Source organism: Mustela nigripes, chromosome 5, assembly GCF_022355385.1.
Source record: "Mustela nigripes isolate SB6536 chromosome 5, MUSNIG.SB6536, whole genome shotgun sequence".
NCBI classification, from domain to species: domain Eukaryota; kingdom Metazoa; phylum Chordata; class Mammalia; order Carnivora; family Mustelidae; genus Mustela; species Mustela nigripes.
The window spans coordinates 109012488-109083912 of record NC_081561.1 but is presented as its reverse complement, the minus strand read 5'-3'; the positions used below and the strand labels follow the sequence as shown (position 1 = coordinate 109083912).

At 45.5% G+C, this 71425-nt stretch overlaps 2 protein-coding genes across 2 annotated transcripts in view; both read left to right on the top strand.

The window, feature by feature from the left end:
• GABRR2 (gamma-aminobutyric acid type A receptor subunit rho2) overlaps nt 1-12979 on the top strand; it is a 43759-nt gene extending 30780 nt beyond the window's left edge. The window contains exons 3-9 of the mRNA XM_059399243.1: nt 2362-2429; nt 3987-4210; nt 5057-5139; nt 5338-5478; nt 8693-8845; nt 9819-10015; nt 12668-12979. Coding sequence (XP_059255226.1) covers nt 2362-2429; nt 3987-4210; nt 5057-5139; nt 5338-5478; nt 8693-8845; nt 9819-10015; nt 12668-12979 — 1178 coding nt within the window. The remainder of the gene's footprint in view (nt 1-2361; nt 2430-3986; nt 4211-5056; nt 5140-5337; nt 5479-8692; nt 8846-9818; nt 10016-12667) is intronic.
• Nucleotides 12980-39386: 26407 nt separating this feature from the next.
• On the top strand, nt 39387-69855 carry GABRR1 (gamma-aminobutyric acid type A receptor subunit rho1). Its single transcript, XM_059399242.1, has 9 exons — nt 39387-39505; nt 53982-54088; nt 55465-55532; nt 56667-56890; nt 61418-61500; nt 64025-64165; nt 66337-66489; nt 68442-68638; nt 69562-69855. The coding sequence occupies exons 1-9, from the start codon at nt 39387-39389 to the stop codon at nt 69853-69855; spliced, it is 1386 nt and encodes a 461-aa protein (XP_059255225.1).
• Nucleotides 69856-71425: the final 1570 nt, after the last annotated feature.

Here is a 71425-nt window from a genome sequence, read left to right as displayed (position 1 = left end):
AAGGGCAGTTGGAGCTGTGGAGAGCAGGCCAGGCCCCAAGAACAGAGCGACACAGTTTCAGACTCAAAGCAAGCTGATATACTTTATCTTGAACACGTCCTTTGCCAAAACCAGCTCCTATTCAAACACTGTGCCCATTATCTGAAAACCAGGCCACTGGGAGGTAGGTCCAAAGAAGGTGATGGTTGTATTGTTTTTTTTTCCCCTTTGGCTCTTGGGACAACTGGATGTGGCAGATCACGTGGCACTTTAGAGAAAGGAAAGGAGGGGAAAGTAGAGCGGATCATGCACAGCAAACCCCCGTGAAATACAGGGCTACCAAAGTTAGCAGTTTAGACTCTGGGCCATTGTAACATCTCTGGCTAACAGAGGGTCCACAGGATGAGGAAATTAACCAGCCCCACTTCCCCAGGGGCTATGCTGGGAGCACGTGGCCCCAGGACAGGGGAGCAGGGTCTGGGTACCAGGAGAGAACTCTGACCAGGCTGCCTGCAGACCCCCCCCAGTGTTGCAAGCCCCACTGGGGGAGAAAGGCAGACTAGTCAGCCCTAAGGAGGGGGACTCCTCCCCACACTGAACATTCCACTTCTGGCACCTTCAAAGCACCCCATAGCCTAGAATAAGAAGAGAACACAGCTGTTAGAACAGGGACTTCTCATGGGCCCTGACCTAAGCCATCTGTTGAAAAACATGGGAAAATAAAAAGATCAGCTTACACCCTGATTTGAGAGGGGGAAAGTGAAAAAAAAAAAAAAAAAAGCATTGTACTAATTTCCTTAGATGTTTAAGAACACAGAAAATAGTCATTACATCCCTGTGGTAATCAATAAAATCCTTCCATTCTGTTGGACTCAGTAAAAAAAAAAACAAATCTTTAATGGTGTGATTGTAAGTATTAGCAGGTATACAGGGAGATCTGGGGGGAGTCGTGAATCCACCAACCTGGGCCACCTCCATGAGGACCCCTGGTCCTCCAGTGTGGGCTGGAACTGAGGACCGAGACTTCTGGTTCCTATTCCATGAAGGTCTCTGATCCTCCTTCCCTGCCCATGACCAAAGTTTCAGTGCGTTCCAGACCTTCTCATTCCTAAGACCCAGACTCCCTCAGCCACCCTAAAGTTCTCCCTGCTCAGACCACAGTGGGTCAGCATGGCCTGGTCCCCACTCCCTGGCTGGAGTTCAGAGGTCAAGGTGCAGTGGAGAAGGCCTCTAGACAATGCCTTCTCCCCAGGAACCCAGCGCTGCTGCCACTTGACTCTCTCAGAGATAGTTTTTTGTCTCTGAGTATAATAGCATGTGTTAATATGCTCAAAAACACAGGCTTTTCGTTTTCCCCATTCTAGCTTTAAAAAAAAACCTAAAATCTAAAATACTGGGGGGGCGAGGGGGGCTCAGTGGGTTAAGCCTCTGTCTTCAGCTTGGGTCATAATCCCAGGGTCCTGGGATCGAGCCCCACATCAGGCTCTCTGCTCAGCGGAGAGCCTGCTTCTCTCTCTCCCCCCGTCTGCTGCTCTCCCTCCTTGTGCTCTCTGTCAAATAAATAAATAAAATATTTTTTAAAAATCTAAAAAACAATTTATAGAAGTATAACATACACACAGAAAGTATACAAGTTGTAAGTGGACAGCCCATTAAGTTATCACAAAATGAATGTAACCATCATCCAGCCCAAGAAATACAACAGGATGCCAGAGCTAAATCCACAGTGAAACACAGTTTTGGACATTTTGCCACGGGCCAGGCGGAATTGAGTGTCAAGCTCTTGTGCTATGTACTCTCTTACTCCTCTTCTGACATGTTCTGAAAGGATTTAAAATTCTTGTACAGAATTGTCTTTGGCTGTGATCCAACTTCTTCTCTCACACCCAGACGGAAGGCTTCTAGAAGGCAGTATTTGGGAGGTGTAGTTTGAGTGACTGAATGAACCCAGCCCCGGGCACGCAGGTGTTCCAGGCCCAGGTCTGAGGCTCTTAGGGCTCATCTGTCCTTTATAGATGTCACAGGAGGCAGGACAGTGGACCAGGTTCCCTACTGAAACACTAGAGCATTATTCTCTCTACCCTACAGAGATAGTACAGGGATGTAGGAAGTAGTAACCCAGCTCATCAATTCATGCAACAAACATGGATTAAACATTCATGTTGACCCAGGAAAGACACATAAGGCAGATGGTGTCTCCAACCTCAGGAAGAAAGTTCAGGAACCCAACATGTCAGGAAATAGCAAGAAAACCCTCATAGAATTTGGACTACTGCTTCACTCTGTCCCAGTCAGTCTCTTCCCCAGGAGGAGGGGCCTGGGGTGGCTGACCCAGTGGTAGATAGAATGGGCCCTTCACCAGCTGGCTTTGCTCTTCTGCAGGCCCCGCTATCCCGGTGGGCGTGGACGTGCAGGTGGAGAGCCTGGACAGCATCTCGGAGGTGGACATGGTACGCAGCGCCCTCGGCTGGCGGGGCAGCCTCAGGGCGGCTTTTGAGGTTAAGGTTCTGAGAACGCCTGTGGCCGGGGCAGCTGGGGAGGGGGGCAGGCAGGCTGTGCCTGGGTGGGCAGAGCCAGGGCTGCAGAGGATAGACTTGGGGACTGGAAGTTGGGTCAGATGCTGTGAAACTAGAACAGGGGTTCTCAATGATATGGGTCAAAGTAACTCGGGAAGTTGGTTAAATGCAGATTTCTGCGCCCCACCAGAGACTTCCTGAATCAGTCTCCGGGAGTGAGGCCCAGCCCCTTACATTTTGGACACAGCTCTCACGTGATGGGACCAGTCAGATGAACCTCACTTGGAGGAGCCCGGGAGGGGACATTCTCAGACAGAAACTCTGCCGTTCGCTGCCCCCCAGGGCCCGCCTTGAACATGCCTCCCCTGCCCAGTCCTTGCCGGGGTCCGCAAAGATCAGGCAGTCAGGGAAGGCTTTTGAAGAAGCCTTGTTTCCGTTGAGACGCGAAGGACAGATTAAGAAGGAGACATGGTGGAGTGGGCCAGAGGGAGAGCAGGGGAAGGGCCCATGGAGCGGGCCAGAGGGAGAGCAGGGGAAGGGCCCGGAGGCCGAAGAAACAGGAGTTCTAGAAGCACAAACTAAAACATCGGAGCACAAAGTGAGGAAGGGGTGGGGGCGGAGGGTTGGGCGGGCGGGGGTGCTCCCGCCCACCAGTAACCCTGCAGGACAGCCAGGCGGGGTAGAGGTGCGCTGGTAAAGCAGAAGTGGGCCCTAGGCTCTGAGACCAGCACCACCAGCAGGCATCCTAACGCCCCCGCTCCAGAAGAAGGTGTTTGGGGGCATTTCCTTACTTACTCACACTTGCACCTTGTCTACTGGCTGTGACAAGGGGCCAGCCTCTTGGTTCAAGGCCTCATCAATGCAGGCGAGGAGACACCATTTAACAGAATGAGCTTTCAGGCTGAAATTATAGCAGATACGCAGCTGCCCAAGCCTTCATCCATTCATTGACAACCACCCCGATTTTTCCATCCTGCATATATTTATTGAGCACCTACTGTGTGCCTTGTCAGGCATCAAGTTAGGACCTGGGGACTCAACGGCACACAGGACACAATTCTGCCTTCAAAGATTCTTCGAGACCCACACGCAAAACTCTCTTAAACGGGACACTGGGTTGTGAAGGCTTCTCCCAGTGCCCACTCACGTGACACTGAAAACTTAGCCAATAGGAAAGGAGCCCCGTGTGCGCAAGTCTGGGCGAGAGAGAACAGGACAATCTCTTTCTGTGGTCCCCATGGCAGGTTCACAGCTGCAGGTTTCACTTGCAGTCCCTGAGGGGGCGCTGTTCTCTGTACTGGGCTCCCACCCCACCTCCCGCCTGCACAAGGATGAGCCCTTCTCTTGCCCACCCTAGCAGCACCACAGAGGCAGGTAGCCACCGTACTGTGGTGGAGCCTCTGGTGTGCATTGCTTTGGTTGATGACGGATGGGTTGTAAGAAAGGCAGCTTGCTAAATACATCTGTCTGGTGTCACCTCCGGCTCCACAGGACTTCACCATGACCCTGTACCTGCGGCATTACTGGAAGGACGAGAGGCTGGCCTTTCCCAGCACCAGCAACAAGAGCATGACCTTCGATGGCCGGCTGGTAAAGAAGATCTGGGTCCCCGACGTCTTCTTCGTTCACTCCAAACGGTCTTTCATCCACGACACCACGACCGACAACATCATGCTACGGGTGTTTCCAGATGGGCACGTGCTGTACAGCATGAGGTAATGGTCCCTGGGCTCTTGGTCCAGTGTCATGCTCATACATATGGTCAGCCTGGTTGGCTGTGAAGAGTTGGTCACCATGGTCCCCAGGCTCTTGGTCTGGCGCCATGCTCATATGTTTGGTTTGCCTGGTTGGCCGTGAAGAGTAGGTCACCATGGTTGGCCTGTGTCTCTACGGAATGAGCCTCCTGATGTCGGTTAGAACTCTCTGAGGATAAAACGGTCACCCTAGTAGCCAACAACTTCCCTGTCACTGGGGCGCTTAAGCTCGGGTGAGGAGACTAGGTAGGCCTGAGTGAGTTGAAGGAGCCAATGACCTTCTAGGCACCTTCCAGCCATGACAGCCCATGATTCTACTTTATTGGTAATAAAGATTTAAAAAGGTGACAAGAGCGGCTCTTGACTGAGTGCTGTTGCAGCCGGCTTCCGCGCTAACACGAGATGATGCAGGCTTATCCTACATCTTCTTGGCCTACTGGTAGGGTTCACCAGAACCTGATGCTAATAGCCTTGGGGTGTTGGTTGGGGGTTGATAACCTCCCAGGCAACACTGGGGGAGGCAGCCCACGGGCTGAGGGCCACACGCAGAAAAGGTACAGGTGTGTGCTCCTGACAGCCAACACCCTCAGTGGCTGGGGGACGCAGTAGAGCGTTGATAACACATCCCGCAGAAGACGGGACTCTAAAACTTAGGGTCTTGCCATGGAGAGACTGGGGTTTCCAAGCTTCTGAAGCAGCTGTGAGAAGGCAGCCGCTCTTGGTTGTGTCGGTGTTCTTCTTGCTCTGGGCAGGCATATGAGCCAAGAACTCACTGCACGAGCCAACATGCTTGTTTGGGTTGCCTAGGATTACGGTCACTGCCATGTGCAACATGGACTTCAGCCACTTTCCCCTGGACTCCCAGACCTGCTCTTTGGAGCTGGAAAGCTGTAAGTACCAGTGTTCCCGAAGACAAATCTCCGCCTCATTCCCGCTCCAGTCTTTGTGCCCTTTTTGTAACCGTGAGACTGAGTACTGCCTGCCGATGTTAAGGCCTGTTTACTCCAAGGCTGGTGTAGGATTTCCCTGTGGCTTCAGCCACCTCCAAAGCAAAGGAGTCGAATTAACTTATTTTCCTCTCCCCAAAGATGCGTATACAGATGAAGATCTAATGCTGTATTGGAAGAATGGGGATGAATCCCTGAAAACCGATGAGAAGATCTCCCTGTCCCAGTTTCTGATTCAGAAATTTCACACCACTTCCAGACTGGCCTTCTACAGCAGCACTGGTAGCTAATGTTTGCCACGGTCTGATCCAAATGTGGAAGAAACTACCTTAGAAACCTCCAGCCTAGGGGCGCCTGGGTGGCTCAGTCGTTAAGCATCTACCTTCGGTTCAGGCCATGATCCTGGGGTCCCCGCCTCGGGTTCCCTGCTCAGCAAGGAGCCTGCTTCTCCCTCTCCCACTCCTCCTGCTTGTGTTCCCTCTCTTGCTCTGTCTCTCTCTGTCAAATAAATAAATAAAATCTTAAAAAAAAAAAAGAACCCTCCAGCCTTGAACTGTCCCATGCCAATGAAAATGAATGTGTATTCCTAAGTAATGCGTAATTCTGCAAAACATAAGCAACATTGATAAGCAGAAATTTTGAAAGTTGCTCTCCTCTGAAATCCCATGGCCAGAGGCAGCCACTCCTCACAATTCAGCACACATTCTTGTGAACACTTTGATTTTAAGGATGCAATTGTACAGAAGTGGGGTCCTGTTTTGCCTGCTACTCTGTAGTCTGATTTGTTTGACTTAATGACAAGGATGATAGCTTTCTGAGGAAATGTATCTCTTACCTATTTTTAGATCTATCAACTTATTTATTTATTTACTTTATTTAACTCCTCTTTATTTACTTTATTTAACTTTAGTTGGGGGAGAGGCAGAGGGAGAGGGAGAGAGAGAATCCCAAGCAGACTCCCTGCTGAGCACGGAGCCCGATATGGGGTTCCATCTCATGACCCTGAGATTGTGACTTGAGCTGAAATCAAGAGTCGGACGCTTCACCAACTGAGCCACCCAGGCGCCCCTATAGATTTATTTTTAGTGTTTAGTGTAACTCATCTTGGACCCTGGGCCGTGTTTGAAGTTTTGAGAAGATGCCCTTGTCAGTTCTCTAGTCCCACCGTTGTTTCCAAGGGCCGTCATAATAAACACGAGGTGGGGGCCTAAAGCAAGAGGAACATATTTGCCCACAGTTGTGGAGGCCAGAAAGCTGCAGACCATGCTCCCCGCTTAGGCTGTAGGAAGGAATCCTTCCTTGTCTCTCTCTAGGTTCTGGTGGTGCTGCCTTGCTCTAATGCCTGCCTCTGCTATCACGTGGCATTCTGTGTCCCTCTCTGTGTCTTCACATGCTGCCGTTCCTGTGTGTCTGTGTCACGAAATTTCCCTCCTCTGTAAGGCCACCAGTCAGTCATTGGATTATGGCCCACCCTAACCCAATATGCCCTCACCGCATCTTGGCTCCATGTGAAAAGACCTTATTTCTGAATAAGGTCACATTCGCAGAAAGGGGGAGTTAGGACTTCAACACATCTCTCTAAGGGACACAGTTTACCCCGTGACAACCCTGCAGTAGCTGCAGGACTCTAAGGGACTTCTCACTTCATTCCGCCTTGTCCGTATGCCGAGAAGCCCAGGCCCTTCCATGTGGAGCTTTTTTGCCCCTGCCCGGCTGCCGGCTATCTCCCCGTTCCCCTGCCTCCACGCACACCCCTGTGCCCCCAACATCAAACACTGGAAAAGACCGAGTCTCAGTCAAGGTGGTGTGAGTCTCCGAACCACGCAAGCCGCTTCACTTTATGCCCACGGGCTCGTCCTCGTCCCTCTCTTCCCTTCTCCGCCGGTGCCTGTTGTCACCCAATCTTCTTTCCTCATCTCTTCTTGGCAAGTTCAAACCTACTCTCTTTCTAAAACCATTCTTAAGAATGTCTTCTATAACTTATTACTATGGTCACTGTTTTGAGTGCTTTATAGGAATTAATAATTTCTACCCAACAAACCTGTGATGTAATTATTATGCCTCATTTATGGGTGAGAAAACTGAGACTCAGAAGGATTAAGTTGCTTATTGAAGTTGCACAGCTAGCAGGTGGCCAGACAATCTGCCTTAATCACTCTGTGCTCTCCTCTTAGATGTTTTCTGTATTGAAAGAGAAGCTGGCTTGTTTGTTTATCTTGTCCCCGCTCCTTTCTGGAGTCCAGATTAAAATGCATCTTCCTCTCCCATTATTTACTATGTACCAACAAGGAGCTTTATCATCCCCGCCCCTCCTACTGCCCCAACCACCAGGAGCTGCGATCTCACCCCAGAGTGCTCTGTTTGGAACACAGAATGTACATTTTTAAAGCTCTTGGTTCCCTCTTACTGTTTCCAAGGCAACTCTCCCTGGTTTTCTTAGAAGGAAAGGATAGTGGAATAGTCCTGAACAGAATGAAGGCAACTCTCAGCCTTTCCAGAAAGACTCTGTACAAACCTAAGGAACAACACGATGTGCTTCGTGGGTGCCAATTTAAGTAGGGAACATAATGCTGAGATGACAGGGCAAAGGAATGAATGAATGACTAGGAGTTTCTGTCGTATCTGCAGATCACTGTCTCTTTTCCCACTCCACTAAAAGCCCCTACCTCATTCAAACCGCCGAGGGACCTACAGAGTAACCGTGAGTCAAGCCTGTCTGGACTCAGCCTATCGTTCCGGCCTTTCACTACGGATCCAACCCTCCCCTCACCTGACTCAGTAGTAACCTTCCATGCCAGCCAGGTAGACTTTGTTCCCTCTGCAGCGTTTTTCTGGGGGGCAGCCCGCGTCATTATCCCAGGCTGCGCTGAGCTGGAGAGGGGTGGGTGTGTGCACACCCCTGTAGTCTAATTTTGACATTTGTACCGTCCTTGACACCATCTTTGGTCCCAGTGGTTGGTATCGATCCTGTGGCTCGTTGGACGCCTTACCGTTTTAGTCCTTGTTGACAACCGTCCATCTGGTGACGCAAGGGAGACAGGCTGAGCTGACCCAATGTATGACAAAGGGGACAATCCTATGGCAGCTCTGCCGGCTCCTGCCCCAGTGGTATTGGCCTCAACAAAATGGAACCAGTCCTGCTTCTTAGCCTCCTGAGTAGTGAGTCCTCAGGAAATACGGTTGTGGGTGGAAAATAACGACTACCAAACAAGCAGCTAACCCTAGCTTTCTCTCTACCTGCCCCCAAAATGTTAGGGGAAGAGAAGAGAGGTTAGGTAATGTTGAATAAAACAGAACACGCATTAGGTAGTGGCAAGATCCTTATTGATAGGGGAGAGGGCTTAGATATTAGAGAGGAGATGTAGTAGAGTAAGTCAATGGATCATTAACTTTCTCCTGAAGATCAGAGCAATGAGGGGGGGGCGGGGTCTCCTAAGAAACAGTTTGTTCTTGCCTCTCAAACTGAACCTCACTGGCTTCTTCCTGTGTCCCCCAGGCTGGTACAACCGTCTGTACATTAACTTCACATTGCGACGCCACATCTTCTTCTTCTTGCTCCAAACCTATTTCCCTGCCACCCTGATGGTCATGCTGTCCTGGGTGTCCTTCTGGATCGACCGCAGAGCTGTGCCCGCCAGAGTTTCTCTGGGTAAAAGCATGTGCTGGGGTGTGGGAGGGTGCTTTCTTTCTTTAGCTGGTCACTATAAAGAGAAAAGGTAAAATCATCATTCAGAGTTCTTACCTGATGGGCTGCCAGAGCCAGAAGGAGCAAACGTTCCTCCTGCTTGCCGCCTTCACCATTTGCACGCTGCTCTCCGTTTCCTAGACTACTTCATGAAAACCACAGGGAGCTAAAACTATGTCAGCTTTGCTCCAGTGACTTCAGAAAAATCAAGCCTGTTTGGGGGATGGACTTCCCCCACCAGCAGTCTCAGGGCCCAGTACTTCGATAAATAAGATGATTCTGCAAATGCCAAAACCTTATTTTGTAAATACAAAAATTGTGTTTGTTGGCCTTGGTTGGGTAGACTGAGAGTCTGAAGATAGGGCGGGGTTAGGAGATTTTGGGGAGGGAGAGGGCTGTACTCCCTGGAGTTGTGGTTTTAGTCCTCGCAGACCCAAAATTCCAGAGGGAACGGTAACAGCTTGTCATTGTCAGCTTGGAGGAAATCAGCCTGGGCTCCGAGGAATGTGAGGGTTTAACCGAGCAAGGCACAATGAAGCAGCTAGCATGACAGGACTCCAGGAATTCCCACAGTCTTCAGAGACTGAATAAATATGGCTCAGAGAGGGAATGAGGCCATTCCCTGTGGTGTGGGCAGTTTCCTTCAGGGGTGACCTTCAGTCACTGTTTCGCATTCCACATCTGACGGGGTCCTTTGCCAAGCACTGCCCATCAGATCAGCCACACCACCAACACCCAGGCCCCAGAGGGGGCTGACCGGCAAAGGAGACAGGCAGCCCGGAGCAGTGGAGCAGATCTGCAGCCTGGATGTTTCCATGCCCCGGGGGATTTCTTGCTGGGTTTTAGACAGGGAGGATGTAAAATGGTGACTGTGTGACGCGTGGTGGGGGACAGTGTGTACCCTCGTCAGCAGCTGACCTAACACAGCCTGTTGCAGGTATCACCACCGTGCTGACCATGTCCACCATCATCACGGGCGTGAACGCCTCCATGCCCCGCGTCTCCTACATCAAGGCGGTGGACATCTACCTGTGGGTCAGCTTCGTGTTCGTGTTCCTGTCGGTGCTGGAGTACGCAGCCGTCAACTACCTGACCACCGTGCAGGAGCGCAAGGAGCACAAGCTGCGCGAGAAGGCGAGACAAGCTTCAGTCACCTCCTGCGGGGGCCCAGGCTGGTTCCACGAGAGTGGCAGGGACGGAGGGGGACGTGTAGAGCAGGGCATGTTTGTACAATATGGGGGAGGATCTCTGTTAGACTAGGTTCTAGCTTCTACTGCTAAGGATCCCACAAGGCAAAAAGTCTTCAGACCAAGACTAGGGATAGGAAGACTTGGGTTCTCAAGTCTAACTCTGCCCCCTCTGCTGGGCCTCTGTTTACTCATCTGTAAAAAAGGTAGAGAGGGGGGCACTTGGGTGTCTCAGTGGGGGGCGCCTGGGTGGCTTGGGGTGGGGGGCGCCTGGGTGGCTCAGTGGGTTGAAGCCTCTGCCTTCAGCTCAGGTCATGATCCCAGGGTCCTGGGATCGAGTCCCGCATCGGAATTTCTGCTCAGCAGGGAGCCTGCTTCCTCCTCTCTCTCTCTCTGCCTGCCTCTCTGCCTACTTGTGATCTCTCTCTGTCAAATAAATAAATAAAATCTTAAAAAAAAATTAAAATAAAAAGGTAGAGAGGAACCCTCAGCTCACCTTCCTCCCAGGGTTGTTGTAAGGGTCCCAGGAGGTAATGTATGCAAAAGTTGTCCTGGAACTGTGGGGCTCTGGACAGACATAAGATATCACTATTACTGTTGGACATGCTTAGGGAAGGTACCTGCAGATCCTATTACCAGACAAGGAGAGAGTTCTAGAATTAAGAACCCCTGTATTTATCTGTACTCTGACCCAGTGAAAACTCAGGCACATACAACTTTAGCCTTTAGAATCTTTGGAAATACTATATGCTACCTATACCATACTGCACTATCCTATATTAACCTATGGTAGTTATGGGAGAGAATACAAATGGGGAATTTGGGCTGTGTGTGGGCCTTTGATACAGGGAGGGAAAGTCCATTCCATTCATATTCAGACTCTTCTTATTCACAGGAAAAAATAAAATGCCAACTTGTTACCAAATCATTGGTCACCGTGGCGCTAATCAAAATGGGTGTTTAGCTAGAAGTTATACAAATCGGGACATGAAAATCCCACATTTATGCACATCTAGGTGGCTGGTAGCTCCTTAACATAAGGGAGCTTTAAATTTTCAGAAAAGAGGATGTGTTGTTACCTTTCCAAAAACAGTTTTTCAATGCCCACATTATACCTAAATATATTATAGTAAACCTATATATATTTCTAAATATTCTACATATATTCTAAATATTTCTACATTGTCTCCAAATAGGTTAGGCTGTTTAAGAATTTGTTTTCTAAATTCTATTCAAACCTTTTTCACTTTAGCATTTGAGTATTCATTCAGATTTTCAATAATCTGCACATTGGTCATTGTCAAGCACTTTTGGATTATATTTAAACACAAATTTTGATTTATAAGCCAATGAACTTTCCTGTCTAGAGCTGTTGGAAAAATAGCAAGCCTTCACCTGACAAGTATGGGCCCATGAATCGTAAGCCGGTGCCAGCTGGAAGCCCACTCTTTGCTGACTCAGAATGTGAGGGGAAGGGAAACCATTTTCTTCCTCCCAACTCATAATTTCTTAGAAACATTTTTTTAAAGATTTTATTTATTTATTTGACAGACAGAGATCACAAGTAGCAGAGAGGCAGGCAGAGAGAGAGGAGGAAGCAGACTCCCCGCTGAGCAGAGAGCCCGATGTGGGGCTCCATCCCAGGACCCTGGAATCATGACCTGAGCTGAAGGCAGAGGCTTTAAACCACTGAGCCACTTGGTGCCCTTTAGAAACATTTTCATACTTGCAGAAGCAGGCATGTCCATAGACTCTGCACTTATACTCAACACTTGTTACTGTTTTGCCATTTTTTCTGTGAGCTCTTTCTCCATATAAATGTATTTTTGTCCGTGCAGTTGAACCATTTAGAAATGCATTGCCGGCACCGGGAACTTTAATGCTTGAATGTAACTCTTTAGCATAAGGACACTCTCCTCCCTAGTCATCTTTTGATTCATGCACAAAGACGTGGAGACCCACAACTGGAATCAGAATGTATGGGTTTCTTATTTTTTTTAATATATTTTTAAAAGATTTTATTTATTTATTTGAGAAACAGAAAGAGAGAACAAGCAGGGGGAGGAGCGGAGGGAGAGGAAGAGGAAGAATCTCAAGCAGACTCTGAGCTGAGTGCGGACCCTGATGTGGGGGTCGAACCAGCGACCCTGAGATCATGACCTGAGCCGAAATCAAGTTAGAGGCTCAACTGACTGATCTATCCAGGTGCCCCAGAAGGTTTAAAGTCCTGATTCTGATACCAGCTGTGTAATCTCAGGAGAATTGTATAACCTCATTGGGTCTTAGTTTTTGCTTCTGCAATTGAGGACGTTTAGACTGTCAGTCATTCCGGGTCCTCAACTGAATGGTAGAATCACCTAGGGAGCTTCCAATCGATTAGCTGAGAGTGAAGCCTCGATGTGGCCATTTTAAAGAGCTCCCCAGGCGATTCTAATATGCAGAGAATCACTGGACTGAGTGATCTCTGGAGATCCTTCTAGTTCTGCCTTTCTATGGTTCTGAGTAGCCAAGGGGCTTCGCTCCGGGCCCAGGCCACTGCCTCAGTCCCTCCACAAGGCCTAACCATGACTGACACTTTCCTTGTGTTTCCTGCCCACAGTTCCCATGCATGTCTAGAATGCTTCCCTCAAGAACCATGATGCTGGACGGAAGCTACAGTGAGTCTGAGGCCAACAGCCTTGCCGGGTACCCGAGAAGCCATATTCTGACAGAAGAAGAAAGACAAGACAAAATAGTGGTCCACGTGGCTCTGAGCAATGAGTCCAACTCCTCCAGGAAGAAGGGGTTTCTGAAGGGCCACGTGGGTCTTCGCATCTTCCAGAACACACATGCCATTGACAAATACTCCAGGCTGATATTTCCTGCTTCCTACATATTTTTCAACTTAATTTATTGGTCAGTGTTTTCCTAGGGGCCCCGAGGACCTGCCTGGAAAAGAACATCTATCTCTATGGGGCTTGGCCAGCCATCTGCACATGAACCCGCTGACCATGAACCTCAGCAGACAGAGCCGTAGCTCCTGGGCCACCATGGCAGCGCCCCCTTCCTGAGGGGCCCTCCAGCTGCCCTTCCCCTGACCTCGTGGGTTTGCTCCTCATTAATGCTGTGTTCTCTATCCTAATTCATACCTCTCTGGGACTTCTGTTCTTATGTGTTAACAGGTTCATAAGAGCCCCCACCCCTATAAAATGACTCAAATGCCTCCTAGATATTCTTCGACCCTAATGAAGCCTACAATTCAGTTGTGAAGGGACAAGGAAGAATAAAGGGCAAACTTAGAGGTTTTCTGAATAGGAGATGAGAAATAGGATTCAAAAGAGGAAATTTTTAAAAACTGTAAACCCATACCACTAGATTAAGTGCCTACCTAGGAAGGAAAACATGCTCCGATCCCAGATAGGAAACGAGACCCGGGTGAGTCTGGCAACTCTCGTGATTTTGCAATCCATTCAACCTTTCATTAAATACCGAGTACCCACCCTGTGCCAGGTCCTGTGGAAATGAACAAAAAAAAGTCTCTTTTTTTAGAGAACTTCTGTAAGCCTGCGGTCATTCTGTGTATGGAAGAGGGTACTTCCACACTTCTCCCTCCCTCAACCCCCACTGATCCCACAGATCCATTCTGTTTGCTGGTGCTTTTACTCTCTAGGTCTGTTTAGAAAGGCACCTCCAGTCTCTTAGGAGATCTTCCTGAAGCCAGTTTAATCCTTCTTTCCTGAAATCTCCACATAAGACAATTCCAGTGCTGGGTAGAGGGCCAGGGACTTGAGAATTGGTGATAACAGAACTTCGTCTTGGGGAGGAAGGAGCCTGGGTCTGCTGTTGAAATGTGTTCTGTATGCCATCCTACCTCTCTTTCTGAGCTTCTCCCCCAGCAGACAGATGTCCTTAATGGTCCTTATGTCTGAGCCCTGCCCCCCACCCCTGGAACTCTCTTACCAGAAATGCTCCACATCCTCAAATGGTTTCTCCCTTCTACAAGGTAGTGACTTTCCTCTAATGTAGCTAAGCTCAGATTAGGAAAGCAATCTGATTAATTGAATCTACTGTAAGTCGTGAATGACCATTTCTCTTAACCCTAATTTAGGTGTTTGCTAGTTAACTCAAGTGAACCCCCAACTAGTAGTATTTATGGAAAGATAAAGAACATGAGTTTGAGAAAGGGGCCTTCGGTTTGCTTTATAGCACTTGGAATCAGAGGGCTGTTCTGGTGTCCAGCTCAGAGGTCTTGCTTAATAAAAGAAGTTGTTCTGCTCTTTCCCTCTACCTACTGCCCCTTCCGCCTTCCTGCCCAGGGTCTGGGTGTCTGGTTCTTCGGTCACGAGTGTACAAGTGGTGCAGCAAAAGAGAGGATAATCCTGCCTTAAGTCAGGTGAGCTCTGGCTCGTGCAGTCTGCTCCACAGCTCCTGCCTCCCAGGGGGCAGGGATTTTCTAGTTCCCGAGGATTAGAGCACAGGTGGGTACCAGAGCCTCCCGAAGTTTCAAGACAGGGGTCCGTAGATGCCTGATCCTCTCCCGGCTCACCACAACTGCCGCCCAGTTGCCCTATGCGTCCCAGCTTTTCCCCTCTTTGCTCTCAGCAGTCCCCCTACACACCTCTGTTCCCATACCTTGTGCGATCCTGGTCCCAGACACCACCTTGCTTCACCACTCCATCGCCCATGGGGAGGGCCAGACTCCCCTCTCTGGCTACCAGCCCTGACCTGAACTGTGGCCTGCAGCCCACCAGCCCAGAGCTGGTGTAATCGGGGCAGGGATTTGAGGAAATCAACTCTCAGGCAGACGGGCTCTAGGCAACAGCGTGGCCTAAGTTATCTTGGTAGTGGTCAGTTTGGGATATTCCCAAGACCACTCTCAGGTTTTAATAATTAACTGGGAGGACTCTCAGAACTCAGAAAAGCCATTAAACTCAGGTTATGGTTTAACATGGTGAAACGATACAGATTAAAATCAGCAAAGGAAAGCAGCCTTTACAGCAGGGTATGGGAGAAATCAGGCAGAGAACTTAAACTTCAACTCTTACCCAGTACAGCTGTGCAGTCAGTGCGACAATATGCACCGAGTACTGTCAACCGGAGAACATACCCACGTCCAGCAAGGTATGGACGTGGGTCCATCTAACTGCTTGCCTGGCTCGCCTTAGTTTCCAGCTCTTCCAGAGGCTGAGCTGACAACTCTTAGCCTAAGACCTCCACCATAAATCACATCGTCTGTATAGACTATCTGGTATGGCCCAAGGCTTCCAGCTAAACAAAGACCCTCCTATTAGAGCCGCCTCTAAGGGCTTAGAAATGATCTCCCAGAAGCTGAGACCATGGCCTGAATCTTTTCTTTAGCCAAGGCTGATTGTTCACTGCACAGCAATTGTTTATTGACAATTGTTTATTGGTGATGTTGATTGCTGTGCTGCTACTATAGATCCATGCACTAACATCTTAAAGCATCGCAGCACCAGATGTCCGGATCGAGAATAGGAGATAGTCCAGCTGTGGGAAATGGGACTGGTAGAGAACAGAGTATACAAATACCTACAAAGTAAAATGTGGTAAGCGCTACTGTAGTGGTTCAAAGCGTAGTGGGAGTTCTGAGGAACGAATAATTTCCACTGGGAAGACAGGATCTTGTGGAGAAAACAGCCCCTGAGGTACCCCTTGAAGACTGGAGATTTCTAAAAGATGTACATGCTAGACATACGTGTAGAAAAAGTACATGCTTTCCAACTTTTCATTTCAGCTCAGATCATGATCTCAGGGAGGTGAGATGGAGCCCTGCGTCAGGCTCTGTGCTCAGCAGGGAGTCTGCTGGAGATTCTTTCTTTCCTTCATCCTCTGCTCTTCCCCACTCCCTCATCCCCCACCCCTGCTCTCTCTCCCCACCTCTCTAAAAAAAAAAAAAGGACAGAAAAAAGAAAAATACATTCTAGATCTGTGCTGTCCAATATGGTAGCCACTAGCCATGTAATTATTTAAATTTAAAGTAAAATTAAAAGTGCAGTTCTTACTACTGCACTGGCCATGTTTCAAGTGCTCTGTTGGATAGCCACATGTGGCTAGTGGCTGCTGTATTGGATAGTGCAGAACCATAGAATATTTCCATAAACACAGACAGTTGTCATTAGATAGTGACATTGTAGATGAAAAGTTCAGCCTGAGCAAAGACATGAGGAAGGCAGGGAAGTTTGGTGTTGTAGAGTATAGGGTTTGTGGGACAAGTCATCCCTGTTTTGACTGGATCCTAGGCTATGGGAAGAGGAAGTGAAAGACTAGCCCTTTCCACAACACTAGATATCACGGCAGGTTCCCCAATGTCAGTGCCAATGAGGAGAGCTTCCCCTCCATGGAGCTGTTTGACCCCAAACACTGGATTTCGCAGCCTTGTCGACAGATGAAGGATGAAACTATGTAAACAAAGATTATTGGGTGGTACAGGGCATCCAGACTTGTTTAGAAGTTTTTACTCTCTATAGACTCTCTTAGGCCACAATGGAGCTCAAAGAATGATAATTATGTTGTCGTTAAATATATTCTATTACTATTGCTGTCTTCTTTAATTCCAACACTATTCTGCTTCTGGCAACGTTGTCTTCATAAATTGAGGCTCATATAATATGGTGGCCCATTCACACTTCAAATAAATAAAGATATATTTTAACTAGCTTATACAATTAACTGGAGTTAATTGTATAGGAAACACATTCATGATCATAAGCAGCATTTTCTCATGGGGGACCATGATGCAGTGAAACCACTGTATTTAGCACTGCCTTACTGCAGTGTAAAAGAGTCTGACTTTATTTGATAAAAGGAGATAATTAAAGGAGGAAAAGAGGAGACAATAGTAGGAGTACAAAAGAAGGAACTAAGGAAATGTTGAGAACATGGAATGATTTGAGGCAGGAAGACAGGAGTAAACATAATTGTAATCAGAGAGGCTGGAATGATACTTTATTTCACTGAATCTATGGTACCATCAGTGTGCGATGCACCCAGATTTTATGTATTATTAAGAAAAAATGCTACTAAGTAAATTGTAGCATGCGTCCTGATTTTACCAATGTTAAATTGTGAAAGATTATGCATGTTAGAATAAAAGAAATAGGCATTATACAAAAGCTGGTGATTGGACATACTTTTTTGACACCATGGAGCCAAGAGTTACTAGGCTCTTGTCTTTGGGGTCTTGTGTCCAGGTCAGGGATGGGGTGATGGCAGATAAAGAAATAAATGGGAGGGGCGCCGAGTCACTTAGGCATCTGCCTTCACCTAAGGTCATGATCTCTGGGTCTCAGAGCCCTGCGTCGGGCTCCCTGCTCGCTGGGGAGCCTGCTTCCCCCTCTCCCTCTACTCCTCCCCTCTGCTCTTGCTCTCTCTCAAATAAATAAATAAAGTCTTAAAAAAAAAAAAAGAAAGAAAGAAAGAAAAAGGAAACATCTTTCAGGGATTAAGAAGCTTACAGTGCGTGTATTTCAAAGGAGGAAGAGATCATAGGCTTTGAGGAATAGATCCTATTTGTGGTCAGTTCTGAACAATGGATAGATATAATTTCATCTAGTGGAAAAGGTGAGGAGAGGATGGTAACATGGCAGAAGGAAAGCTGAGGTGTGTTCAGAAGGCAATGGGCAGATAACCTACCAAACGTAAAAAAGTCTCATGTTCTCATCCTCCTATTTCCTTGACCCTGGAATCAATGGTCCTTTTAGGTTCATTCCACTTAGAATAAACCTGGGAAAGTTGGGGCGCCTGGGTGATGCAGTTGGTTGAGCGTCCAATTCTTGGTTTCAGCTCAGGTTGTAATCTCAGGGTTGTAAGGTTGAGCCCCACTTTGGACTCTGTGCTCAGCACGGAGTCTGCTTGAGCTTCTCTCCTTGTCCCTTTGCCCCTCTCTTTCTCTCTTAAGTAAATCTTTTTTAAAAGGGGGGGAAATGGTGGCACCTGGGTGGCTCAGTGGGTTAAGCCGCTGCCTTCGGCTCAGGTCATGATCTCAGAGTCCTGGGATCGAGCCCCGCATCGGGCTCTCGGCTCAGCAGGGAGCCTGTTTCCTCCTCTCTCTCTGCCTGCCTCTCTGCCTGCTTGTGATCTCTCTCTGTCAGATAAATAAATAAAATCTTTAAAAAAATAAAAAAATAAAAGCGGGGGAGAAAAAGGAATAAACCCAGGGAAGAAATTTGTCTGGTCCATTCTGAGCCACACATGTTGAAGATGATGAGAGTTCTGTGTTTTGTGTAAGTTTAGAATGTTAGAACTTGGGACTCCTGGGTGGCTCAGTCAATCAAGCATCTGCCTTCGGCTCAGGTCATGATCCCAGGGTCTTGGCATTGAGTCCTGCATCGGGCTCTTTGCGCAGTAGGGAGTCTGCTTCTCCTCTGCCTGCTCTGCCAGCAGCTCTCCCTGCTTGTGTGTGTGCGCACATGCCCTCTCTGGCAAATAAATAAATAAAATCTTAAAAAAAATAAAGGAAGGTTAGAACTTTTCAAAAACATTAGATTTTGGTCCCATCTCTTTGTAAACATCTGTAGAAGGGAGAACCGGGAATTCAAAAAATGGAAAGCTGCATAGTTTATGGAAACCAATAAGGCAGAAAAAGAATTCAGTTGGGCTGACATAACAGAGCCTGGGAAACCAAGGGAAAATAGCTATTCCATGGGGAGGGTGAGGAGTTTGGGACTTGTAGACAGGTAGAGATAGATGTGAATGAAAGTTATAAATGTTAGTCTGGGGCTGGAGGGAGGTAAGCATTTGGGACTGCCCTCCTATATGAAACTGTCCAAGTGGATGAAACTCCAGGAGCAAAGTAGAAGAGAGGAGGTCTTCAGACAAAACCATAGGAGTATATATTTATGCAGGGAGAGAAGGACTGATCAGAGAAGTAGAAGGAGAACAAGAAGACTGTTGTGTCATGGAAAACAGAAGAAATGTTCAAATGGAGGAGGGTTCAGCTGAGGGCAATATTTACCATAACAGTTCAGAAGGGTAAAGACTGAACAGACCAGGCAAGATGGAGGCCAGAGGTTCGGTGGGATCAAGCACACAGCTGGATGTTAAAGAAGAGGGACTCTTCTCTTACCTGTAAGTGATTTTTGTAGATAAAAGGGGAAATGCTCCAAGGATTATGACTTTTTATGATTTAAAGAATATGCCGGACTTGTTTTCTTGGAGGATTTTAAAATAACATGGTGACTGGTTGAGGGTTGTTGTGGTCTCAGTTGTTGGTTCTCCAAACTATTCTATTGGAATTTAGGGTACTGACCTGAAAAAACAGTGTTTATAACCTGGTCACCAGGTCTGTGGACAAGGAACAGTCTTGAGGACTTGTACCATCCTCTGTCCCTGCATGCATGGGGTGGACACCTCCAGGAGACAGTGTGGCTACTGTCTCTATTGCAGAAGATAGAGCAGATGTTAAAGCAACTTCATTGTATAAAGGGCCAAGTTTTGAGTGCATTGTGTGTGCTTGGCACCATGGTGAGGATAGGATATATGGTTGCCAACATGATTTTCATGTAAACCCCGCTGAGATGGGAAGGATTGCCCCTATTATATCCCCACTAAGTGTGCTGCCTTCCATTAATGTATTCAACACATCTAGGTAGACGGACTTTGTGTAAAACAATTATTTCCCATACTACTTTCAGGAAAAAGGCAATTTATTCCCTTGCTTAGATGGATAGAGACGGGGTTGGAAAGCGTAGAAGGAAAACCCAAACCTGTCTGAGTTGTGCTGGAACACGTGGGCATGGAGTCATCCCTACACCCAGGTAGAAACTTGGAGTCAACTAGGACACATGGCTAGCTCTTGAGGCTGGAAGCTGGCCTATGGGACATGCAGCTATTCAAGTGGGCAGGACAAAGCATTATGGGTTTCCACCACCTGTGCTGTTGTAGGGAAGGAAAAAGTTTTCCTCAACCCCCTTAGGGTCCCTGACTGAGTCTGAAAATGAAACGGAAGAAGACAGATTAACCGGAGAAAAGAATACATTTTTATCTAATACAAGTCTCATGTGACACCGAACCTTTGTAAAGACATGAAGACCCAAAGAAATGGTTAAACCTGAGTGTTTTTGTGCTTGATTTGATGAAGAGTGAAGAGTGGTGGGAAGATGTCATAGGACAAAGGGTATGAGATAAGTGTAGTAAATTGGGGGCTGTGGGGGACTTAGCAAGGCCTGTTTCTTCAGATTTCTCTCTGTGTCCCTTCACCTTTGGAGATAAGAGTGCTTCTCTCCTCTGGGTGTGGAGAGGACGGTGTCTCATGACCTGCTTCAGGGGATGGTGGAAAGTCCTTCTTGCACAAACCGCTTCTCAAATTCCTTAATCTTGAAATAGTCAGTAAGCTATATTTGGGGCATTGTGTGTTCTGTTTAAAAGGTACAGACCAGGGACACCTGGGTGGCTCAGTTGAGCCTCAGTTCGGCTCAGGTCATGATCCTGGAGTCCTGGGATGGCGTCCCGCATCAGGCTCCCTGCTCGGCAGGGAGTCTGCTTCTCCCTCTGACCCTCCCACTTCTCATTCTCTCTCTCTCTCTCAGATAAATAAATAAAATCTTAAAAAAAAATATATATATATATAAAGGTACAGACCAGGAGAGTTCATATCCCCACCACAACCCTTGGAGAGTTCTTCCCCCTTTTCCTCCCATTGCCAAAGAGCAGACACCTGTGGTTGTGGGATTTACACTGGATTGGAAGCAGCTGGAACCCCCATTTCCACCCCCACACCAACCACTAGGAAATGTGACATGAGTCAAAATTGTTCCCACAAGGAAGGCTGCGTGCGTAACCCCTCTGAGGGCTGATGCGGTGGCCTGTTTGCACAGAGACCTAAATCCTGTGCCAGGAGGGTCCTATGTCCTAGCCTGTCCAAGCCCCAGAGCTACGGGTGAGCATCTGCACCAGCAGTATAAAAACATTCCCCATTAGCAGATTGGATAAAGCACTCAATCCTCACCCTCAGACCTTCCGATGTCATTATGAAATGACATTTGGGTCAGCCACTGAGAACATTAGGTTTGGGATTTATTTTAAAAGAGAAATTGAAAAATAAACCTTGGCTCTAGAAAACCATTATTTAATCTAAACTGACCAGGTTTATGGTGACAATGCTCTTCTCCACCTTGTCCATTTAGTCTAAGGCCTCTCAAACTCTGCTGTCCATATGAATAACCCAGAGGTCTCGGGAGGGGCACCCAGGACTGTGCATTCCCAACAAGCACCTTGCAGATGTTCACTTTGCTGGTCGGCAGGCCACGCTTCAAACGACAAAACCCTAGGGACCTCTGCTCATCCTTTAAAGTTGAGCTTAAATGTCACCTCCCCTCTGTTGGTTTCCTGACATCTTCTTCCTTCCCAAAGCAGAATCAATTACTATGTTGCTGGTGCTCCCAAAGCATTTTGTGGGCATTTGAGCATTAAGAAATTTCCTTTACATTGTGATTATCCTCTTTAATCCATGTTTTCCTAGCTTTGGCCAAGCAATGGTCCCCTGGAACAAGGCAATGGACCTAGCCAGAATGGGGGGACAGTGAGGAAGGGAGAGAAGCTCACCTTTCCTCTCTTCCCAACAACTTTTTCATCCTGCTCTTGAGTAAACCAACCAGCCCAACGAAGAATTCTTAACCCACTATGAGCAAGTGCCCTGTCTTTTAATCCTTCCAAGAACCCCATGAAGTATGGTTCACAGAGGAGATAAGAGGGAAAGATAGCAAGATACAGGGCAAGGACTGAATCAGGACTACTGACCCCAAGTCCTTTCAGTTTTCATGGTTCCCTGCAGGAAACCTGTGGGGTTCGAGACACAAAGGTCCCCAGGGAAGCCTCAGTCTTCTCCCATTAGCTGGGATCAATACAGAAGGTACCTGGCTTCCTTGTGGCCCAGGTGGAAGAGGTTAGAGATTGGGAGGGACAAGCAGGCACCAAGGGCCCATAGAACTTTGGGCTTCTGAACTGACTTCAGATTTGTCCCCAAAGAAGTGCCCAGCCTTGTGCCTGGTCTTCTGGCTTCCAGCCTTCACCCTCTTCTCCCTGTCCCCATTAACTCTCCTCTTCCCTAAGAGAACACCACTGTTCCACTTCTGGAAGCTAACAGCAGCCGGCACAACAGCCCCCTTTCTCCCCTGATGCCCGCTCTGCCATTGTAGGGCTGGAAAGCGCAAGACGGCCACAGCCCTTTTTCATTCCTCCTGTGAGCAGAGAGAGTGCATGTGGGTGTAAGCTGCAGCAGAGGACAGAATCACACATGTAATAATCCCCAAAATGTAAGCTCCAAGGGACAGGGGTTTCCATCTGTATTCTTAATTGCTGTGTCTTAGGGCATTTAACGGTTCTTGGCACATGGCCGATGCTCAGCAAATATTGGTGGAAGGAATGAATGACTAACTACTCATTGTTAAGTACCCATTATGTTCCTGATGTCATGCCGGCTGCTTTATTTGCACCATGTCATTTCCTGTTAGCTACGGAAATGTCTTATTCATGCTCGGTATGGAGGCAGGAGTCTGGAGATTCAGTGACTGCATTTTGCGAGCTGAGTGACATTGAACAATGTACTTGATCTCTCTGAGCTTTAGTTTCTCCATCTGGAAAAAAAAAAAAAAGACAGTAATTCTAGCCTCTTTGGTTGGATATGAGGCATAAGTTAATGTGTTCAAAGTCCTCAGCCCAGGGCCCAACCCAGAGATAGACAAGGAGAGGAACAGGAGAGGGCATGAGGAGGAGGAAGGTGAAGAAGACAAAGGAGAGGAAGGAAGAAAACATTTAAAATAGCCCTACAGCCCAGACTATCCCTTCCATCTGTAATTGCAATAATTTCTAAAACAATAAAAATTTTAACACAGACCTGATCTCAGAGTATATAAAATTCTTCACAAGAGAACCCAGTTTGCATTTTACCCACACATTTTCCTCACAACTGATGAAAACCAGTTGGCACTCTTGGGTACCATCTTTCCAAGAGGAGGACTCGCTCTTCATTTTGCCACGGAAAGAACAAACCCAGGGAGGTTGAACAGCTTGCATAATTGCAGACAGCTAGTTTTTAGAGGAAGAATGTTTACCCAGATACTCTCTTTTGCCAGGTTCAGAATTTAAATTAGTTAATATTCATCAAATGAAATGAATTTGTAACAGCATATGACCTGGATTAAGACTTCTTTTGGCTAGAGATTTCATCCTCTCAGTCTTCTGACCCACTGGGACACTATGAATGCCCAGACTTCATGTATTTCCTACAAAGTTGGAATGATAAGATGGGTCTCATCTCACGTCTCATGATTCACTGAATCATGCTTTTCACTGAGCTTCCTAGAGCATAGCTCTGGGCTCAGGAAATCTCCTTTGAAAAAAGTTGCTTGAGGTTGTTGAATATTATCCAGGTCAATATATTTGCTTTTAGCGAGACCCTCTGACTCTTGACCTCTTGGTCCAAGATGGTGGTAGGAATCCTAGCAGTCGTTTCTTCAACTGAAGAAGCAGGATGCTTAAGGGGAGGAAGAAGGAAAAGTGGAGCATCCTTTCAATGAAACCTGTCTTTCAAGAAAAGTTCCAGGAGGCTGTCACACACTTTCCCTTTGGCTAGAACTTGGTCCCATGGCCACATCTAGCTGCAAAGAATGCTGGGAAATGTATTTACTCTGAATAGGCATATACTTAGCTAAAAATAGGGAATTCTGGAAGCAAAGGAAAAACATATAGTGTAGGAAAGAGCAGCTCCTGCCACACCACCCAAGAACACACCCACTTGTTTCCATGAAGCCCCAGCTGAGAAGAGTTAGGAAGGTTGTAAGTAAGGACAAAATGTTCGGCCATTGCCTGGCTCCATCCCTCCCCCCTCACCCAGATAACTCTTGTTCCTATCTCAAATGTGAAGCAGGGCAGAGATACATGGGTCTTTCTAAAGAATTGTGTTAATGCCAGAAGCTTCTGTTACCGCTGAGCTCAGAAACTTGGAATGTTTCTATGCCCAGAAATAGGACCTGGGCACTGAGTCCCTGCCATCATTTATTTTGAAAGAGGGCAGGAGTTTTCCTTTACCCCAACCGCCAATTTTAGGGACAAGCAAATGGGGTCAGCAAGTCCGAGGTAATTCTCCTTGGATTGTAAAGGCCTCAAGCTCCTCCTGCCACTCATCACCCCCCCACCCCTGCCACCCCCCACCACGTGACTTCTCTTTCCTGAGGCTGCGCTGGCCTGCCTTCCCCACACTCTAAGGGGGCCTCGATTACTAGAGGCAAGAAAACAAAACAAAGCCTCTGAGGTGATTCTCATTCTGGGGTTGTTTTCCCAGGAATAATGAAGGGTTTGCCATGAGTCACCCCCATCCTCTTAGCTAACAGTAGGACACTGTTTTGAGATCTCCCTCTGGTCTAAAGGATGTAAAGGGGACACAGAGGAGAGCTTCTTTTGAGTTGGGATAGCTTTAGACATTGAGTCGATAAGCAAATATGACATACATGTATTAATAATAATGCCAGAGTGAGGTGAGGAGCTGGGGCTTATTGTTCCAGAGGCTCTTTTTTAAATTAAATTAAATTAAATTTATTTATTTGACAGAGAGATTGAGAGAGTGCACAAGTAGGCAGAGCAGCAGGCAGAGGGAGAGGGAGAAGCAGGCTCCCTGCTGAGCAGGGAGCCCGATGAGGCTGGGCCTCCTCCCAGGACTCTGGGATCATGCCCACTGGGTAGAAACTTCACCTACTGAGCCACCCAGGAGCCCCTCGAGGCTCTTTCTTAATAAAAGAAACAAGACTACATTTAAAAACAACATAATGTGATTTACAGTGTGTTGTTAGTTAATGGTTTAGTAATCTGGACCATTTGTGTGCCTGTGGTTCAAGTTACTACCTACCTTGAGGTCATAATGTCCAAAAACAAAGGCATCTTTCGTTTTCTACAATACTCTTCTATTTTTGTCTCCTTCATGTTAACCAATAGTCCACAGGGATATGGGTATCTAAATGGTGGGCATGGCTAGTCGTATCTGTATTTCTGGAAAAGGTACCTTTTATTTACTGTTTGTTTGTTTGCTTGTTTAATTTTTATTTTAATTTAAAAAGCTACCTTTTAATAAACTATTTATTTTTAGATAACTGTGTAAATTACCTATGGCCCACAGCTTTTATTGAGGTCACTGCAGTATGAATGCATCCATCTTAAGGGGAGAATGGTTCAGTGAGTTTTAACAAGCGCGGATACCCACTAACCTGCCTTTCTGTCAGGAGACATTTCTGACACCTCACAGAGAGTTCTCTAGTGCTTTCTTTCTAGTCAGTCCTTCATGCCCGCCTCTCCCTGACGTCACAACCAATATTCTGGGATCTGTCACCATTGGATTTGCTTTGTCAATTCAAAAACTTCGTGTAAATGGAATCATAAATCATGTTGTCTTTTGTGTCTGGCTTCTTCCATTCAGCGGCCATTTTGGAGATTCCTTCATGGTGTGGCAAATATCAACCGCTCAGTCCTATTTGCTGCTGAGGGGTATCCCATGGTATGAATAAACTGTGATTTCTGGATCCATTCTCCTGTTGATAGACATTTAGGACATTTTCAGTTTGGAGAAGTGAAGTTTTTTATAATAGTTATAATAATTTAACTAAGTGCATAAATAATAAATGTATAACTTATAAATAAAGGAGCTGACAGAGATGTGTGAGTATGTGCCTGACTTATCACAGAAACATGTGCCTCAAAGATACTCCATTAAGCTCAGAAGTGGCAAAGTCGCAACCGGAACCATGCCTCGTGTAGATTCGGGATTGAGTGAGGAATCACGGAAGATGGTGAGACAAAGTGAAACATTACCAATCCACACACTTTAAAAAAGTTGTTATCTACCAATTGCCATCAAATGAAGAACGTAGGCTTGGTTTGAAAATGAATTTTATAATTTAGAGACGAGTCACTCCTGATGGGCTATTAATGGTTCCATTTTACAGTGGAGAAAATTCTTGGACCCTTAGTTTTCTTATGTGTAAAATGGAGACACTAGTTCCTCCCTCACAAGTGTTTTTGAGAAGCAAATGAGAGAATGCATGCAAAGAATCTATGAGCTCAAAGCTTTGTGTGAGTGCAAAGTGCTAGTGTTGTCGGTGACAGAATCACACAGGTTTCCCTCAAAAGATGGCAGTGGAGTATTTCACATGTGTTATGCATTTTTTAAAAAATTTATTAACTCATTTACCTTCCTAAGAGATACATATATTGTTATCATTCCCATTTTCCAGATGAAGAGCTCAAGGCCCAGAGGCCGCACGGGTATAAATGGCATACGTGGGATTTTAATCCGTAGAGCTGGCATGAGCTGGCATGAATCTGAGCTGTTACTATTGTACCATCTGCCTTTCTAAAAAGATGTCATTATACCTCCTCCCTACAGCTCACTTTACAGTAATTGTCTACATCCACAGCCTTTATTTCCTTGTGGGAGGGTTGCTATATTCAGATTTGTTGGCCTGCTCTCTATAAGATATAAGAAGGAAGCTGAAAGCTTGCCTAAAATCTCAGGGATTTCCCATTTTGGGGCTTCCTGGAGGTTTGCAGGGAGACAGCCGGGTCAGCCACGCTCTCAGCAAATACTCTATTTATGAGACAATTAGAACCACCCGCAGGACAGAAGAGATCCTGGGAGCTCCTACTTGAGGCCATCTTTCCCAGGACACAGCTGAGCTGGGAAGCTCGCTGTAGCACTGAATGCTGAGAAGGAAGCATCCCCGTGCCCAAGGCCCTTTGGTCACTTACTGGAATGTCTCTGTCCTCACCTGGACATTTGGCCTTGCTTCTCATAGTCCACTCTGAGTTGGAAGGCTCCTTGCATGACTGGGTGGGGACGGGGGAGGTGGGTAGGCGGCAGCACAGCATTTCTTTTTCTTTTTTCTTTTGAAATTACCAGGGACCACTCTTTAAAAAGCAGGGGGCACCCAGGTGACTCATTCCAAAGAACATGGATCCCTTGATCTCAGGGTCATGAGTTTGAGCTCTATGTTGTATGTAGAGATTACTTAAATGAATGAATACATAAAAACTTTAAGAATAAAATAAAACAAAATAAATAAAATACAATAACATTGCTAATTAATACTAACTGATACCTTCAGACGGACCCAAAGGTAAAGTTCAGTTTTTAAGCAAAATTATCATGGTTGTCTAAAATATTACATGTCCCTAACACTGAGGTTTCGGAGTGTGAGTTGTGGAAGTTCTAAAGTTGGGTGAAGCTTAACTCAGCGACACCCGAAACTGAACATTCAACTCTAGAAGAACCTGCTGAGAAAACCACCTGTGCTGCTTTCTTTAGCATTTTCTACAGAATAATTAGAAGCAGGAGTCATGGGCTCTAAAACCACATCACCAGGGATTGGCTGGCTGTATCTTCAGCATTGACTAAAATGAGAAATTACCAGGTGTACCAAAATGGAGCTAATGAGAGCAAGAACCTCCTACAACTTAGTAGCCACTTGGGAAAAGCGGCCCAAACCAAATTACCCATCTGGACCTGTTTTCTGTTCCTAAATGAAGTAAATTAACTTGGAGAGCACTAACACCTCCTCCAGCTGGTAGGGTCATGATTCTAGGAGATGCCACCAACGGTTAGGGATGGCAATCCTCTACAAACCTGTCCTTTGTATTCATCTTGGAGCTGTCCTGGATGTTCTCCTGGTGGGATAGCAGGGTGTGGAGCAAGATTCAGGGTGATTTCAGAAGCCCCTAAAGTGGGCACCTGGGTGGCTCAGTCGGTTAAGCATGTGCCTTCGGCTCAGGTCATAATCCCAGGGTCCTGGGATCGAGTCCCTGCGTTGGGCTCCTCGCTCAGTGGGGAGACTGCTCTTCCCCCTGCTTGTGCATTCTCTCTCTGACAAACAAAATCTTAAAAAATAATAATAATAATAAATTTAAAAAAAGAAGGCCCTAAAGAAAGCCAACCCTGACAGTCAGAGGGCAGAAAGTGGACACAAATCCACAAAAAGCATTCATTTCACTGACTTTTAAGGATCCCCAGTGTTTTCTCTCTCCTTAAAGCAAGGAACCAAGTCATTGGAAAAAGTGGAGACAAAGGAATACACAATGAGACTGGCTATTTTGTTGTGATTTTTCCACAGATTCAAAGAGAGTGGAATTTGTGTCTGCTTATTTTTAAGGAATTATATGCAACCAGCGTTAATCTGTGAGTCAAGACAGTCTCATGCTGAAAAAAGTCCAATAGTCATACATTACATTGCACAGCTATTATTTCCTTCTTTTCTGCTGCTGAATTCAGCCTACGCCTATTGTTTATTTTATGATAAGATTAAATTACATTCTTTCTTTTCTTCAAGAGTTGAAGAGCTCCAAATATGGCTTCTCATTCAAAGAATTCATTCTTACCATGGCCAAAAAGCCTTCTTTCGTTTAAATGGATCATTTAATTCCCTAATTAGCAGGGAATAATCTGGAACTAATTAACTAAAATATCTAGGATGTCTTCAAAATGCCTTGGACAACATGTTAGATGAGAAGACTGTGTGACAAATCTTTTCGCACACACACCAGCCATTTCAGGCAGAGGGAGCAGTCCGAGTCAATGGAAAAGCACAGGCTTTGGGATCAGAAGCCCAAGTTTTCCTGTTTATTAACCACATGTCCTGCGGAAAATAACTGAATGAGCTGGAGCCTCAGCCTCCTCATCCATGAAGTAGACGTAGTAATCTGCTGTGCCAACTTCCGGGGCCAGGTCTTGGGGCCAAATGGAACCACAGAGGTAAAATGTTTTGTAAATGCCACAGGACCGTTCAGCGGCAAGCTGGAGTTACCCAGCGGTTTGGTGGCTTTGGGCAGATGAAAGAAGTCCTTGTGTTTTGCATTCAGTCATCAGACCACAAAGTGCCACTGAGGGGAACCCCACATCAACACCCCCCTCTTTCATCCCAGCACATTCTGTGAAGGGCTCTGAGCGGTCACTGTGGCTTTAGGCATAGACTGATAGCACAGTATTTCCTTCTTTCTCCACAATGACTCCTGTAGAGCTGGGATGAGCATATCAAACTCCATCAACAAGAACTAGGGGACTTTTTGAGTTTGTGTGTGTATGTTATACCGGAACCTAGAAGCCTGTGTGTTTCAGTTAAGAACAGGCTTGGAAATGCTAAGTTGCCGTAACAATTTGATCATGAGTCCAGCAGAGGGAGACAGGCGTGCACTGAGTGCCCACAGGACCAGCGATGTAATTCACAGCTTTACATCACAAACAGGAAATACACTCAAGACACTTATGAGGGCCTGGGTGGCTCAGTTGGTTAAACATCTGCCTTCAGCATCCCGGTATGGAGCCCCACATCCAGCCCCCTGCTCAGTGGGGAGTCTGCTTCTCCTCTGCCCCTCATCCTGCTCTCATGCTCTCTCTCTCTCTCTTAAATAAATAAATAAAATCTTTAAAGGCCCTTATGAATTCAGCTGCACTTCCAAAACACTTTCAAAATGGGTTTGCACTTTATTGGTCATAGGAGCCACTAGGGCATTTGGGCAATAGTGGCCAATATGGGTCGTACACTCCATCCCCAAAGGCTTCCCACCTGTGGCAGGCACCACTGGAGGCTGAGCCAGCTGGCACCCTGTTTTCTTCCTTCCTGAATCACAGCCCCAGTTTTGTTCAAGTGTCCACCCCGTTGCCAGTGCAGAGGGGGATTCTGATTCGTCTCAGTCATTCAGATCACATTTTCCCCTGAAGAAGGTAAATGGTCTAGGGGTGGACCTTACTTGGTTGGCCCAGTCAAACTGAAGGGAAGGGCTTATCTTTCATACTCTGGGAAGAGGTTTTCTCTCTTTCTCTCCCATTGGATATAAATGAGGAAATGTGTTGCTGTTGGCAGCTGTAGTCCGCCAGGGGAAAGGAAATAGGAGACACATGGAAGAATGATGGAAGGAAAGAACCTGAGTTGTTGTTGTTGTTCTTTAAGAACCTATGTTTCAGCTGGGGCGCCTGGGTGGCTCAGTGGGTTAAGCCGCTGCCTTCGGCTCAGGTCATGATCTCAGGGTCCTGGGATCGAGTCCCGCATCGGGCTCTCTGCTCCGCAGGAAGCCTGCTTCCCTCTCTCTGTCTCTCTCTCTGCCTGCCTCTCCGTCTACTTGTGATCTCTCTCTGTCAGATAAATAAATAAAATCTTAAAAAAAAAAAAAAAGAACCTATGTTTCAGGGACACCTGGGTGGCTCAGTCGGTTAAGCCACTGCCTTTAGCTGTCATGAGCCCAGGGTGCTGCGATCGAGTCCCATATCGGGCTTCTTGTTCAGTGGGGAGCCTCCTTCTCTCTCTGCCTCTGCCTGCAGCTCTGCCTGCTTGTGCGCACTCTCTCTCTCTCTCTGACAAATAAATAAATAAAATCTTAAAAGAAACAAAAGAGCCTGAGTTTCAGATGATACCACTAAATCAAACAACCTTGGAGCCTGGATATCTTGTTATTGTGAGATAATACATTTCTTTTTAAGCCTGCTTGAGTCAAGCGTCTATTTTTTGCAGATACAGTATAGACTGATGGACTCCATTTGCTTTCCTCAAGGGCACCCAGTGGTCTTCAGTCCATTGAGTGGGTTGAAGTAGTGATTGAGAGATATTACCTCTCTCTTTTTTTAGGTTAAAATATTTTTTTTAGAATGCCACTATATTTAATATACAGTGTTATGTCAATTTCAGGTGCACAATATAGTGACTCAACACTTCCATATATTACTGAGTGCTCAGCATGGTAAGTGCCCTCTTTAACCCCCCTCACTTATTTCACCCATCCCCCAACCCACCTCCCCTCTGATAACAATCAGTTTGTTCTCTATAGTTAAGACTCTGTTTCTTGAGAGCCACTATATTTACTACTTTTCACAGGGCTTGAACTCAGGACCCTGAGATCAAGACCTGATCTGAGATCAAGAGTCAGACGCTTAACCAACTGAGCCACCCAGGGGCCCCTCGACTACTTTCTATTTTAAACTGTCTATAGGTTTTCCATAAGTCGCTTGTTGAGGAATTGCTGCAAATTATTTCTGTGATATTATTCTTTCCATGGACATAGCACTTTACAGATACCTATTATTTACTGTTAATCCTAGATGGAACTGTAACTTAGAGGGATTATTCCAAATGAGAGATTACAGCACAACATGTCAAAAAATATCCAGAGTCACCCAAGATGTCCATTACTGTGTTGGGAATACTCTGTATATAGTAAGTCCTCCTCTCGTTACTTATGGAGGGAAAAATTCAAGTCATCTAAAATAACAAACCATGGTAGTTAAAGCAAACAAAAAAAAGGAATATTTACTGCTGCCTTCATTCTCTTTTTCAAGGGTGGGGGGTTACATATATGTTTTTCTTACTGTCTTTTGTTGCTAATTTATGTTTATACCCTCTAATCAATTAAAACTAAACATCACATTTAAAAAACCCACTTGTGGCTCCTTTTGGAAAGAACTTGCCAAAGCCGGGAGTAGGGGTCGCCTCACAGGAGGGAGACCAAATGTCCAACGTCCCAAGGATTTGGGCCTAGTATTTGAGGGATTGTTGTTCAGAGAATCACCAGATAATTTGTCTAAGCATTTCTGAAACATTTATTATTTTACCATAATTTTGAGAAATAAAGAATCAAAAAAGAATGTAATTTTTCAACCAACAGTGTACAAAGTCTTGTGCTGGGTGCTGGTGTGATAAAAAGATGAATAAGATACAGTTGATGACATTTTATATTGTCTTTAGAGAAAGAAGGTTAACACAGTGTATGTGAGACAAGTAGCAAACCATTTTAAGTAGCAGATAATGAAATGTTAAAGTTTGTGGTGCAGAGTTAAGTGCTATCAGTACACAGAGAAAGAGAGCTCAAGATGAGCTATTGTGGTCATGAGAGGTTATTTTATAAAAAAGATGAGCCACAGGGGCACCTGGGTGGCTCAGTGGATTAAAGCCTCTGCCTTCCGCTCAGGTCAGGATCTTGGGGTCCTGGGATCTAGCTCTGCATCAGGCTTTCTGCTCAGCGGGGAACCTGCTTCCTCCTCTCTCTCTGCCTCCCTGCCTACTTGTGATCTCTGTCTGTCAAATAAATAAATAAATAAATCTTTAAAAAAGATGAGCTACACAGGATGGTTTGGATTTGGATGAACTTCCAGGTGAGAAAATTGGGACAATTATGGTATCGTGTTTAAAAAACTAAATCAATGCTAATCAAAAATAATTTTCATTTCAAACATTTTTGAATGTTTTCCTAAAATGTATCCCTACATGAACATCTGAAATTGTTTCTTATTTTTTGGAAGGCTTCAAAATTAAACTAGAAAATATTGTCAATATATTTATGTACTTTCTTCCTTAGGAAATAAAAGCATTGGGCATTGAATAGGTTCATTATTCATTCACTAAATATTTACGAGCACCTACTTGAGCCCGCAAAGATTCTAAGTGATGAGCAAAAGAAATCTTTTTCAGAGTAGCTAAAAAGGGAAGGACACAAAATCTAATTAGGTAGGGTGGTTGGGGGCCTTCTTGGAAAAGGCAATGTTCAGTTAAGATTCAAAGAGTGAGAAGAGCCAGCCAGCACTGCCAAGACGGCAGCAGAGCTCCAGGCAGTCCCTGAGGCTGAGTTTGAGGTGCCCAGGTGTATCAGCCAACGTTCTGGAAAAACAGAATCTATAGGATACAGATCTGTTTCTACATATCTTTATTTATCTAACAATCTATCTCCTACTTTATTTATTTCAAGGAATCAGTTTATGTGATTGTTGGAGCAGGAAGTCCAGAGTTTATAGGGCAGGCCAGTAAGCTGGAGTTCTCAGGCAGGAGATGATGCTGTAGTTACAAGGCAGAATTTCTTCTGGAAAACTCAGGTTTACTCTTAAATTCTTGAAACTGATTGGATAAGGTCCACCCACATGATCAAAGCTAACCTCCTTTACTTAAAGTCAGTCAACTGATGGTAGATGTGAACATCATCTACAGAATGCCTTCCCAGCAAGACCTAGATTAATGTGTGATTAAATAACTGAGTTGTATGGCCTTTCCAAGATGACACATAAAACATCATAGCAGGAAACTGTCACATCTAACATGATGTCTGGAGCATGGTGAGGTGAGAGAAGGTAACCCAATAAACTTGGGAATATGGGCAGAAGCCTCAAAGCCAGGATACAGAGTTTAGCTTTTATTCAAAGTGCTTCAGAAAACCATAGAAGGAACGTGATTCTAAAGTTTATATGGAAAGGCAGAAGATCCTGACTAGCCATTAAAATATTGAAGAAGAACAAAGTTAGAGGACTGATTCTACCCAACTCCAAGATCTACCTTACAGTTACAGTGATCATGACAGTACGGTATTTGTGAAAGAGTAGACCACAGATTGATGGAACAGTATAGAGAGACTAGAAATAGACCCGTACAAACATAGCTGTCTGATTTCCAACAAAGGAGCAAAAGTCATTTGATGGAGAAAGGATAGTTTTTTCAACAAATGGTGCTGGAACAACTGTGTATCCACATGCACACACAGACACACAGATGCACACACAGAGAGAGAAGAAAGAAAAGCAAAAAGTGAATCTAGAAAAGGCATCTACTTATGCAGTAAATATTTATTGATTCCTATCAAGGATCAGGCTTGTGATGATTCTTATGAGGAAAAAATATGTGTGGATAAAATTCAGACTCTGCTATCAAAGGGTTATATTCTGATGGTCTGTTGACCCTCGGCACTGTAGCTGTGGCTGGAGCCATTGGGGTTTGTTCAGATCCAAAGACTTAGATTGTGGAAAATTCAATCCAGTTAACTGAGGCTTCTTCTTTTTAAAAAAAAAAAAAATTATTTATTTATTTATTTGTCAGAGAGAGAGCACAAGCAGTGGGAGGGCAGAGGCAGAGGGAGAAGCAGACTCCCCGCCAAGCAAGAAGCCAGACATGGACTTGATCCCAGGACCCTGGGATCATGACCCGAGCCGAAGGCAGATGCCCAACTGACAGGGCCACCCAAGTGTCCCTAACTGAGTCTTCTTACTAATCTAGACATCCCATCTATGACAAAAATTGTAAAATAGATGGTGGGCAATCTCCAAATAGCCTCTTGTAACCACCATATTAAATACTTAAATAATTTAGGTGGTTTCGGTGTGACATCAATACCAGCTGGTTTATGGATTAGTAATTCAACAGGAAAATGACACACTACATTACAGATGGGCTTAAAAAGATCTAGAGATCAGGGAATTGGACTAAACTAAAATTGCAGATGCAGAACAGGGGTGATGGCTTTTGGTGCCTGCTGTAAATATCACAGCCTTCTTGGTATGCCTGATATTAACAGTCTGATGGACATTTTGTTCCCTCTTTGTTTCAGTTGGCTGCTCTGACCCATCTCCAGATGTGAAGGGGCCAAGGGGAAAAAGAGCCCAACAAAGTGGGTTTATGGGAATAAAAGTTGGGATTCAAGTCACTGCTATGTGACTCCTGGGTTGGAGAGAAAAACTTGAGTTTGTCAGACTGCTGATCGTTCCCCTGAACGTATTCTCCTGTTTTTACCTAATGAAGGAGTTTTAGCTAGGCATAAGTTGACTCATCGAGAAAGTGCCCTTCTCAGACTCCTCACAGTTGGGAAATGGTCGACTTCTTGCCAGGAGAATGTGAATAGAAGTGATGAGTTCAGCTCTTGTGTCACTTTCTTAAAAGGAAATTGCTTGCCTTTCATTTCTTCTCTTTGCCTCTCCCCATGACCTGGGCAGCCCAGCTTTAACCACGCATATAAGGACCCTATGAACCATGTAGCCTAAGAAGAAGCAACAGGATGGAAAAAACATTGTGTGGATCAGACTTGCCTATCCACCTGGACTGGTTGCCTCTGAAGTGTTATGGAGAGAGAAAAAATATTCCATCTTATTGTTGGTCTTTGAATGTTTCAATTATACAACAGTTTAAATTGCAGGTTAAGCAATACAGTGAGTAAATAAGTAGCTGCATCAGGAACTGAAAAATGACTCTTCCAATCATTGTTTCATCCAGTTCATTTTCTTTGCTCTCTTCTCTCTAACTACCTACCTGGCAAGTTTCAGTCCAATGCCAGACCACCTCATTTAGGCACTGAGTTCAAAGCTAGAGCAAGACTGGGGTGCATGTAGCTAGGGATGCTCTGGAGTGAGTAACTTGAAAACAATTGATGAAGACCTAGGTCCATTGTCTTGGAACAGTCAGGAATGTGGTGTCTGAAGTTGACCTTCCTGGTCAGTGAATGTTGGGCTTGTTCTGAGGCCTGGAGGCAAGGGGACACTTGAAAAGCCTATAAATGGCAAGGAGAAAGCAACCTAGCCTCAACTACTACCTGATCCTTTCTCCACTGAAGGAATACTACCCTGGAGGTCCTGCATTGGTATAGAGAAGCCTGGGATGAGTGAGGAAAGAAGTTAGAGGGATGCCTGGGTGGCTTATTTGGTTGAGCGTCTGACTCTTGATTTCAGCTCAGGTCATGATCTCAGGGTTGTGAGATTGAGCCCCACATCAGGCTCTTTGCTCAGGAGGGAGTCTGCTTGAGTTTCTCTCTCTCCCTCGGCCCCACTCCTGCTGGCATGTGCACTCTCTTGTTCTCAAATAAATAAATAAATCTAAAAAGAGAAGGGGGGGGGAAGAAAAAGTTAGAAATAAAGGAAACTGGTATGCTGAATAAAGGAAAAGGAGAATATGGTAAAAACAACAACAACAAAACAGTGGTATTTAAAATTGGTCTGGAAATACCATACTTGAGTAAGTCAGTCTGTGTCCTCAGTAATTCTTGGATCATGATTTCCAACTCCTCTTTCTTCCTGAATCTGGATGCTAGCCCTAGCTAGTTGTCTCAGGCTCCATGTCATCTTCACAAAGTCCTCCTATATCTTTATCTTGCAAAAATGGCATGGATACTCTTTCTATAGAGTCACATGGTGTTAGTGAGGAGAAAACATTAGTAAGAGCACTTATAAGTAGGGAAGGCACAATACTTTCTGAGAATTTCTGAGCCCTCATGATTCCCCCACAAAGGGTGTTTGGGCTGAGAATGATTGGTCAGGCCCAAATGCAGAAAGGACTCCAAGACAAGACCTCACCCCATAGGGTTCTGTCTGGTGGTAGAAGTGGCCTTGTTAGGAAGGCTGGGCATCTAGCATCAGCCTGTCCTTGCGTTGAGCTAGACTCAGACCTGTTGAGCCAGCTCTCTGCTAAACTACTGAGAGAACGTGAGAAATGGGTATTTGAAGCCATCTGGATTTACCCTCTTTGGTTATGTCCAGGATCCTCCAAACTAGAAAGAACTACATTTTCCAATATTACAACATGAGCACCAAAGAGCCTTTAATGGACTTCTCAATGCCTTCTTGGCCTAGAGATTTTTGTGTACTCAGCCCCAGGATCTTTCCCTTTTGCCACTTTGATTCTTCAGGTCAGCAAGTCAGTGAGATACAATTGAGTGTCTAATCATGCTTGACTTGTGTTGACTTCTGCAGACATCACATATTCTGCCCTTATTTCTATATATTGAATTATCTTCAACATCTGTTTATTGACTGCTGTTAAAGGGTAATTTATATAAGAAGATCTAATCATAACTCTCATCTAACTATAAAAATGAACACATGTCAAAGTTTCTATTTAACTCATTAATTAGCAAAAGGACTAGTAAGATGTTACAACTAGTTCATATGAGGATTTGATTTATATTCTGTACTGAACAAAAGGAATACTTTGCAAAGCTATGGACAGAAAAGATACATTACTATCATCTCTCAACATGTTGATGTCTACTTGGACAGAGTTGTAAAATAGCCTGGTCAAAGACAATCAAAGGCTACATCCTGAGAGGTTGAGATAATCCCTGGAGGGTCCGCTGGACAAGGCTTAGCATTCTACTGCAAGGACACCCAATAATCTCTTTGGTCCCTTTCAGTATCTGACAATTTCTCCTGGCAGACTTCCTTCCCCCTGTGGTCATACATAATTTAAAGATTATTCTTGGTCATCAAAAAAAGCTGGTCTCATTAGATTTGGCTGATTAATTAGATAGGTGCATCACAATTGTTTATTGATTAGACAGGCCTCCTCTCAGCCTACTGGAGAAATCTAGAGTCATACAGTATTGAATGGTCCCAAATTAACTTCCGGCTGTAAGTGTTCATAAAGAAACTTGGAAAAACACATCTTATTTGTTGTCCCAAGATACTCCACCAGATTTCAGCTGCAGTACCTTTACATTTGGGTAAATTCCTTTCTTCTTGAGGTTTTGAAAAAATATCCCAATGGCTTGCCTTTGAAGTGAACTTCCTTACTAACTATCAGGCTGGACCCTATGAACTCATTCAGGTCAGTTTTCCTGGGAGGACTTTATAAGCTTTCACTCCATAATTACAGCCAAGCTTGGCTCTTTATTCTTTTCAAAAATGTTTAAAAAGATCTTCTTTTTAAGTAATCTCTACACTCAACGTGGGGCTCGAACTTTCAATCCCTAGATGGAGAGTTGGATGCCCTATCTACTGAGCCAGCGGGGGGCCCCACCCTTTGTTCTTTAGAATGGCTTGTCACATCTATTCAACTGAGCATCATTCTCAACTACAATATTCCAGGCAAGGCATTGCTTGCATAATGGAATCTTCCAATTATGTCTTGGCACAAAGAAGGACAGATACTTACTGAGCATATGTAAACAATTATATTGAAAGTAAAGAGATTAAGTAAGTTTCTGAATTACCTGAGGAGGGTAATTAATTGTGTCAGTTAGAACCGCATGTCATTTTTAAATGTTTTGTTTTAGTTTACAACAGTAGAATTTACAAAATTATTGTGAATTGCATACAGCATAAGAAGAAAAAAGGAAAGGTTTCCTTACACATCCAACAAATAGGACATTAAAACAAGTCAACAGTGCTCCAAATAACCTCAATAAAATTTCCTGTACCAATTTGTTTGGTCTTACATAATTAATTCTCTTTCTTATGGGTGATGGGTTAGCAGTTTCATGAAACTGTCTGCTTTTCAGCTATAAAGAGCCTTGGAAATCCTGACTAAGTTCCACCGATATACTCTGAAAGTTATCCAAGCCATGTCAGCTGAGATTTGAAGGGTCAACGGTTTAAAGGACCTTGTGCTATGGTTGTCCACAAGGTCTTGGAGTGCCCTTTTTTATTGAAGACACAAACGCTGGCCCATTGCTTACATCAGTCTTTGAATAAGCATCAAAGAAAAAGAAAAATTATATACGGTGTTTAAAAAACTCAACCGAGTACATTTTGAAGCTCTTACTGGCTTTATTCAATGATTCACCAATCAGTCAGCATCTAATCCAGCAGATAGAAAGGAGCTCTGAGGAACTATATAAAATGAAAGATTTGTATAAGCAGAAAAGGGATGGGACAAGGAAGTTACACTAGATGAAAAAGTCGATCGTCACTACAAGGTTACTTTCCTTTAGGGGATGGTAAGGGTCTATCAGGCAGTTTACTAACTAATGCTAATTAGGTAGGTGACTTCTGATCGAATCATTTAAGATGACATTTCTGTGGGGGGGCAAAACTAAGTCTTGGTTTGGTGACATGGAGCTTAGCATAAGTAACTCCATTTGGGGCCCATTCTTTTATCAATAGATATCACAGACTTAATGGCTATTCCTAATTTATTTCTGCTATTTTTTTAATGTGAAAAGTCTGATCAAGTTCATAATACAAATAATACTGCTGACAAGGAATTTTGGTTCTTTTTGTGCAAAACAAAAACAAAAAATCCTCTTCCCCACCTAGCCCTCCCAACCTCAGCCCTATAGACAACCTGCCCAGGTAGGAAGCCCCAGGCTGTTGTGGATTCAGCAGAGGCAGGAATGGGGGCAGGGAGCTGTGCAAATCCAGCCCTCAGCTAAAGCAAATAATAATGGCTGGAAGCTTAAAATAGATCCAGGGAGGAGCTCATTAACTTGGCATATGAAGCAGTCAGTACCTCTAAGCATTTCTCATTTTGGAAATTGCTTTGGTCCATTTTCCTCCTATTCATTGGACCAGAAAATATAGATCTTTACTAACATATTCGCCACATCTGATGATGAACTAATTTAGACCAGCCGAAATAATTGTTCAACAGGAACACAGGACTTCAACCTCAGTTCAGAAAATCCCTGACATCTGACGTAGGAGGATTTATAGGTTTAGTGGAAATTGCTTTCTCCTGCTCTCCAGATTACATACTGTGGCTTGATTTTTTTTTTTTTTTTTGCATGAGTAAACATCCTTGGAATTAATGAACAGACCAATAATGTCTTAAAAGAGAAAAGAACATCATTTTCCTTTTTGCTGTTTTTTTGAGAGAACCATTTGCATTTGGAAACCCATGCTGGCTGTCCAGAATATGAAAGTTGGAGTCTTCATTTTGTGGTGGGGATGGGTTTGGGCCACTGAAAGCAAAGTGCATGGACGAAGAGAAGTACACGAGATGTCTAAGAAAGGCAGGTGAGTGGACTTCTGGGGATAGCGCTCGCGGTATTGCCCCGAGGCAATTCCAACATACGGTGTTTTATGTGGGTGCCCTTCCCCACCTTTTCCCTTTGTTCTCCTGCTCCCTCCCTTTTAGGAAGTTGGAATTATGTTGTTTTTAATGATGTTAGATTAGATAGAGTGCTGGCATTGCGAATCTCTTATGAATTGTCTTACGCAAAAGACTCCAGAAAAAAGAATATAGTCACCTCATTTTAAAAAGTTAAGGGCAATTATTTGATGTCTGCCTCCTAGGTTGGGACAAATCTGCAAATTCTCAAATAACCAATGGGGTCTTTGATTAGTGAGAATGATTTTCGTTCTAATTATTTCTGGTACATTTGTGGATCTGGATCTCTTTTGATGTCTTTTAAAAGAAAACAAGGCAGCTTTCTTCAAGCTGTATGGCTAGATGGGGTCAATTGATTGTCCCTTATTAATAAATGGGGAGGTGCAGGGATGGACCTGCCTGCAGACCAGTTGCTTGCTCGTTGTCAATGGTACGTGTAACCCCCAGCCATACCGGGGTCCGAGGAGGCAGTGGGGGCAGAGGTGGACGGCCCCTTTGGCACCTGGACTCACTCAGGTGGCTCTGATGACAGCCCCGGTCACTAACTGATGGCAGTGCACAGCCGCACGCCTGCTAGCCCCACATTCGTCAGTGAAATAGCACCGTTGGAGGAAACCTGATCCAGCTCTACCTCTTTACGGATGAAGAGAGAGAGGTAGTCCGGGCATTCTTGATTCTCAGTTCTTTATCAGCTTTAGGTCCAAATTCAGCTTCAGGTCTCGTTATCTCTGGACAGAAATATGAACAGAGGTCCGAAATATCAATTAGTGTGAATGGAAGTGTAGCTTTCTGCAGATCAGGGCTAGTGACAGGACTGGGAGTCTAACTCTTCAGTGCCCCCCTCCTGGGTTTTGAGAGCCCTTCACACATGGGCTCCCGGACAGCCAGCGATGGCGCACAGCACTCCAGGATGTTTTAACGACATCACATAACCAGGAGCTCAAATATCAGGGGACTGTGGGAAGTCCTGGACACGGAGGGGGACTGCTGAGTACAAGCCACATGCCCTGGTTCCCTCAGACTCTCAGGTTGCTTGGGCAAACGGGAATTTTTGGAGCGGTACAGCCACAGAGATTATCTGAATCAAATGTGCTCTGGAGGATTAAGAGCAACCGCAGCGACAAACCCTATTGGTTGTCACCAAGAACTTCTCAGCCTCTCTCCTAAACCGAGCTGGAGTGGCGACCTATTGGTGAACACCAATGATGAAGAGAAGTCCCAGAGAGTGAAATAGATTTTCTTAAAAAAAAAATTATTTGCACCTGGGTAGCATGGTCAGTTAAGCATCTGACTCTTGGCTTTGGCCCAGGTCATGATCTCAAGGTCCCAGGATCAGGTAGGGGGGATCTAGCCCCAGGTTGGGTTCCACACTTAGAGGAGTCTTAGAGAATCTCCCTCTCCTCTGTCACCCCCTCAAATAAATAAATCTTTAAAAAATTAAATTAAAAAAATTACTTATAAAACTTTCATTTTTTATGATGAAATTCATATATGACTATTATAATTTTAAATTTTTAAAAAATGGGATCAGTGTATTAAAAACACAAAATTCACCCATAATCCCCCAACCCAAAAATTTATGGGTGTTAACATTGTTAACATGGTTGTGTATTTTCTTTTACTCTTTTTGTCTAAGCACATATTGAGTATTAACTAGTTTGGGACTATTCTATACATATAGTTACATTTATAACCTCAAGTTACTTAATATGACTTTGCATGTTTACTTATTTACAGTAGCATAGAAGGATGGGAAGGGTGCTAGAAGGGACGCAGAGAAAGTTGCCCACAGCCTATGCCATAACCCAGGTGAGAGAGGGTGAAAGCCTCAAGTAGGGTATGGGTGGAAAGAACAGGACTAGGGGAGATGGATGTAAGAGCTTTAAGGAGCTAGATTGTCAGAATTCGATCAGGTGGAAGACTAGCAGGTATCCGGATTGTGTGACCTCATAGAAGGCAGTGTCAGGGAAAGCAAGGCAGGATGGGGAGCAGATGTAGGGGGAAAGAGGCGTTCGTTATGAACACGTGGACCTGAGGGTGTTTGCCCAAGATGTGAAGAGAGAGCTGTCCAGTTGGAGGCCTACAGGTCTGCAGCTCAGGAGGGAAATGGGCTTAGAGACGTAGATCTAACAGAAGTCATCGTAGATGGGGGTGGAAGAAGCGACCCAAAGAGAGCAAGTCGCATGAAAGAAGAACAGGACCAAGGACAGAACCTTCGGGAACAGCAACACTTAAGGAGAGGATGGCGGAAGAAGCCTTCCTCGGTGAGGGACGCTGGAAAAGAAGGACCAGAGAAATAGGTGTATGACTGGAATGGAGAGGTGTCAAAGATGTCAAGAGAGTTATTTATTCGACAGTTGCCAAATGCTTGTCTGAAGGCCGGCACCACACCGGCAATGGGCGCTTCCCCAATGCCTAAAGCAAATACAGATTTTGCCCTCAAGAGACTCACAGACTAGAGAGGCATTCCCTCGAAGCATCAAGGGTTTCCAGAGGGAGGGAGTGACACTAGGGTCAGATCACACAAAGACATAGCAGCTAAGAGCCCCTGAGGACCTCAGAGAAGAGTGACAGTGGGTTGAAGAGCCAGGAGAAGATGGGGTGGGTATAGGTAACTCGTACAAGAAACTCAGCAGTGAATGGAAAGGCTGTGACTGATGAGGGTGAGAGAGAAAGCCGGGCAGGAGTTCTCAGGCCAACAGAGACCTAGCGGGTGCACGTGCTGAAGGGGGAAGGTGGTAGAAAGGCAATGATGATGATGATACAGGAGATACTTGCTGTCAAATCCCTATCCTGACAAACACAAGCCACTGAATTGTGAACTGGGTCTCTGACTGCCCGAAGTATCTAGGAATTTGATTTTCTCCTAAGTTGTGTTTTCTCTTCATCTTGTCCCTCCCTTCTCCAGATGGTTTGCTTGAACTTTTGATTCTCTTCTTTGGGCTGCTGGGTCTTGCCCAGGTATGACCTGCCATTCAGCCTGAAGGTTTCCTGAGGTCTGTGGCGGCTCCCCGTGCTCATGACAGCCTTCCCTCTCATCTTTCTCCTTCTCATTTCTTTGGGTGCCTCAGTGCTTCCCAGACACATTACATTCTCTGAGGAGACTTTGTTGCCCCTACCTCCCACCTCTCAGTCTCAACTGGGCAACTTACTTCTGAGCTTCCATAGCAACCCCCCCCCCCAATCCATTCCATCTCAGAGGACTAATCTCTCCGCATTAGTGCTCACTCCTCATCTGCTGCAGCTTCTAGACTATGAGCTCCTTGAGGGCTGTACTAGTCTGCTCGAGCTGCCATGACAAATTACCACCACTTTATGGCTTAAGCAATAAACAGTGATTCTATCACAGGTCTGGAGGCTAGTCCATGGTCAACGTGCCAGCAAATTGTTTCTTTATTTTTTTTTTTTAAGATTTTTATTTATTTGGGGCGCCTGGGTGGCTCAGTGGTTTAAGCTGCTGCCTTCAGCTCAGGTCATGATCTCAGGGTGCTGGGATCGAGTCCCGCATCGGGCTCTCTGCTCAGCGGGGAGCCTGCTTCCCTCTATCGCTCTCTGTCTGCCTCTCCAACTACTTGTGATTTCTCTCTGTCAAATAAATAAATAAATAAAATCTTAAAAAAAAAAAGATTTTTATTTATTTGACAGACAGATCACAAGTAGGCAGAGAGGCAGGCAGAGAGAAAGAGAAGGAGGAGGCAGGCTCCCTGCTGAGCAGAGAGCCCGAAGTGAGGCTCGATCCTGGGACCCTGGGATCATGACCTGAGCCAAAGGCAGAGGCTTTAACCACTGAGCCACCCAGGCGCCCCGCAAATTCTGTTTCTGATGAAGGCTTTCTTCCTGGCTTATAGACAGCCCCCTTCTTACTGGGTCCTCAAATGACCCTTCCTAGGTGCTTGCCAAGAGGGGTGGAGAGGGTATCTCTAGTGTCTCTTCCTCTTCTTGTAAGGACACCAGCCCTATTGGATCAGAGCCCAATTCTTATGATCTTATTTATTTATTTATTTATTTATTTTAAAGATTCTATTTATTTATTTGTCAGAGAGAGAGCGAGAGTGAGAGAGTGAGTGAGCTACAAGCAGGGTGGAGGGCAGAGGGAGAAGCAGGCTCCCCACTGAGCAGGGAGTCTGATGCGGGGCTCAATCTCAGGACGCTGGGATCGTGACCCAAGCCCAAGGCAGACGCTCAACTAACTGAGCCACCCAGGTGTCCCCTTATGATCTCATTTAAACTTAATTAGCTCCTTACCAACCAATCACTCAAAACAGTCACACTGGGATTTAGGGCTTTAACATATGAACTGGGGGGTGGGTGGCACAGTCCAGTCCATAACAAGGGCTCAACCTGTACCTTTATCCTTGTCACCCCAAGTTCAAGGACCATATCTGTTACATGGTTGATACTCGAGAAATGTTAAGCATAAATAAATGAGTGAGTCCCAACTCATGCTATTCCTATACTTCATTCATCCAACAAATATGTACTCACTACATTTCCGGCACTGTGCCCAGGGCTTGGGAGGCAATGGCGATCACTTGAGATGTTGACAGTTTATGGGGGTGACACACATTAATGAAATAATTTTTACAGAATGTCAGAATTTCAAGGACCTTAGAAATCCCATCACTTAAGGATAAGAAGAGAAGGGCCCCAAAACATGTAACGCTTATTACAAGATTATGCAGCATCCCCTCAGAATTCCACACCTCTCATTTCTCCGCGTCCAGGGCCCTCCCCTCACCATCACAAAGGAGGGTAGGAGGTGAGGAAGATAAAGAAGTTCATTCAGTAACTTCATTTACCAAAATACGTTGTGGGCTCTCTCCTTGACAAACAAACTCTTTGTTTGCTTGCTTTTTTGGTTTTGGTTTTTAAAAAGCTGGTATATTTAATTAGTTGTGGGAACTCAAAAGACATTTACTGAGAGTCTAACATGTCCAAAGGCACATAGGTATATAGTGAATAGAATATGATCACTAAACACAGGTTGCTCATAAAGAAGGCAGCATTGGAATTAGGGACAGATTTTTATGAGTCAAAAAATAGTTAAAGAACTATAATAAATGGGAAAAATACAATCTGAGATTTCTGATAAAGAGAATAGGTGGGGAAAAAATTAGAGCTTTAAATTAAAAGAAAGTAATCCAGTGTCTTCTTCAAATGGGAACACATGTGGAATTTATGTTGGGACATATGTAGAAGATAAAAGAGATGATCTAGGTCAAGATTTTACCTGAGAAGTAAGGAAACAAACATGGTCTTCCTGTGCCCTTTTGACCCCATGGAGGGCGATAGCATCTTGGGTGTTTGTACTAAGGACCCACCAGGTTGGTGGGATCAGTCATGGTGGCAAGAAGAAAGCTTGATCAAATGAGCCCGAGATAGGACTTGGCGATAGCATCAGAAGCCACACTGAAGTTGGGCTGGTCCCACCCGCACCAGCCTGATATCCTTTGGTTCCAGGCAGCTCAGGTCTCCCATAGGTGTGCTGACCTCCAGCGTCAAGGAGTGCTCACACCCTGTGTTAGGGTTCTCCAGAGAAACAGAACCACCAGGCTGCTTGTAATATGTATCTATCTGTATATACAGTGTTGCATAGATACATTGCGTGACACAGATGTGGTGTAATATACATGTATGGAGAGAGAGGAGGGAGTAAGATTAACTGTACAGCAACAGGAGTTGAGGCTGCAGCTCAAGTCTGAAGGCGATCTGGTGGCAGAATTCCCTCTTCCTCAGAGGATCTCAGCCTTTTCTCTTATGATTGGATTGATTGATCAATCAATTGATCTCTTTTCTCTCTGATTGGATGAGACCCACCCAATGAAAATCAATCTGCTTTGCTTAAAATCCACTGATGTAAATGTTAATCACATCTTTTAAAATACCTCACTTCAGGGCACATGGGTGACTCAGTCTGTTAAGCATCTGACTCTTGATTTTGTCTGAGGTCATGATCTCAGGGTCATGGGATCCAGCTCACATCAGGTTCCACACTGGACAGGGATCCTGCTTAAGCTTCTCTCTCCCTCTCCTGTTGTCCCTCCCCCACTGCATGCATGCGCGCGCTCTCTCTCTCTCTGTCTCTCAATAAAAACTAAAGCAAATAAACAAAACATAACAAAAACCCTCAGTGCAACATCTTGTTTAAACAGACTGGTGTTTAACCAGAAACTACGTACCATGGCCAAGCAAAGGTGACACATAAAATTACCCATTATATACCCATTACATACAAACCAAACCCAGCATTCTGGTTTGAAAAGCAGATTATTGGTTACTTCTTCAAAAATCCAGCTTAGTAAGAAATCAAAAGAAATGAAGTATTTACACCCAAAAGAAAATATAAAATACTTATTCGCTATGTGGAAAAATGCACAACCTCTGTAGCAATTCAAGAAATATAAATATAATATAAATAACATTAGGGTAACATCCTTATTGGGTAAATAAAGATTAAATGCACACATGCACACACACTCACTCACACACAGCCTGTGCTGGTGGGTCTGGAAGAAACCAAAACCATATCTGTGGGGCTCTGCCAATGGACAGACCCTTCCCACACTGCCATCCACCCACGAGGCTAGAGCTGTAGGTTACCTCTAGTACCATAGAGGGGATGCCTTCTGGAAAAGGCTTAAAAGGTCTCCAAGCTCCCCCACGGCCCAACCCCTATTTCACAGCAGAGTTATCAGAAACAGACAGAAAGCAGGAACGTGTTGGGATGCCAGTGGCTCAGATGGTTAAGCCTCTGCCTTCAGCTCAGGTCGTGATCCCAGGGTCCTGGGATTGAGCCCACATCAGGCTCATCGGGAAGCCTGTTTTGCCCTCTCCCTCTGCCTGCCACTCCTCTTGTTTATGCGCGCGCGCTCTCTCTGTCAAATAAATATACAAAATTAAAAAAAAAAAACGTTTAGAAAAAATAAAAGAAATGTATTGTATTCTCTCATCAGCTAGGAAACTTGGGGCCTGAGGCAGAGCGCCTTCCTCTTCACTGACGGGTGTCCTTCCTGCTGTATCAGGTCATTGTCTCAAATATACAAAATGTCCTCAGTATACAAAATATACGAAATAAAAAATATAAACATATTTTTAAAATATTAAAAAGTATACAAAATATCATAGTGGCCTGACTCAGGATGACACTGGAGAGTAGCCCCGTGTTCAGTCTTACGTGGGCCGCAGAGCAAACTCAGCTGGTCTGGCCCCCGCCTTCCTCTCCGACCTCCCTTCCATCGCCACACTGGCCGGCTTGCTGCTCCTGCCACAACTGAGCAGCACCCCGCCCCCCGCCCCCAGCCTCTGTCCCTGCCCGGCCTCTGCCAGGAGCACTCTTAGGTAACCTCAGCATGTGGTTCCCTCACGTTCTTCAGGCCTCTGTCTGATTGCCACTTTCAGGGATGTGTTCCCTGGCCACCCATATAAAACAGCCAGATAACACCCCACCACCAAGCCCTTACTCGGCTTGCCATCCTAGCCCTCAATGTATGTTCCCATAAGGCAATAAGGGGCCCAGGATGTGTGTCTTTGAGGATTTCCGTGGATGTTCTGGCTTGGGCAGGAACAGTGATAGGCAACCCCAAGAATGTATCACCAAAGCTCCTAAACTCAATGGGGTGATGGTGGATCCAAACGGCATGGGGCCCTGGCTTTTGGACCTAGAGCTACCACATACCCCATGACTGGGGATAAGTCACTGCACATTCTCAAGTCTGTTTCATCTGTAAAGGGGAGTCAGTTAGGTCTGTCACCTTAGGGTTATTATAAGGACTGTGTGAGCCAAAGTATGGGAAAGGGCTTGACTGCCATAAAGCTCAGTGAACCTCTAAGGGCCCGGGGCCTCACCTCTGCCATCTTGTGATGGGCGCAGATAGGAAGCTCCCGCACAGACCCTCATCCCACTAGACAGTCCTTAAGGCTCGTCTCTGCCTGGAGGACAGTTACACCATGCACAGCATCTGGGGACACTCTGCGGATCTGCCAATTAGAGAGTAAACAGCACCACCACCACCACCATCCCTGCCCAAGGAAAGGAGATAGTGTAGGATGTCTCACTCTGTCTGAGCCCTAACTGGTTTCATGCCATCGACAGGATGGGACACAAGTTGTCTTTGTAATCAAAGTTCTAGGATGTGGCCAGGAATCATCTTGGAGTTTAATTCAGCAGCTTTCATGATACTTTTTTTTCTTCTTTGTCAATCTCTTGTCCCCAGTTCTCTGAACTCTCTCTTATTTTCCAGATTTTTCTCTACTGCAGAATCCTTAAATTTCCTGAGCTGTGATTCATCTGGATCTGTAGGCTTGAGTTCCACTTAAACAAAAATTAGAACAGTGGTTCTTAACATTGACCGAGGAGGCTTGACAGCTCTTGATGGCTGGGTCTCCCACTCCCGGTATGGGGTGTGGCCTGGGAGGTTTTAAGTTTCTTGGGTGACCCCAAAGTGTAGTAGGGCTGAGAAACCCTGAGTTAGGTGATCTCATGCCAGCATTTTCACTATTCTGGGCAGTAGCTCGTTCTTTTCACTGCTCCCTTCCCAATGCAAAGGCCAGTCTCTTTGATGGAGACTTAATTCTGTTAGCAGAGGCTCAGCCTTACCTTAATCATTGGCTAACATTGCCCGCTCTCTTCCAAACAGAGTATTTCCCTCTGCACACTCCCCTGACTCAGGATACACTTTTAAGGAAAGCTGCTTGTCTTGAGCACCTTTCTTGTGCCCCTCATTTAAACCTTGACCTCCTTCGCACATTTCTCACAGAACCATTTGATTCTTCAGAATGTCCCCTTGGGTTTATGCTTCTCCCTCCGTATTTTCTATGTATTTTTGTGAAATCTGAGTTCTGCACACAGCGAGGAGCTGGGGCTATAGAGGTACACGAGGTAGAGTCCCTCCCTGGTAGAGTTCATGGTGAAGTGCAAGAAGTGGTCAAAAGCTTCCTCCCCTCACACACACACACACACACACACACACACACACAGAGGAGCTGGTGCATATTCTAATAAAGGCAGAGGGGAAGTATTGACTTTGGTGGGAAGGGGGGGAAACCTGGGAATTCTTCCAGGAGGAGGAGGCATTTGATCTGGGCATGCAAGGCATTGTCTGGGTAAGAAGACGTATGAAGAATGGTGGCAAAGACTTTCCAGACAGATGGGACGGCAGGAACAAAAAGCATAGAGGGGTAATGGGCAACTGCACGACGTGGGGGACAGAGTGGGAGCTGAGGCTGGAAAGAAGTTTTTATGTAGATGTGATGATTACCAATGCCATGAAAAAAAGGTTGTTTTCATTAGCTGGTTGAAAAAATCCCTTCCTCATCCAAATTAAGTTCTCTGTCTTCTCAGAGATGACATAATCAGCAGAGTGAAGTGTAACTTATCAGGCGTTCTGCTATCAGCGAAGTGAGGGAGACTGCCGCAGACCCCTTGGCTCACCTCAGGTTCCCATCCCTGTTCTATCCAACCTCTGAGAGAGTTCTGAGAGGGGTCTTGCGAAAACATTATCCACATACAAGTTGACCAGGAACTATAACAAGGAAACATCAAGATGTACTGTAGGTCAGAACTTTTCATTCTGTCCAAGAGGATAAGATGGACATGGGTGGTTCAAAAAATGTACACCCTCTGTTCAGCCCAAAAAACTGTCTCAAATGTCAACCTATATCATCATAACTTGGGCATGTCTATATTTTCTTCATAACTTCCCAGAGACTCATTCAATAAATAAGTGAGCATCAGTTTTGTGTAAGGTCCATGTTAACTCCTATGAGAGGGGGAAAGATAAGCTTGGACCTTCTATATCTAACCCAAATTCTGGGCAATGGAAACCAAATCTTTCAATGAGGCACCGTGGCCAACCTTGCTTCCAACACTTGGAGCCGGACCCTCTGGATTTGACTCCCGAATCCATCATGTTTACAAGTTATTCGGATCCCCTTTGTCTTAGTTTCCTCATGTATAAAATGGGGATAATAATATTTTCTTTATTTTTAAGATTTTATTTATTTATTTGACAGACAGAGATCACAAGTAGGCAGAGAGGCAGGCGGGGGGGGGGGGAGCAGGCTCCCCACTGAGCAGAGAGCCTGATGCAGGGCTCAATCCGAGGACCCCGGGATCATGACCTGAGCTGAAGGCAGAGGCTTTAACCCACTGAGCCAGCCAGGCACCCCTGAAATGGGGATAATAATAAAGCCTACTGTGTAATCTAAGTTAGCACAATACCTGTGCTATTCAAGCAGTGTCCTATTCAAGCAGTGTTTCTTATTCCTATTACCAGCTGTGTGCCATACTTCATTTCAAGACTAACAATCAGGGGCCCCTGGCTGGCTCAGTCAGTAGAGCATGTAACCCTTTATCTGGGGGTTGTGAGTTCGAGCCCCACACTGAGTGCAGAGCCTACTTAAAAAAAATTAATTATCATACGCCTGGTTGGTAAAAAGATGCCAATGCCATGTAAAATATTTCATGATATATCATAACTTGAGTTTAAAAGCAGGTTACAGTGTCTTCTCTTTCTCTTGTTCTCTCTCTTTCAGAGGACAAGGGTATATGCAGGTGGCAAAGATGGTTTCTGAGTCGTTTTTATTTTCTCCTTTATATTTAAATCTACTTTATAAATTTAACATGGGTGTATAAGTTTTATAAAAAAGGTTATTTAAAAATATTAAACAACATCAGTGAGAAAGACTTTAAGGATCTTATGAGTCTTTTCTAGGCTACAGTCTAAGCGTCACGATGGGAGAGGCAGTGGCGTCTCAGAGCCCGTGTCTGTTGCAGGCTGGCCGGAAGCCAAAGAAAGAACTGGGTCAAGATCAATTTCTATCCCAAGCCCTTCTTTCGACTTCCCCTGCTTCCCTTTTCAGATGCCCATCAAGGGGGCTAATTCTTTCCTTCATTCCACCAACATGTGTTGCGAGCCCACAGGGGCCCAGCAGTGTATGAGGTGCTAAAGATAAACAAGACTCTGCCCTTTGTGGCCTGTGATCTCATCCTGCCCCTGCTGACCATCAGCTGTGATGGCCTGTAGCCCAGACAGCGCTCCCTGCACTCTTAGCCCTTCCCCACTCTTGGACCCATTCCTGGGACCTGCTCCTGCCCAGCTCCTGCCTCTGCGACTCTTTGCTACAGATGACGTCATCCTTATGCATCAGTCCTGATGTGAGTGCCTCAGTCGAGTCCTGGCAGAAAACAGCATTGTACTCAAAAGGGCTTAATGGATAGTTGAATAAAGGGACTACTCGTTGAGCTGTGGGCAAGGTTCAGGGAATGCCTGATGCCAATGTCCTTAAGGACAAGGACCAGTGGGAAGCCATGACTACCCTCGGTCCCAGAGGGGAAACAGTGTTATTGGAGCCTATTGAAGATACTGTGATTATCTGTAATCACAGAGCGACACGTTGCTATTCCCAGAGATTGAAGCAGGAAGAGAATGAGGAATAAATGTCCTGCTCTGTCATCTCCTGCCAGTGCCCATTTGGCTGAATTCACAAGCCAGAGAGCAAGGATGCCCAAACAGTGCACTTCGCCTGGCAATGTGTTACTCTCTGTAGTAACAGGTTTGTGGCAGACCCAAGTTAAGAATGGCATCAGTTTCAAGTCAGGGTGAACTAATAGGGCAGATATTTTAAGGCAGACCTCCTCAGACCAGTGGTTCTAAGTAATTAATTCTCCAAATCCCTGCTCCTGTGGGTACTGGGGAAATGCTCATCAAAAGGCTAAATTAATGCACTGAAGCTTCATAGTTTTGTTATGTTCTTTCACATTTTATTCTGACTATATTGGAAGGAGATCTGAAGAGTGAGGGGTGCTTTGTTGATCTGAGTATCTAGACTGCCTCCAGCACATCTCTGTGTTAATTTTCATCGTAGACAGAAACAACGACCAGAAGTACACAAAGATGTCAACAAGTAAGACAGGCATGACGGTAAATGCATGCACACAATTCTAAAGATGTCTCTTCCCCACACCTGAGCTGTGGTGACTTTCAGCAGCGACCCCCACCCCTGGCCAAGGAGCAGGAGGCAGAAGGTGGGGGACCAGAGGAGGGGAAACTGGAAAGGAAAAGATGGCGGGGCTCCCAGTCCCGCTGGGGGAAAGAGGTTGTGAGAGGTGACAGGAACAGTTTTCCTCCTCTTCAAGTCCCCCGCGTCTTCCTCTCCTACATCCACAAGCAGCATAGCTTGGCCCTGGCTCACTAGTTCAGATTCTTTCCCTGGACTGCTTCCTTTGCAGTAATTTCCTTACCTCAAAAGGAAACTTCCTTGTCGGTTCAGTAATGACAGTGGCTCCGTCCATTGGGGTATCCTTTAGAGTCTGAAGAGTACTTCTGTGCACATGATCTCATTTACTCCTCACACTCCTTGTCAGGTCACAGGACTTTACCTTCTATTGGTTGAGGAAACCGAGTCTCAGGGAACAAGCTGCCTAAAGGCACAGAGTAGGCAGTGTCAGGGTTTCTCTGTCTCTCAGACAGGTTCCCCTCACCCCCACTCCCACCCCCACCAAAATGATGAAAGGTTTCTTCAAGAAAGAAGATAGCAAGGACATAAAGGTGGACTGAGGTAGTTATAAGGGAGGAAACTGTGTATACCGAGGACAAAAGGAACCAGAGCGGTGACTCTCAAAGTGTTGTCTCCAGACCAGTGGCATCGGTGGCATCTGGGAAAGTCTTACAGGTGCAGATTCTTGAGCCACAGCCCAGACCCACTGAATCAGAAACATCAGAGGAAAAGGGAAGCTCAGGAACCTAGGTTTGAACAAGGAAGCTATTGAATCCAGGGCAAAGGAGGTGTGTGTGGTGGTAGCCTGAAGAGAACGCTGGTGTTAGCATAAGGGGGAGCTGGGAAGGTAGTCAGTGATTTCTGTGGATTCTAGAGCTGGTGCAGGTGGGTGAATGAAGACCGTCCAAGGCCACTGCAGCTTCGTTTGTAATAGCAGAAGACTAGAAACAACCCAAATTTCCACCCGTAGAGAATGGTCACATGAGTTACGGTGTATCCATGTAGGGAACATGACACGGTATAAAACAGAATAAGAGGCTTGGGATATTTACATATGGGAAAAAAGCTGAAGTATATTTAAATAAAAGAAGAAAAAGTAGGAGCATTTATATAATACATTAAATTTGGATTTTAAGGGCGCCTGGGTGGCTCAGGGGGTTAAGCCGCTGCCTTCGGCTCAGGTCATGATCCCGGGGTCCTGGGATCGAGTCCTGCATCGGGCTCTCTGCTCAGCGGGGAGCCTGCTTCCTCCTCTGTCTCTCTCTCTGCCTACCTCTCTGCCTACTTGTGATCTCTCTCTGTCAAATAAATAAATAAAATCTTTTAAAAAATTTGGATTTTAAAAAGGGGAGAACTAAGAACATATATTTGTAGTTGTATTTCCAAGAAAGTCTGGACAGAGACAAGAAGTCGTTCAGAGAGGTACCTGTGGATGGGGAATGGGGTAGTTGAAAACAAAGACAGGATGTCAATTTTCCACTCCATTTCCTTTCCTAAAATTGTCCGCCCCTGTAAATAGATTACCTCTTCAGGAAAAAATAAAAAATAAATAAAAACGGCCATTGGTGCAATGCGGCAGCAGAAGAACAAGAAGCTATTTCCCATGGAACAAGGATGATGGGTATCCAAGGGCAAGTCCAAACTCTTTCTTCAGAATGGGCCAACAGAGGTCAAGGGTGCCAAGCTCTGCCCACACCCATTGTCTCTGCCCTCCAGCTCAAACTCTCCCAGAATGGCTGAAGTGCTTTGGGGGAGTTTAGACTTCTTAGTAAGGACAGTAAGTCCTTACTTAGTAAGGACTTAGTAAGGACAGGACCAGCATTTCTCAGCCTTAGCTACACATTAAAATCATCTGGGAAGCTTTTGGCTCAATGGGTTAAGTGTCTGCCTTAGACTTAGGTCGTGATCCCAGGACCCTGAGATTGAGTCCCACATTGGGCTCCCTGCTTATCAGGGAGCCTACTTCTCCCTCTCCCCCGACCACCCACTCATGCTCTCTCTCATGTGCTCTCTCTCTCTCAAATAAATAAATAAAAATCTTAAAATAAATAAATAAATAATAAAATAATCTGGGAAGCCTTTTATAAATGCCAACTGCCAGGCCCTATTCCCAGAACAGCCATATCCAAATCTCTGAGGTGGGCTCTGGGCATTGACACTTTTTAAAGCCCCTCAGTTATGATTCTAAACCCGGTCTTGGACCTGCCGGGTGAGCTCATTAATCCAGAAAGCTGGAGAGAGGAGGCAAGGCTATCCAATAGCTTATAAAAGGAGAAATAACACAACCCACCAAACCTGTCACAATCGAATCTGGCTGAAAAAAAATTTTTTTTTATCTGTCTTGATTGGAATCTGTGATGAACCTGTTTCTCCCCGCCTTGGCAGCACCATTCTGAAGCGAAGCCCTGATATCACCAAATCGCCACTGACCAAGTCAGAGCAGCTTCTGAGGATAGACGACCATGATTTCAGCATGAGGCCCGGCTTTGGAGGTATGAGACAAACACTTGTGGTGGGGTCTGCCCGACTGTCCACGGGTAGAGGCCAAACCAAGGGACCACACATGCTTTGTTCTCCCCCAATCAGGTGCCTCCATTATGCTTGGGGGCCAAGATGGAGCCCACAGGTCTTCTGGGTATCGTCCCTGCCCAGCCCTGCCCATTTCCAGGCAAGCTAGCTGAGCTCTCCTCAGGCTGCTGCTCCTGACAAGGAAGGCTGGGGATCGGTGAGGTCAGCAGCTGGCTGTGGGAAGGGCCAGGGGAAGACTGGGCCACCGCAGCCCAAAGCTGCCTCCTGAAAATGCTCTGAAATAACAACCTTGGACAAAATTTGCGCTCATCTGGGAGCTGGCAGACGGAACTCGGGTGTCAATCCGAGGGCAGACTGCGGTCTGCTGGGTTTAATTAAATGAAAATAGCTTGAGAAAATAATGATCTAGTGCAGAGGGCTGTCTGCTTAGCCTGCAGCTGGCAGATTTCAGCCCCTTCTGTGTCAAATAGGGTTTTCATCCATATGGGTTTCTTCCTGGAATAAAATATTTGTTTCAGAAATCGTCCTCATGTTTTTATTTCTCCCAGCCGCATTCACCCAAAGAATAAACAGGTTCTAGAAGGGAGTCACTATCAAATCTGTAACCTGTTGCTGTTGGATCCAAACCTGCCTCCATCTAGGATAATCCAAGTGTGGCCCATGCTTGCCCACATCCAGCGGGGGAAGGGGCAGCAATCTATTCCCTTGATAATGCTTTCCTTCTTTTGATGAATATTATGTTTTCGTGGCCTAGAAATGGAAAAAAAAAAAAAAAAGATTCTAATGTTTCCAGGCCACCCTGATGCCTCACATTTCCCTTGCAAGCGACTCTGTCATGCGGTGAAGATACAAATCTGTAGGCTTGGCGAATGGCCTGCCTGTGGCTTTGGTTCTGGGTGCCTCAGGGCCAGACAGAGGCATTGACTTCCATGACAGAATCAGGAGGCAGATATAAAGAACAGTGCGGACGACCCCGTGCTAGGAGTCACTCCTCAGATCAGACCCAGCTTTGAGCTAGGTCATCCCCTGTAGCTTTCCATGAGCACGTGTAACCAGAGAAGAAAGTTTCATAGAAACCTTCTCCTTAGAATCACCTGAATGATTCAGACAAAAAACTTAAAAACAAACAAACAAAAGCTCTTTGTTGGAATATTCCAGGGAACCAGCCCCAGGATTCAAACCTCTGATTTCTGGTTTCACTTCAGCTTGACATGTGGGGACGCCAAACCCTCAAATCCGGCAGGAAGCGGAGGAAACGGGTTCCAGGGGGGATGCTCTTCCTGCCTGTAGTAAAAATGCAAGCAAAAGGGATCAATGTCTTGCCATGCCCCATTTGCAGGTCCGGCCATTCCTGTGGGTGTGGATGTGCAGGTGGAGAGCCTGGACAGCATCTCAGAAGTCGACATGGTAAGCGCCTCTGTGGCCGGGGCTGTGAGCACGTGGAGTCACACGGGGCCTGTGCTGGGCCGGGAGGTCGACACGCCTGAATTCACAGGGTCTCACAACTCCCCGAGCCGTGGGAATGCCCACACTCATTTTACAGTTGGGCGAGGAAGGTGAAGACACTTGCCAATCAAAAACAAAAAGAAAAAAAACAAAGTAGAAGGTATAAAAGAAGTGATTATACGAAATAAAGGTGTCTACTGATCATAAAAAAAAAAAAAGACACTTGCCAAAAGCCTCCAGTTGGTATGACACAGAGCTGGATGCCAAAGTTGATCTCCCTTCAGTGCCTAGGCTCTTTCCCCTGGCATGTGTACTCTGGGCAAAAGCTCTCCAACAGACAGTAGGATCCAAGATTGCAGTCATGTAGCCAGATATTCCACAACTGGAGATCCTGTATCTGGCTGTGGAAATGCAGAACTGCTGAAAAGGGTCCTTTTTTTTTTTTTTTTCCCTCTTCAGTGGGTTTAGGTGGGAAAATGGAATGTTCTACAACTCCCTGACTTACAGGACTGGTTACAGCCTCACATAGTCTGGGGGTCTCCAAAAGGCAGACTTGAGAGAAGCATTCTAGCACAAGTAGTTTATTTGGGGGATGATCCCCCCCAAACCCACGAAGAGCGTAGGGCAAGGTGAGACAGGGATGGGGAGGAAGGGAAAAGTCCCGTGTCCTCAAGCCGGTCACTGCTGTGAACCTCAGTCCCATTAGGAAAACTCTGAGAATCAGCAAAGAACATGGCTCCAGGCTATCTCAGCTGAGGGGCCAAGAAGCTGGGGTGCTCATCTAGCCCTCCCTTCCTCCTACACCTCCCCAACACACTGAGGGTCAGCAGTGCTGGCAGCAGCACCTTGTCAGGGGGGAGACAGATGCCAGGGGATGGGTTGGGACTCAGGGACATGGATTTTGCTAGAAGCGTCTGGCTGAGTCCCTCCCCTGCAGTCCTCTTACCGCAGCAAACCCCAGGGACCGGAGGCAAGACCTCTATGTCTCTGCGGTTTCATCCCCAGCTGGGTGACGGCTCCATGGGGTGCCCAGGATCCTGCTGACACCCAGTAGTTTCACTGTGTGTGGTTCCCCTCTCTGCCCCTCCCCTCCAGGACTTCACGATGACCCTCTACCTGAGACACTACTGGAAGGACGAGAGGCTGTCCTTCCCCAGCACCAACAACCTCAGCATGACGTTTGACGGCCGGCTAGTGAAGAAGATCTGGGTCCCAGACATGTTTTTCGTGCACTCCAAGCGTTCCTTCATCCACGACACCACCACGGACAATGTCATGCTGCGGGTGCAGCCCGACGGGACCGTGCTCTACAGCCTGCGGTAAGGCTGCCTCTTTTCCTGGAGGTCCTCTCGCTCCTGAAGCAGGGCGGGAAAGCAGAGCGTTCCTCTACCTGCAAGGGCAGTTTTGCTTTTTGGCTTTGAATAGCTAGTTTTTTTGGTGGTGGTTGTTTTGGTTTTCTTCTTTTTATTTTTACTTTTTACATTTTTTTAAATTGTGTTCTATTAGTCGCCATACATCATTAGTTTTTGATGTAGTGTTCCATGATTCATTGTTTTCGGGTAACACCCAGTGCTCCATGAAGTCCATGCCCTGCTTCATACCCACCACCAGATAGCAAGTATGTAACGTCTCAGGAGGCACCACGTTCCCTACGTCAAGGGAAAGCTATTTTATGCGGGAGAAAAAAAACTGTAAGAAATTATTTAGTCTCAAAAACACATTTGTGGAAATTTTGCAAGCTGATGCTTATGATTTATGCCTTACCCTGCAGGTTATATTTTAATTTAAAAACTTCGATCCAAGTTTTATTGAGTTGTATTTATTTGGCCTCTAGTGGGAGGCAGCGAAATAGATAATGTGTTCTTCTGAAAGACTTGCCTCCTTAGATGTCTCAATTCCCATCTTTCAGGTATACCTTAGAACTTGGGCTAAAAGAAATTCTCTTTCCTTACCGCGCCAGCCACAGGCATGTTTGCTATCCTTTCTCACCACAAGTTGGGCCGCTTTATGACTTTGAATGGTCTTCTGAGCATCACTTTTAACATAGGAAGAATATAGGCCTTTTTTCTTAGGAGTTCAGAGACCTTAGAAATGTTCAAGTGCTGATTTATGACTGACCTGGGGAAGCGTTCCTTCAACACAGGTGCCGCAGCCTGGCGTTTACTGCTCGGCCAGCATTAGAAACTCATGGTTTAGGAACTCATGGTCCCACTGGGGAAGACGCGTTCATATGAGCCACAGGCCTTCATGGAGAAGGGGCTCTGTTTGTTGTGATTTACTCCTCCTGTGCTGTGCTCATGGTGCATTTCAGTTTTTTTAAGATTTTATTTATTTATTCAGGGGGTGTAGAAAGTGAGAGGGAGCATGAGTAGGGGGAGGGGAGAGGGAGAAGCAGACTTCCAGCTGTGCTGAGAACCCGACAGAGGACTCGATCCCAGGACCCTGGGATCATGACCTGAGCTGAAGGCAGATGCTTAACAGACTGAGCCCCCCAGGTGCCCTGGTGCATTTCAGTTTTAAAGACTTTGTTCCGGTAAAGATGAATCCATATACCAGTGTCTAAGTAAGGGATGCCTGGACAGGAGCATGGTGTATCTTTTGAGTCAAAGAGGGCAGCGTTGAAGCTGAATTTCTGCCTCCACCCTCCAAAGGAATATTTATGATGATCCCTCAGGACTCACTCTGGCTTGGGATCTAAACAATTAGTTACTAGACACAGAGTGGAGGTATAGGGTTTTCCTCCCCATAGCTTGAGATGCCTTCTGCCATAGAAGTGCTCAGGAGGGTCAAGGACGTAAAATCCCTTCCCCCAGCCGTGTTGAGGTGGTTCTTCCTGGAGTCCTCCCATCTGAGGCAGGCTGTCGAGGCATCCTACAACTCCAAAACCACCCACAAAACATCACAACCTGATGGCACTACCAGGGACACAAAAGACTAGACCATAAGGCATGTGATCACTGGTGTGCTGGTGAATGTTTAACAACTGGTTGGCTGGGGTGGATGTATGCTTGCTATAAACATGGCTGATAAAAGGATGTAGAACATATGAGTCACAAGTAAAATAATCTATGTGATACTTAAAAAAAAAAAAGATTTTATTTATTTACTTGAGAGAGAGTGAGAGAGAGCATGAGAGGGGCGAGGGTCAGAGGGAGAAGCAGACTCCTGGCTGAGCAGGGAGCCTGATGTGGGACTCGATTCGGAGACTCCAGGATCATGACCTGAGCCGAAGGCAGTCGCTTAGCCAACTGAGCCACCCAGGTGCCCCTATGTGATACTTTCTGTTATAAATCCCATACACTTATAATTTAAGTATGATTTCCTATTTCTTATAAAATCCTGAGCCAGATGAAGTCTAGCCCAGCACACGCTGCTTGTGATCACAGAGGCGCTACATAAGAAGCAAGGAAGTGGAAAATCTCCTGTGTGTTCAGAATCAAAGTTGTCCATGAGCCCCCTTGTGGCTAAAAACAGATGCTTTGATTTTTCATCACAAATAAAATCATAGGTTTGTTTTAAGTGGGAAAAAAAAAAAAAAAAAGAGTCCTTGATTGCGGGCTGAGGAAAAGATTTGTAAGATTGTTCTTGGGAGAGAGCTGTGGGCATGAGCCTTTCCTGGCATTTCTCCAAGAGCTTGGAACATGTGTGCCTACCAGGGGGGGATGTTGTGCAGTCGGAGAGCAAGAGAAGAGCCATCTAAACACCCTGAGGGTGTGGTGGGGCCAGTCTGTATCCCCGGGTTGCTGGGAATAGTTGGGTGTGTGTAGAAGGGACAGCAGGTGGGTAAACCAAGAGCCAGCGTGGGGAGTTGAGACTGGTTAAGACAGCCCTGAAGCCTGGAGGGGTCCAGCAGGGGAAATGAAGAACCCAGGAAAGTAAGGAATCAGCTTCAACCATGTAGAGCATGGTTACCAGAGAGCGTCAAGAAGAGAGCACGAAGCCACCTACCAAGGAATTGTCCTGCCTCCCGTCACTTCCGCCTGAGCAGAGATGGGCAGGAATTGACCACTCAAATGTCAACTTCATAACTTAGCCAGGAGGAGGAGTGGAAGTCTTAATGTGAATCAACTTTGAAGTGCTGCTTAATATCTTGGACCAAATTCTTTTCATTTTTGAATTGAGACATGCTTTGTTACCTACAAGGGTTTTGACATTACTTGAAACATAAGCAAAAAAAAAAAATCACAGGGTGTGCCAAGTTTCCATCCAAGACAAGGGAAGAGCCAATGAATTTAAAAAAAAAAAAAAATGGAGGGGAGCAGAAGTAGAGGGAAAGAGAGAGAATCTTAAGCAGGCTTCATGCCAGCACAAAGCCCAACGAGGGGCTCGATCTCACTACCCTAAGATCAGGACCTGAGCTGAAATCAAGACGGGACACTTACCCGACTGAGCCACCCAGGTGCTCCCCAATAAATCAATTTAATGAGATACGGAGAAACAAATATAAACATAGTACGGATTAAATCACAAACTGTGCTTGTTTAATGTGTGGTATGTGAGTTACAGGTTGAAAAAATATCACGTCAGGGTGCAAAGAACCAGTCTGGTATCTGTGATTCTAAAAATATCTGTTTCTGATACAAAGAGAAGAGACATTCAGTCCTTTTGTGGATAGCAAAATCTTCCTGCATTTGAGATTTCATTAGCTCTAAGTCACCAAACTTAGTTTCTAGTTTGTTTCTTGTTGGGGATGCCATTAGGCATAGTAGAAATGGAAGTCCACCCATTAGGTGTTCCAAGTCAGCTGCTATCCTGACTCCTCTCTACTCAAGACACCCTGTTTATCAGGATTTCCAGAGGAGATAAGGCTACCCAGCTGCCAGCAATAGAAAATCCCTTTGAGAATACAACTATTCCATACCCAACTGGAATGGGGAAAATAAAGGCAGATATTTTATAATTCAGTTTCAAGAAAGCTCTTTCCCTTGAAATTTTCATTTTAATTAAAAGTGATTTTTTTTTTCCTTTTGGCCATGAATCATCCAGACAGTTTCTACAACTTATACATAGCAATTTTGTGTGTGTGTGTGTGTGGTTGAAGGAAAAATAGTTTTTTCAGTATCAGCCAATAACTCTTAATCATGTCCTGCCATAAGATTCCCCATGGGATGGGCGATCTTTCGTCTATGACTAATGATCTGTGTTTGTTTTCCCTTTGATGCAGAAGCCCATTTTCCCATGTAAACTCTGAAACAAAACCACCAGATGCCAGGAAGTGTTTGTATGCTGGTACAAAAAAGGTTTCAGTGTTTTTTCATTATTATGATCTCCGTGGAATTATCCACTAAAAACACCGATGCCCAGTAGGAGATATTATTATCAATATAAAAATAGCAACTTTGCAAAAAAACAAAAAGTTCCCCATTTGGCCACTGCCAGAAGTGTTTCATTCATATTATTTCTGATATGTTGAATACAAATATTAAATATGGGTAAAATCAATAAAAGAAGAAAAAAATTGAATTTATCTAAAACCAAAAACAATATATACTCCTATGGTTTCTTCTAAGAAACAATATCATAGGAGTTTTTAATTTCACATTTTTATATCGATTGAGATCGTATATCGTTAATATCATTAATATGCTTATACGTCAATATGTTAATACCGTTAATATGGTTGAAGATGATAGAAGTTGGTAGAGACACTCTGGAGTTAAACATAGAACCCTGAGTACTATGATGACTTTATCATACCTAAGCTACTTATCTAAATCTTGACACCTTGTTTATAAATTATAAGGAGGCAGTTCTACCAGAAGGAAGCACAGTCCTTTTCTGTTTATCATTCTGCATTTGTATTTTGCAGCCTCCGAAATTTTGAATTTTTGTCTTTTTGCTTGTAGGGTTACAGTGACTGCAATGTGCAACATGGACTTCAGCCGATTTCCCCTGGACACACAAACGTGCTCCCTTGAGATTGAAAGCTGTGAGTAGACTGTCCCAGACAGAAGCCCACAAAACCCAAGTAATTCCCAACACCGCTCTCAGTTAGCAGGAACAGCATAGTCCCCTCATTCATGGCTAGTGATTGTTTTCAGTGATTTTTTTAGATTAAAGCTAAGTGCAGAGTAATTTTGAAAATCAGGAGCAAATTTGGGGCTAAAACCTCCATTCCTATAATAGATCCTTTTAATGGTGCTAAGGTAATGGTTTTAAACTTGGTTCTGTGGGAACCTGGGCAATAGCTTGGGGGGTGGTGGTAGAGGGCTCAGCAAATCTGGGTCTCCATGTGCAGCTATTTCTACCTGGTGTCCAATGTATGAGCTCATTTTGATCTGTTTTTATTATTCCTCTGAAAAAGATTTCTGTTGAAGAAGAGATTTCATGCCAAAAACATGTTTGTAACAATTGCCTGTGGGAATTGCCCAGGTGAGCGCAGGTGGCCCTTGAGAGCCTCAGGCACAACTGAGGGGCCTCAGGACCCTTGCACACATGGATGCTCTGCCCAGGTTAAGAGCCAAGCTCTGGGAAAAGCAAGGCTGAGGCAGCGTCAAGAACTACTTGCTTGCATCTCCAGGTCTCTACACCACTGCTCTGTTTTTCAGTCTTTGCCCAAATGCTTCCTTTGATGGGCACAGTCTGGACTCTCCCATAATTCCAACTGTCCACTCCTCCCAAGCGAATACCAGCACCCACCCACTGGCCCTTCCTGGCTGGTGACCAAGCCCTAGGGAGGAATCTCTTTGGCCCAGGGCACCTTTGTAGCCTACCTGCATTTGTGGCAGTGAGTCAGCGATCTCCTGGCCCCAGTCATCTGGGGTGGAGGAGGGCAGGCATGTTGATGCAGAGGTCAAATGGACACCTGCATAGGGCACTGAATGTGGAAAAAGGGAGTAATAAATCCCAGGACCAAGGGAGAAACTGAACTACCCACCACATAGTGGCTTCCCACCTGCAGTCATTTCACCCTCAGCAGCTCCCAGGAGAAGGTTACTATTATTTCCATTCTACATGGAGGGACATAACTGGCCTGAGGACATAGCTCTAAGGACTTAACTCATTGGCTCCAGTCCCTTGCTTTCCCTAGCACACCCAGCTAGCTCCATCGGGAATGTGCATTCCAGGCTGCATCAGGTAGGATGCACAGAGAAACAGAATATTGGAGATACACAGTAAGAGATATTAAGGGCAAGGAATTGTGCGAGCATGGGAGCTGGCGAGGCAAGTCTGTGCTGGTCGGAAGAGCAAGCTGGGAACCCCCGGGTGGGACCTGAGCCTGCCTTCCACTTGCAGAATTTCTTCTTCTTGGGGAAACCTCAAATCTGCTCTTAAAGCTTTTCAACTGATCAGATCAGAAAAAGGATCATCTCCTTTACTTCAAGTGAACCGATTGTAGGCATCTGGTCTACCAAGCATCTTCAGAGCAACACCTAGATTAGTGTTCGATTGAATAACTGGGTGCTCCAGCCCAGCCAAGTGGATACGTAAAACCAATCCTCACACGGGTCAAGGGTAAGATATAGAATAAAACAGAGGAATAAAATAGGGCATCAGGGAGCTCCAGAACAACTGTTGAACACGTGGGCAGGCTGGAGTGGCCGCTGTTAGGTTTTTGCCTCAGGTCTGTCCAGGCTGCTGGTAGGTTTGCTCAGCTGGAGTCCCGTGTGTGCCCACTAAAGTGGGTGAGGGTCAAGGGCGTGGCAGCGCCAGAGGGTGTGGTCCTTCTGAGGGAATCTCTGTGATTTTACCCTGGGTAGGAGCAACTGGAAGCCTGCAGAGAAGGGACTTGTGTTCTCTTGCATCACTTTGTGAGTCCTTTCTTGTTAGAACACAGTCCCTTTACCTTGAGTATTTAAAGATATTCGCCATCAACGGATGCATTACCATGCTTCGGAAGGAGAAAAGAAAGGGCTAAATCAGCCTAGCTAAGGCAGTTTTGCCACAATTTCACCATTTCTGCTCTATAAGGGTATAGCAGATTCATTCGTGTTAACTTAATAAATGGCAGGTTACATTGTGGGGTGAACACTTTTGCAGGAATTAGGAGCATTGAGGCTCGAGGGCTTTGCTCTGATGACTTCTGGAAGACTAGGGAGAATTCATTTGTCTTTTTTTTTTTTTTAAGATTTTATTTATTTATTTGACAGAGAGAGATCACAAGTAGGCAGAGAGGCAGGCAGAGAGAGGAGGAAGCAGGCTTCCTGCTGAGCAGAGAGCAGGATGCAGGACTTGATCCCAGGATCCTGAGGGGACTTGATCCCGGGATCCTGAGATCATGACCTGAGCTGAAGGCAGAGGCTTAACGCACTGAGCCCCCCAGGCACCCTTATTTGTCTTTTTAAAAATGTTGTTTTGCTTCATCTAAACTGCGGCTTGTTTATTTACCTCTCTTACTCCCAACTCAATAGTTCAGGTGGGAGATGTGGAGCTGCCCCCTGCGGAGCACCACAGACAGGCCTGGCTTCCCACCCCCTCGTACATGCGCCTGATGCTGTCTCCTGTCTTTTCAGATGCCTACACGGAGGATGACCTCATGCTGTACTGGAAAAAGGGCAACGACTCCTTAAAGACGGATGAACGGATCTCGCTCTCCCAGTTCCTCATTCAAGAATTCCACACCACCACTAAACTGGCCTTCTACAGCAGTACAGGTGGGGGCAGGTGGGGCCTGGGTGGGGGGTGGTCAGCGCTAGCCTGGCTGGGTGGGTCATCCTCTCTTTTAGGAAAGGTGTCAGTGGGTTGTCAAGGGAGCATTGCCTGTGCCACCTGGATTTGAAGCCAAAGATGGAAATCCTAAATCAGGTCGAGGGGGTGGCAAGCATGGGGGAGAGGTGCTTTTTGGATACCACCAAAGCATCTGGAAGTGATAATCTAGAGAATATTAGTAAAGACTCAGACATCAGCCAGGTGAGGAGATTCGTTTGAGCCAGTCATTTCCAAGCTTAGCAGCTGGCATTTCACCCCAGATAGGATTCCCAGAACCCCCTCCTCTGTAGGCAAGAAACTGTTCTATTTTAGCTCTGCTGATTTCTGTTCTCAATTACTCAATTTCTGATTTCTGAAATAACCCTGAGAATCAGGGTTATTCTGATTTCTGTACTCAATTAATCTTCCCTCCCTCTCTTTTTTTCTGGAATGAATTCTCGCTTAACTATACTGCTTGCACAGGTCCACTTTATAACCTTGGCACCCTCCTTGCTTGCTCTGAATGGGCTTGCCCCCTCTCCTGGCCTGGGGGCATGTTCTGTGCTCTTCCTCCTGGCGGCTGAGGTGAACAGCTCTCTCTAACCCTTACCCCAGTCTTGATTAATCAGCTTTAGGATGATGTTATTCAAACCTTTATGTAGTTTCTTTTCTTTTTCTTTCTTTTTTTTTTACTAAGCTCAGCGTGGGGTCCAACGTAAGGCTTGAACTCACGACTCTGAGTTCAAGACCTGAGCTGAGATCAAGAGTAGGATGCTTAGCCGCCTGAGCTACCCAAGCGCCTGTCTTTATGTGGTTTCTTTTGCCAAAACATTGCACGACTGCACAGGAAGTACAACCTTTTAAGTCTTCTTATCTGTAGCAGAGGGCACTGCTTTACTCCCAGCATATCATGGCAATCCAATATACCCCACCTTCTGTATACATCACTCAGGAGTCTTGGTTTTTCAGGGGACCCCCACTTCATCCTTAGCATTCTGACACTTCCTCTTGTCTTAGTCTCTTTGGGCTGCTATCACAAAAAGACCATAGACCGGGCAACTTCAGAAATAAAGAGAAATTTACTTCTCACAATTCTGGAGGCTGGTAAGTCCAAGATCAAGATGCTGGCAGAGTCAGTGTCTGATGAGAGCCCACTTCCCAGTTCATAGACAGCCACCTTCTTGCTGTGTCCTCACATGGGAGAAGGTGCAAGGGAGCAATCTGGGGTCTCTTTTATGGGGTCACTAATCCCACTCGTGACGTAATCACTTCCGAAGGCCCCACCTCCAAATACCATCATGTTGAGGATTAGGTTTCAACATACAAATTTAGGTGGGTGGGGGGTGGGGAGGTGTGGGGGGGCAGACAGTCAGTCCACAGTGCCTCCACAGTCTCTTTCTGGGACTGCTCTACAGTGACAAGCACTGTATTATAATTGTCCAGGATGCCAGGGATTCAAGTTAAAGTTGCCAAGTCTCCATTTCATGTTCAGACCTTGCCTTCCTGGGTTTATCCTGCTTTTTCCTTTTCCTTCCATCTTTCTCCTGTTCCTTTGAACGCCTCCATGCATATTTTCTCCTTGTACAGGATGTAAGAGCAGAGCTAAAGCATGCTGAGCCTGTGATCATTTACTGTTCCTAAATGCAATGTTTGGGTTAGTGTGGTATTTTAACTTTAAAACATTTGCCTCCATAAAGAAATCCAAAGGGGCTTGTTTAAATAAATGTTTCTCAAACTTTATCATGCAGATAAGTCATCTGGCAAATATTGTTAAAAGGAGATTCTGATACAGTAAATCCGGGGGGTGGGGCTGAGAGTCTGCATTTCTAACAAGCAACCAAGTGACGGTGACATTACTGGGCTCTGCCCCAAACAGTGAGTAACAGGAGTCTTAAATGGCCTTCTCAAGGGGCTTCCTTTATGAACAAGACAGGGGCCAAAGATGTCTGGAGAGGGACTCACCATGTGGCGTAGGTTATCATATAATCACTCCCACTGGTTTTATTTCCTCTCTGTAAATGTCTGGCAAGTTTCCAAGGAAGTGTCTAGGGATTTTTGAGTCCCAGAACAGAATGGGTTGTGTGCAGGAGGTCAGCTGCAATGATGTTTGGTATCTTTTCTTCCTTGTGTCCCCCAGGCTGGTACAACCGTCTGTACATTAACTTCACGTTGCGACGCCACATCTTCTTTTTCTTGCTCCAAACTTACTTTCCGGCCACCCTGATGGTCATGCTGTCCTGGGTCTCCTTCTGGATTGACCGCAGAGCTGTGCCCGCCAGAGTCCCTTTAGGTAAGGAACATCTCAAGTGTGTCTTTTAGGCATTTGAAAATACAAGTAATTTCTTCCAGATGAAACCATTCATTTCAAATTGGCTCTACACCCCTGTTGGCATGATAACTTGGAAACACCAGGTTATTGATTCACGGGTCAAATACTATTATTAAGGACCTATGTGGCAAAACTGTTTCCAGGGCCCCACGAGTGCCCGTGCAAACAACCCCCTTTTAGTTTTGTTAGAACCATGTTCTGGGGTCGGTGGTCCTGGTGTGTGGGTGCTTTTTCTGCTCACTTGCATGAGGACACCACTTTATAAAACAGGGCTTCTCCAAAGGTGGCCTAAGGGATCTTTGTAATGGCATCTCTGGGGGAATTTGTTTAAAATAAAGAATCCCGTGTCTCATCTACAAGTTTAGAATCAGAATCTCTGAGAAAGGACCAGAACCTACACTTTGAACAAGGTCTCCTAGTAATTCTGACCCATACTCAGGTCTGAAAATTCCTACTCTGTAAGCATTTTGTGAATAGCTCTTTGCCATCAGCTCTCTCCCCCACCCTAAATGTCACACCCACTCAGTCACACCACCATTGCTCGCTCAGTGGTTCCAAGGCTTCAAGGGGGGAGGGAGGGTGACTGCCAAGGTTTTAGTGACACTGAGTTGGAGCTGGCTCTTAAGGTGACCTCAGTCCCCTGTGACTCAGTTGTTTGCCAAGCAAATGTTCTGAGCTTAATCTGAAATCCCAGGCAAACACCCTTCTGACAAATGTCCTGTCCTTTAGCAACTGTCCCATAGCTTGAACAGTCCTGTGCTAAATGGACATTCTAGTTTCAAAAATCTAACCCCCCTAGCTGAGGCCAGCATCATTCTTGATAAAATTGGCCTCCACGTCCTCAAGTCAACTTTGCTGAATGGGTAGCCTAGTCTGGCATTGGGTTGGCTGTCAGAATTGCTCTGACTGCTGATAATACAGGCCCAGGACTGCAAGATCCTACACCAGCAGCAAGGACACCAGTACTGAAATATACTTTTCCCCCCGTTTGGGGAGGTAGTTATAAGAAATACATATATACCTGCTCCTATGCATAATCTCAGATTTATTTATTTACTTATTTATTAATTTATTATTTTTAAATATTTTATTTTGGGGGGTACCTGGGTGGCTCAGTGGGTTAAGCCTCTGCCTTCAGCTCAGGTCTTGATCTCAGCGTCCTGGGATAGAGCGCCGCATCAGGCTTTCTGCTCAGTAGAGAGCCTGCTTCCTCCTTTCTCTCTGCCTGCCTCTCTGCCTGATCTCTCTCTCTCTCTGTCAAATAAATAAAAATCTTTAAAAATATATTTTATTTTTTAAAATAACCTCTATGCCCAATGTGGGGCTTGAACTCACCACCTCAAGATCGCAGGCTCTATTGACTGAGCCAGTGGGGTGCCCCTATAGATCTCTGTTTTAACCAATTGAATGGAAAAATAAATGTCTTGTTGCCAGAATGTCTAGGGCGGGCTCTCCTGGAAGGACAAGGTGAGACAGATGGTGTTGGCCAGTATGTGGTGGGAGGGGGTGGGTGAGTATAAGAGGTGAAGGAACAGAAGAAGCTTCCTAAAAGCCAAATTTTGAGGGGTCCCTAGGTGGTTCAACAGGTTAAGAATCTGCCTTAGACTCAGGCCCTGATCTCAGGGTCCTGGGATCAAGCATGGAGAGAGGGCTCTCTACTCCACAAGGAGTCTACCTCTCCCTCTCCCGCTGTTCTCTCGCTCGCTCGCTCTTGCTCTCTCAAATAAATACATAAATCTATCTTAAAAAAGAAAGCTAAATCTTGAAAGATGAGCAGGTGTTTGCTAGACAGAGGGGCAGGGACGGAGATACTCTAGGAGAAAGGAGCAGAAGGGACAAAGAACAGAGGAGTGAAGCCACCCAGGGTCTTCGGTCAAAGGCAAACGACTGCTTGTTTCTCACTCTGTTCGCAGGTATCACCACCGTGCTGACCATGTCCACCATCATCACGGGCGTGAACGCCTCCATGCCCCGCGTCTCCTACATCAAGGCGGTGGACATCTACCTGTGGGTCAGCTTCGTGTTCGTGTTCCTGTCGGTGCTGGAGTACGCAGCTGTCAACTACCTGACCACCGTGCAGGAGCGCAAGGAGCGCAAGCTGCGCGAGAAGGTGACCTTAACACGAGTGAGGGGTCTGCTCGGGGATAGAGAGCCTGGTCTAGCTCTGGACCATGGGCACGTCAGACCTTCTCTGTAAATTGGGGTGGTGACATCCCCTCCACCTGCTTCACCAGCTGGTGTGAAGAGCAAACAAAATAATACATGAAAACAGTGTGAAATTTACCCTGGCTACATCTTTCAGTCATTCAAATATTTATTTAGCGCCTGCCACATATCAGCAGCTAAGCCAAGTTAATTAAGACAAAGTCCCTTTAATCGTGGTGGTGTTCATTGTTTAGTGCTAAAAACAAGATGACAGTTCAACATGGTGAAACAATTATTTGTGAACCCAGAGGGGTAAAAAACAAACAAAAAAAAGAAACCAAAAAAAAAGCAAACAAACAAAACACTTCCAGGGAAGCACATCCTCCCTTCTAGGAACCTCTCTTTCATATGTGATTTCTGGAATCACCTTCCCTCCCACCCGGCTTTTCTTTCTTCCTCCTGTCCAGTCAAATGGTTCTTTCCTCCAGAAACCTAGAACCAAGTAGGAGTAAACTAGCACCACGATGCTACACCTTTCAGTCCCCACCCCATCACACCACACTACATACACATAATGTTTTCAGAAACATTTTTATCAGGGCTCCTATCAGTTTCTGACCTCAGGGGGAACGGGACAATTATCTGATCAGGAACATTCGGGGGGTCTCTGACACGATGTGATGTTCCCTGAGAGTTGCTCCGTAGACTTGGAACAAAAACGGACACCTGCTCTTTTAGCACGTTCCCCTGCTGACACCATTATTTCCCCAAGCCCCGCCCCTAACTGGGAGTAAAAGAACAGAGAAAAGGTCACGGAGACCAGATGGCAGTTTCTTCTGAGAGCCTGGGCAGAGCTCACATCCCAGTGTGTGTTTGCTGTGTTGGCAGCTTCCTTGCACCTGTGGAATACCCCAGCCTCGAGGCGTCATGCTGGAGGGCAGCTACAGCGACGGGGAGGTTAATGACCTGGGCAGCTACATACCCGAGAACGGAGAGAAGCCAGACAAGATGATGGTGCAGCTGACCTTGGCCTCGGAGAGGAGCTCCCCACAGAGGAAAAGCCAGAGGAGCAGCTACGTGAGCATGAGGATTGACACCCATGCCATTGACAAATACTCCAGGATAATTTTTCCAGCAGCATATATTTTATTCAATTTAATATACTGGTCTATTTTCTCATAAATGCCTGTAACTCTATAAATTTCACCTTCTTCTGTATGTGTCACAGAAATACCTGTGTGATGGAAGTAATTTAAGGTTATGAGGCAATTAAAGTTCCCACTACCCACCCTTCTCCTGCTTTCCAAAACTACATAGACAACATATTCACTGCTTTAATTTGCACTTACTAACCCCCTGTTGCATCCACAGCACAGCATGCTGCCAGGAATAGGACACCCATAGCAACTGGTGATAGTTGTTACTGGAATCCCCTGGAAGAGCACGCTGCCCGTGTTGGGGACACGCTGTAGCTTAACCTGTAGCGATTATTCACATGAATGACGCCCTCTGTGCACACGTCATTATATTCCCTGGACTCGGTGGGATTGGGAAGCACTGAAGTTCACTTGCGTGAAACATACAAGCACCTAAATCCCCACTTGGACCAAAATTCATGCTTCACTTCATATCTATTCCTTATTTTTCAATGTGTCTCCTCATGTTTATTTTAATACAAGGCAAAAATAATTTCCCTGTTTTTATTTATGTCTTGCGGTTCATGAGGTTTCACCTCTTCAGAAGCAAAGCTCTTTAGATTGGTGCAATGACTTCTGATTTGGGGGGATGGGGAGTCTCCCTCGTAGGGAAGCTATGAAGAAGATGGTCTATGCATATGCGTTCTGTCAGTTCTGTCATAGAGATAAATAGCTTAGAAAACTTGTGCTTCAGTGTCTCCTGTTTCATAATAATGGCTTCATGTAGTTCCACCTTGGAGCATGTCCTAGTTCAAAGTGAAGTCCTTTCTCAGGAGTGTGGTACCTTCACTGAGGAACTTGGGAATAGACAGTTGTCATCATAAACACTTCAAGAAAACACATCTTTTGGGACTATTACTAGTTACTTATTAGGAGGAGAAATATTCACATGGTTTCTGGAGAAAAAAAGAACACCAGAAAGAAAAAGAAATGGGAAGACATCACTGTACATCTCCAGTTATATTTAGTGAATGCCAGAATTTTCTGTGAACCAGAAAACAATGGCCCCCTCTCGCTAGGGCATGGGATAAGAGAGAGGATTCTAACTTGATGTATTATTGAAAAATAAACAAGCTATTGTGCTGTGAAGTGTGTAAACCTGGCGATTCACAGACCTGTACCCCTGGGGCTAATAATATATTATATGTTTATTAAATAAATGTTTATTAAATAAATAAATAAATAAGCTATTCATACTATACACCTACAGGATCAACCCCCACCCAACTTATCCAAACAGTACTTGTTCGAAACTCACTTTAATAAAGTGAATTCTACACAATGATGTCATTTTCTTTCCACAGGTACTTGAGCTGAGCATCCATACTAAATAATATCTCTTCATACGAGAACTATGCTTCATTCTAGTATGACAATAAAACCATATCTGCACAAATCCTAATTACAAGGTAGTCTTCCATTTCCCCCACTTAAAAACGCCTTCAAGAAGATACTTAAAGGGATATAGATGAAATAGTTAAACATTACCTTTTGATATTTAAAAACATTTTGAACATTGCTTTCTCATGCTTATTTTATGAAACAATTTCAATCAA

Bases quoted from the DNA above. Each gene is read 5' to 3' on its own strand.
- GABRR1 (XM_059399242.1), top strand. From the start codon at position 39,387: ATGCTGGCTGTCCAGAATATGAAAGTTGGAGTCTTCATTTTGTGGTGG. The intron at 54,089-55,464 runs GTATGAGACAAA...CCCCATTTGCAG, and splicing joins CATGAGGCCCGGCTTTGGAG to GTCCGGCCATTCCTGTGGGT. The intron at 55,533-56,666 runs GTAAGCGCCTCT...CCTCCCCTCCAG, and splicing joins GCATCTCAGAAGTCGACATG to GACTTCACGATGACCCTCTA.